Source organism: Bos indicus x Bos taurus, chromosome 5 (assembly GCF_003369695.1).
Source record: "Bos indicus x Bos taurus breed Angus x Brahman F1 hybrid chromosome 5, Bos_hybrid_MaternalHap_v2.0, whole genome shotgun sequence".
Taxonomy (NCBI): Eukaryota; Metazoa; Chordata; class Mammalia; order Artiodactyla; family Bovidae; genus Bos; species Bos indicus x Bos taurus.
In genome coordinates this window covers 44,742,401-44,814,274 of record NC_040080.1, presented here as the reverse complement: position 1 = coordinate 44,814,274, position 71,874 = coordinate 44,742,401, and the positions used below count along the sequence as shown (strand labels likewise).

Sequence of the window (71,874 nt, the reverse complement as noted above, 5' to 3'; positions counted from 1 at the left end):
AGTATTGACCATCTGGTGATGTCGATGTGTAGAGTCTTCTCTTGTGTTGTTGGAAGAGGGTGTTTGCTATGACCAGTGTGTTCTCTTGGCAAAACTCTATTAGCTTTTGCCCTGCTTCATTCTGTACTCCAAGGCCAAATTTGCCTGTTACTCCAAGTATTTCTTGACTTCCTTGTTCTGCATTCTGGTCCCTTATAATGAAAAGGACATCTCTTTTGGGTGTTAGTTCTTGAAGAATTTGTAGGTCTTCATAGAACCATTCAACTTCAGCTTCTTCAGTGTTACTGGTTGAGGCATAGACTTGGATTACTGTGATATGGAATGGTTTGCCTTGGAAATGAACAGAGATCATTCTGTCGTTTTTGACATTGCATCCAAGTACTGCATTTCAGACTCTTGTTGACCATGATGGCTACTCCATTTCTTCTAAGGGATTCTTGCCCATAGTAGTAGATATAATGGTCATCTGAATTAAATTCACCCATTCCAGTCCATTTTAGTTCACTGATTCTTAAAATGTTGATGTTTACTCTTTCCATCTCCTATTTGGCCACTTCCAATTTACCTTGGTTTGTGGACCTAACATTCCAGGTTCCTATGCAGTGTTGCTCTTTCCAGCATCAGACTTTACTTCCATCACTAGTCACATCCACAGGTGGGTGTTGTTTTTGCTTTGGCTCAGTCTCTTCATTCTTTCTGGAGTTAGTTCTCCACTGATCTCCAGTAGCATATTGGGCACCTACCGACCTGATGAGTTCATCTTTCAGTGTCCTATCTTTACCTTCTCATACTGAAGGTAGGTAGGTGTGTGCTTAGTCGTTCAGTTGTGTCTGACTTTTTGCAATATCATGAACTTCAGCCCATCAGTCTTCTCTCTCCTTGGGATTTTCCAGGCAAGAACACTGGATTGGGTTGTCATTTCCTCCTCCAGGGAATCTTTAGGACCCAGGGATCAAACCCAAGTTTCCTGTGTCTCTTGCATTGGCAGGCAGATTCTTTACCACTGAGCCATCTGAGAAGTCCATGAACTGTGTTGAGGGGAGATGCAACTCACCCCTTAATAGGAATGATGGGAAGAGTCAGAAAAGGAAACATGAGCTGTTGTTAGACCAGGAAGGGTTTGGAAAGGCTCAAGGATCAGAGTGAGTGAGTGAAGTCTCTCAGTCATGTCCGACTCTTTGCGACTCCGTGGACTATAGCCCACCAGGCTCCTCTGTCCATGGGATTTTCCAGGCAAGAATACTGGAGTGGGTTGCCAGATCAGACAAGGGTCCAATTAGGAAGCATACAGAGAATTCAGTTCTAGGTTAAGAGGGAAGCCCTGGGCGTCTGGAATTCTGGCAGTGGCTGGGGTGAATAAGGAAGAAGTTAATGTGCTGGCCTTGGCCTGATGGCCCTTTGGGGAAGATGATAACCAGTTCCAGCTGGCCTGGGGCCACTGGATAGCTGACCCCTCTTCCATTCTTGATAATTCAGGGCCAAGGCATGGATGAATGCTTCCTCTCCCTCAGGCATAATTGAGGATGAATGTGGTTCCTCCTTCTAGAAAAAAAAAAAAGCACAGGTGATCTTCCTCAAGGTGATTGAAGCGGAGATAACATCACTGAGCACCATTGACCCATTCTGTGCAGAGGAAGGTCCATGGAAGTTCCCGAACCTTTGTCGTTGTTCAGTTGCTCAGTCATATCTGACTGTTTGTGAGCCCATGGGCTGCTGCAGACCAGGCCTCTCTGTCCCTCACTATCTCCTGGAGCTTGCCCAAGTTCATGTCCATTGCATTGGTGATGCCATCCAGCCATCTCATCCTCTGACACCCTCTTCTCCTTCTGTCCTCAATCTTTCCCAGCATAGGGGACTTTTCCAATGAGTTGGCTGTTTGTGTCAGTTGCCCCAAATCAGCTTCAGCTTCAGCGTCAGTCCTTCCAATGAATATTCAGGGTTGATTTCCTTTAACATTGACTGGTTTGATCTCCTTGCTGCCTCAGGAGTCTTTTCCAGCACCACAGTTTAAAGGCATCAATTCTTTGGCATTCTGCCTTCTTTATGGTCCAGCTCTTACAACAGTATGTGACCACTGGGAAGACCTTAGCTGTGACTATATGGCCCTTTGTTGGCAGAGTGATGTCTCTGATTTTCAATACACTGCCTAGGTTTGTCATAGCTTTCCTGCCAAGAAGCAATCGTCTTCTGATTTGATGGCTGCAGTGATCCTTGAAGGGGAGAACCTTTGAGACTTCCCTCAAGTAGCCAGATTTATTACCTCTGTCAAGTTTTATCTTGTAATTATCAGGGAAACAAAGTCCCAAGAATGCGGAATGCCCTATGGCACTTTTGAGGCCTCTTGCCTTAGTGGGTATTGAGGCTACAGAGGGAGTGGTCCCTTGAAGAGAGATAGTGATAGAGAATTTCTGAAGCCCACAGGAGAACTAGCTGCATGAAAAACCACCCCATCAACCAGGCTGGAAGGAGAGAGCAGTGCTGGGGGTCAGGTCCTGGGGCAGCACTCAGATGGGAGAGGCCCAGATGGCCTTGGACCCTAGCCAGGGCTGATGACCCCATGCATCTGAATCTACTTCGCTCTCCTCATCTGCTTTCCCACCAAATTCTAACCCCCACCTGGCCTCATTGCCTGACCATCTCATGTGAGAAACCCCATCTGTCTAGTCAGTTTCCCTACTCCCATGCTAATCACCCTAAGACACATGCTTTACACTTCCTCTTTTGTACTCAAGAAATAATCAATTCAAAAGAATCAAATTATGTAACAGAGAGTTCAGTCTAGATATAGCACCAAAACCACAGTTTAGAGAGAAGCAGGATCTTATGCCATACCCCTGAGAAAATGCAGCTAAACTTAGGAACAGAGGATGAGCACTCCCTGAGTCTTGGGCAGGTCCCTGCCAATGGTGGGGTGAGATGGTGATCCTCTGGATGGGAAAGGGGGCCGTGAGGGTCTTAAGTTCCCTCCCATCTCTCTGTCAGCTCCTCCAACCAGAGCTAGTGATTCTGGTTCCCTAAGACTGTGCAGGATCCCAGACTAAGCTGCTCTCTCTGAGCCCAGCGCTTCACACCCCCTTCTCCTGACTACTCCGTCAGACATCTGCCTTCAGATTCCTTTGATCAGAGTCACATTCACAGGATCTCTTTGTCCAGGCCTCTCCCCAAGATGCCTTCCAGGGGTCTCTGAATTCTTGCCTGGAGCACAGTCTTCAGTCTCACAGGAGAGCATTATCAGTGATGTTCCTAGGTCTCATTTCCTCATGGCTAGCCACTGTCTCCTCACTCCTCATTCCCCAGCTGGAGGCTCAGATCCATCCTGACCTACAACAGGAAGAATAAACAGAGTTGTAGAAGTTTCCCAGACCTCCTTAAGACTCTGTTCTTGCCTCTGGGTCCAACCTTGTTTCTGAGAGCCAGAGGTACTTATGCCTAACAACTGAATCCCTGCATTCCTCTCCATGACAAACTCTCTATTCTAAAAACTCAAGATGATCCTCAAACTCATAAAGAATATCTACCAAAAGACCTACCACTAACTTCATATTAATGGTGAGAAACTTGAAACTTTCCCCCTAAGATTGGGAACAAAATAAGGATATCCCCTCCCAGTACTCCTTTCCAACATTATACTGAAAGGTCTAGCTTATGCAATAAGACAAAAAAAGGAAATAAAAGGTGCACAGATTGGGAAGAAAGAAATAAAACAGTCTTTGTTAGTAGCTGACATGATGATCTGTGTAGAAAATAAAAAGAATTGGCCCAAAATATTGTCCTGAAAATAATAAGCAATTACAGCATTTGTAAGATACAAGATTAATATTCAAAAGTAAATCACTTTCCTGTGTACTAGCAATGACTAAGTTGAATTTGAAATTAAAATGAAATATCATTTATGTTAGCACCCCCAAATGAAATACTTAGGTATAAAGCTAACAAAATATGTACAAGATCTACATGGGGAAAACTCTGATGAACAAAATAAAAAAAAACTAAATATATGGAGAGATATTCCATATTCATGGGCAGACACACTCAATCTTGTAAAGATGTCAGTTCTTCCCAAATTGATCTATAGAGTCAATCCCATCCCAATCAAGATCCTTGGAAGTTATTTTGTGGATATTACCAAAATGATTCTGAAGTTAATATGGAGAAGCAAAAGACCGAGAATAGTCAACACTATATTGAAGAAAAACAAGTTGGAGGACCAACACCACCTAATTTTGACTCACTGTAAAAACTACAATAATCAAGACAGTGCAGTATTGGTGAAAGAACAGACAAATAGATCAATGGACTAGAATACAGAGCTTAATAGACCCACAGAAATATAGTCAATTGATCTTTGACAAAGGAGCAAATGCAATACAATGGAGAAAAGATAGTTTTTTCACAAATGGTGCTGCACAAATTGAATCTAGACAAAGACTTTATATCCTTAACAAAAATTGACTCAAAGTGGATCGTTCTGTAGATCTTGGTATAAAATGCAAAACTATCAAATTCCTGGAAGGTAACACAAGAGAAAGTCTAGATGACTTAGGTGTGGTGATGCCTTTTTAGGTGCATGCCACCAAAAGTACAATCCATGGAAGAAAAAACTGATAGGTTGGACTCCATTAAAATTAAAAAATATCTGCTCTGTGAAAGACAATGTTAAGAGAATGAAAGGACAAGCCACAGAGTGGGAGAAAATATTTGCAAAAGACACATTTGATAAAAGACTATTATACAAAATATTCAAAGAAACCCTTCAAACTCAACAATAAGAAAATTAACAACATGATTAAAAAATAAATCAAAGACTTTAACAGATGCCTCACCAAAGAAGATAATGTCATCAGGGAAATGCTAATTAAAACAACAAATTTACACACATATTAGAATGGCCAAAACATCATTACACGTCTATTACAATGGCCAAAATCCAGAACATTGACAACACCAAGTGCTGGTGAAGATGTGGAGCAGTAGGAAAGTTTATTCACTGCTGATGGGACTGCAAAATGGTACAGCCACTTAGGAAGACAGTTTGGTGGTTTCTTCCAAAGGAGGTGAAAACTTACGTTCACACAAAAACCTGCATATAGATGTTTATAGCAGCTTCATTTAGAGTTGCCCAAACTTGGAAGTGATCAAGATGCTCTTCAGTACAGTGAATGTGAAAGTAAAAGTCACTCAGCTGTGTCCAACTCTTTGTGACCCCATGGACTCTACAGTCCATGGAATTCTCCAGGCCAGAATATTGGAGTGGGTAGCCTTCCCATTCTCCAGGGGATCTTCCCAACCCAGGGATAGAACCCAGGTTTCCTGCATTTCAGACAGATTCTTTACCAGCTGAGCCACCAAGGAAGCCCACTCTTCAGCAAGTGAATGGACAAATAAGCTGGGATACATTCAGACAGTGGAGTATCACTCAGTACTAAAAAAAAAAAAAAAAGATTAGTTATGAAGACGTGAAAAGACACAGAAGAAACTTAAATGCACATTACTAATGAAAGAAGGCCATCTGAAAAGGCTACATACTGTGTGATTCCAACCATATGACATTCTGGAAAAGGAAAAACCATGGAGACATGTTGGGGGCCAGAGTGAGGTACTCCGCCTGTGGCAAAGGTCATGAGGAAGGAGGCTCGACATACGCAAAGGCAGGATCGAGCCTCAGGAGTCCCCCTGGAAATCCTCGAGCATCTACCCCCATAACCAGAGCCTGCCTACTTTACTACTTTGTGCTCTCACCTACACCTCTGACTTTACGGGGGGCTGTCCCCCACCACCTCTTTCGGAGAAGGAGTTAACCTAGAGCTCCAGTTAATAAAAACTCCTGGGCGTGACAAGAGTGTTTTAACCTACAAATTCCTCTGAAGGTTCTCTGTCCTGCCTGACAGGCTTGTCCGGCCACATGTGATTGCTCACAGCCTCCCAACCGTGAGAGGCACGAGATGCTTTAAACCTTCTAAAAACAGGTTCCTTAGAAAAGTTAGAAAACTATTAGTATAAGTATAATGGGCTGATTAGAAATTGTATTGGTGAAGGGTTTTTCATTTGTTGAGCCAATGTTTGTTGCTAAGTCTCCACATCCCCTGCCCTTACACACATTAATGAATATATAGAAGAAATAAGTATTAACCTTTGATATTAATCATGTTAGACCTTAGGCTAAGTAAATTCTTTCCTTAACTAAAACCCACTACACCCTCATCCTATAGGAATGTAACTTTATTTGAGTGACATCTGTTTTAAGAATAATCACTCCTGGAGAAATAAGTGTTGACTGACTGCTGTCACAAGGAGAGGGTCGTAAAATTGTCAGCAGGCCCCCCCGGCCAGAAGATGATGTAACACCCCTAAGACCTCTGTATACATTTGTGTGAAGCACCTGACTTTAATAAAAGTCAGGACTGCTGTCCCCGCGTGACTTTTGTATAACATCTCAGTGTATAAAAACAGACTCTGGAAAATAAAGAATTGGGATCAGTTCCTCGAAATACTGGTCTCCCCATGTCTCTCTCTCTCTCACTCTGGCTGAGTCTCCATCTGGAGCGTGGAACCCACCATGCTTACTAATTATGCCTGGGCTTCTAAGATCCGACCGGGGAGGCCTCAGTGTCTCCTCTCCTTCGGGAGAACGGAAGGACGCCTGTGGCCTACGTAAGTGGTGCAAACTTCTTGTCTTGAAGTTTTATTGGTTTCCCGCGTAAACCAAGCTACTCAGCCTCTTTTCTCCACTGAATTTTCCTACTGAGCTATCCTCATTCTATTACTCTTTACATCTTTAATTAATATCTAATTGAACCTATTGTATCCTGACCCTCGCCGACGTCGTCCCTGCTTCGAACTCTCTGGATCAGCCGGGGCTGGACCCCAGCAGAGACAGTAAAAAGATCAATGATGGCCAAAGGTTAGGAGAGAAATGAATACGTGGAGCACAGAGGATTTTTGCAGCTGCTGTGATACTGTAATGGTGGATAAATATCATTAGACATTTGTCCAAAACCAGAATGTACAACACCAAGCGTGAACCCTAATTTAAGCTATGGACTTTGGGAGACAGTGCAAGAAGCATAAGCTGGAGTCAAGATTGCCAGGAGAAATATCAATAACCTCAGATATGCAGATGACACCATCCTTATGGCAAAAAGTGAAGAGGAACTAAAAAGTCTCTTGATGAAAATGAAAGAGGAGAGTGAAAAAGTTGGCTTAAATCTCAGCATTCAGAAAACGAAGATCATGGCATCTGGTCCCATCACTTCATGGCAAATAGATGGGGAAACAGTGGCTAACTTTATTTTTCTGGGCTCCAAAATCACTGCAGATGGTGACTGCAGCCATGAAATTAAAAGATGCTTACTCCTTGGAAGGAAAGTTATGACCAACCTAGATAGCATATGCAAAAGCAGAGACATTACTTTGCCAACAAAGTTTCGTCCAGTCAAGGCTATGGTTTTTCCAGTGGTCAGGGTTGGACTATAAAGAAAGCTGAGCGTAGAATTGATGCTTTTGAATTGTGGTGTTGGAGAAGACTCTTGAGAGTCCCTTGGACTGCAAGGAGATCCAACCTGTCCATTCTAAAGGAGATCAGTCCTGGGTGTTCATTGGAAGGACTGATGCTGAAGCTGAAACTCCAGTACTTTGGCCACCTCAGGCGAAGAGCTGACTCATTGGAAAAGACTCTGATACTGGGAGGGATTCAGGGCAGGAGGAGAAGGGGACGACAGAGGATGAGATGGCTGGATGGCATCACTGACTCGATGGATGTGAGTTTGAGTGAGCTCTGGGAGTTGGTGATGGACAGGGAGGCCTGGCGTGCTGCGATTCATGGGGTCGCAAAGAGTCGGACATGACTGAGCCACTGAACTGAATTGAGTCTCTAAGTCTCCTTTCCAGTGCTGGAGCTGTGGCTGCACGTGCTGGAGTGACTTGAGGAGATACCCCATGTCCAAGGGCAAAGGAGAAGCCCCAGCAAGATGGTAGAAGGGTCAAAACCATGTTTAGAATCAAACCCCATATCTGCCAGAGATACTCAGAGGGCTCAAACCTTGTGCATACTAGGACCAAGAGACCCCACAGAGACTGAGACACAACTGTGTTTGAGTGTCTCCTGAGGAGATACAGATCAGAAGTGGACTGCTGCAATGACAGGGGCTCTGGGTGCAGCAGATCTGGGTATGGCAAAAGCTCTCTTGGAGGATGTTGCCATTAACCCCACCATTGAGCCACCAGAACTTACATAGGACTGGGGAAACAGACTCTTGGAAGGCACAAACAGAAACTTGTGCACACCAGGACTTAGGAGAAAGGAGAAGTGACCCCATAAGAGACTGACCCAGACTTGCCCATAAGTGTCAAGGAGTCTCTGGCAGAGGTGTGGGTCAGCAGTGGCCTGCTGCAGGGTTGGGGGCACTGAGTATAGCAGTATGTGCATGGGACCTTTTGAAGGAGGTCACCATTATCTTCATTACCTCAACCATAGTTTGGCCTCAGGTCAAATAACAGGGAGGGAACACAGTCCTACCATTCAACAGAAAACTGGATTAAAGATTTACTGAGCATGGCTCTGAGCCATGCCATGTAGGGCCACCCAACATGGATGGGTCATGGTGGAGAGGTCTGACAGAATGTGGTCCACTGGAGAAGGGAACGGCAAACCACTTCAGTATTCTTGTCTTGAGAACACCATGAACAGTATGAAAAGGCAAAATGATAGGACACTGAAACAGGAACTCCTCAGGTTGGTATGTGCCCAATATGCTACAGGAGATCAGTGGAGAAATAACTCCAGAAAGAATGAAGGGATGGAGCCAAAGCAAAAACAATACCCAATTGTGGATGTGACTGGTGATAGAAACAAGGTCCAGTGCTGTAAAGAGCAATATTGCATAGGAACCTGGAATGTCAGGTCCATGAATCAAGGCAAATTGGAAGTGGTCAAACAGGAGATTGCAAGAGTGAACATCGACATTCTAGGAATCAGCGAACCAAAATGGACTGGAATGGGTGAATTTAACACAGATGACCATTATATCTACTACTGCGGGCAGGAATCCCTTTGAAGAAATGGAGTAGCCATCATGGTCAACAAAAGAGTCCGAAATGCAATACTTGGATGCAATCTCAAAAACGACAGAATGATAGAGATCATTCGTTTCCAAGGCAAATCATTCAATATTACAGTAATCCAAGTCTACGCCCCAACCAGTAACACTGAAGAAGCTGAAGTTGGACGGTTCTGTGAAGATGTACAAGACCTTTTAGAACTAACACCCCCAAAAGATGTCCTTCTCTTTATAAGGGACAGGAATGCAAAAGTAGGAAGTCAAGAAATACCTGGAGTAACAGGCAAATTTGGCCTTGGAAGACAGAATGAAGCAGGGCAAAGGCTAATAGAGTTTTGCCAAGAGAACACACCAGTCATAGCAAACACCCTCTTCCAACAACACAAGAGAAGACTCTACACATGGACATCACCAGATGGTCAACACCAAAATCAGATTGATTTTTTCTTTGCAGCCAAACATGGAGAAGCTCTATACAGTCAGCCAAAACAAGACCAGGAGCTACTGTGGCTCAGATCATGAATTCCTTATTGCCAAATTCAGACTTACATTGAAGAAAGTAGGGAAAACCACTAGACCATTCAGGTATGACCTAAATCAAATCCCTAATGATTGTACAGTAGAAGTGAGAAATAGATTTAAGGGACTAGATCTCATAGAGTACCTGATACACTACAGACAGAGGTTCATGACATTGTACAGGAGACAGGGATCAAGACCATCCCCATGGAAAAGAAATGCAAAAAAACAAAATGGCTGTCTGGGGAGGCCTTACAAATAGCTGTGAAAAGAAGAGAAGCAAAAAGCAAAGGAGAAAAGGAAAGATATAAGTATCTGAATGCAAAGTTCCAAAGAATAGCAAGGAGAGATTAAAAAAAAAAAAAAAAAAAGCCTTCCTCAGTGATCAGTTCAAAGAAATAGAGGAAAACAACAGATGGGAAAGAATAGAGATCTCTTCAAGAAAATTAGAGATACCAAGGGAAAATTTCATGCAAAGATGGGCTCGATAAAGGACAGAAATGGTGTGGACCTAACAGAAGCAGAAGATATTAAGAAGAGGTGGCAAGAATACACAGAACTGTACAAAAAAGATCTTCATGACCCAGATAATCACGATGGTGTGATCACTCACCTAGAGCCAGACATTCTGGAATGTGAAGTCAAGTGGGCCTTAGGAAGCATCACTATGAGCAAAGCAAGTGGAGGTGATGGAATTCCAGTTGAGCTGTTTCAAATCCTGAAAGATGATGCTCTGAAAGTGCTGCACTCAATACACCAACAAATTTGGAAAACTCAGCAGTGGCCACAGGACTGGTAAAGGTCAGTTTTCATTACAATCCCAAAGAAAGGCAATGCCAAAGAATGCTCAAACTACCGCACAATTGCACTCATCTCACACGCCAGCAAAGTAATGCTCAAAATTCTCCAAGTGAGGCCTCAACAGTACATGATCCATGAACTTCCAGATGTTCAAGCTGGATTTAGAAAAAGCAGAGGAACCAGAGATCAAGTTGCCAACATCCAGTGGATCATTGAAAAAGCAAGAGAGTTCCAGAAAAACATCTAATTCTGCCTTATTGACTCTGCCAAAGCCTTTGACTGTGTGGATCACAACAAACTGTGGAAAATTCTTCGAGAGATGGGACTCCCAGACCACTTGACTTGCCTCCTGAGAAATCTGTATGCAGGTCAAGAAGCAACAGTTAAAAGTGGACATGGAGCAAATGACTGGTTCCAAATCAGGAAAGGAGTACATCAAGCCTGTATATTGTCACCGTGCTTATTTAACTTATATGCAGTGTACTTCATGAGAAATGCTGGACTGGAAGAAACACAAGCTGGAATCAAGATTGCCGGGAGAAATATCAATAACCTCAGATATGCAGATGACACCACCTTTATGGGAGAAAGCGAGGAAGAAGTAAAGAGCCTCTTGATGAAAGTGAAAGAGAAGAGTGAAAAAGTTGGCTTAGAACTTAACATTCAGAAAACTAAGATCATGGCATCTGTTCCCATCACTTCATAGCAAATAAATGGGGAAACAGTGGATACAGTGACAGACTTCATTTTCTTGGGCTCCACTGCAGATGGTGACTGCAGCCATGAAATTAAAAGATGCTTTCTCCTTGGAAGAATAATTATGACCAACCTAGACTGCATATTGAAAAGCAAAGACATTACTTTGCTGATGAAGGTCTGTCTAGTCAAAGCTGTGGTTTTCCAGTAGTCGTGTATGGATGTGAGAGTTGGACTATAAAGAAAGCTTAGCACTGAAGAATTGATGCTTTTGAACTGTGATGTTGGAGAAGACTCTTAAGAGTCCCTTGGACTGCAAAGAGACCCAACCAGTCCATGCTAAAGGAAATCAGTTCTGAATATTCATTGGAAGTACTGATGCTGAAGCTGAAACTCCAATACTTTAGCCACATGATGCAAAGAACTGACTCATTTAAAAAGACCCTGATGCTGGGAACGATTGAAGGCAGGAAGATAAGGGGACGACAGAGGATGAGATGGTTAGATGGCATCACCAACTCAATGGACATGAGCTTGAGTAAACTCCAGAAGTTGGTGATGGACAGGGAGGCCTGATGGGCTGCAGTCCATGGGGTCGCAAAGAGTCGGATACGACTGAGTGACTGAACTGAACTGGACTGATGTTTCAGTGCAGGTTCATCACTAGTGACTAATGTGTAGGTCTGGTTCACTGGGGAAGCTGCCCAGATGTAGGACAGGTATATGGGAAATCTCTATACTTTCCTCTCAAGGTTGCTGTGAGCCTAAAATTGCTCTAAAGAAAAGTTTTAAAAAATCTTTAAAGCTCAAGTTGGATGCGTGCCTATTCTGTCTACACCCCAACCTCTGCCCCATCCCAGCTGGCTTCCCTAATCTTGCACCTGGTACCCTGGGTCCCAGCCCTGGGGCATGGGGCCCAGCTCCCCCTTGATAGCAATGCTTCAGATCAAACCAGCTTTCACTGTCACTGTAATCAGGGGTGGGGACACCCTTCTCCTTGGGCAACAGCTGTCTGTCACTAGTGATCGCCTGGAGCCTCTTAGCTTCGAACTCCACTGCCCAGAGACCCTGTGAAACAGCCCAGCATTTGAGGAGGGAGCCTGGTTTGTCATGCAGGGATTTTCCTGGACTTCATCACATGAAGGCAGTTGTTTTATCTGTCTCTGCAGTGATGAAACCCTGACAGGCGCTTATCTTCCTCATGACTCCAAACCACACAGCTGGGTTCCTGGTATCTCTACCACTGACTTGACCCACCCTTGAAAAACAGAGATGGTTTCCTGCATGGTTATCTGTCCTCATTTGCAGTTCCCTATTTTTGGCACAGGTGCCCCTGCCAGTGGGGAGATATGAGGGGGGAGCTTCTCTGGCCCTGGAAGAGCTAGTGGTCCAGGGCAAAGTCATTGAGATGGTCCAGGGAGAGCAATGGGAGGAGGGAGAGGAGTGGTGATAGCAACTGCCCTGGAGGTATCGTCTGCCCCGAGGCCTGCTCCTGCACTCCATCCATCCACTCAGCTACACAAAGAAATGCCTGGGGCCACCGCTCCCAGCTCTGCAGGGTTCTGTGATGATATCATCCAGTGCTCTGTGATTCAGTTCAGTTCAGTTCAGCCACTCAGTCATCTCTGAATCTTTGCAACCCCATGAACGGCAGCACTCCAGGCCTCCCTGCCCATCACCAACTCCCGGAGTTTACTCAAACTCATGTCCATTGAGTTGGTAATGACATCTAACCATCTCAACTTCTGTCGTCCCCTTCTCCTCCTGCTTTCAATCTTTCCAAACATCAGGGTCTTTTCAAATGATTCAGCTCTTCACATCAAGTGGCCAAAATATTGGAGTTTCAGCTGCAGCATCAGTCCTGTCAAAGAACACACAGGACTGATTTCCCTTAGGATGGACTTCTTGGATCTCCTTGCAGTCCAAGGGACTCTCAAGAGTCTTCTCCAACACCACAGTTCAAAAGCATCAATTCTTCGGCGCTCAGCTTTCTTCACAGTCCAACTCTCACATCCATACCTGACCACTGGAAAAACCATAGCCTTGACTAGATGGACCTTGTTGGCAAAGTAATGTTTCTGCTTTTTAGTATGATGTCTAGGTTGGTCATACATTCCTTCCAAGGAGTAAGCATCTTTTAATTTCATGGCTGCAGTCACCATCTGCAGTGATTTTGGAGCCCAGAAAAATAAAGTTAGCCACTGTTTCCCCATCTATTTCCCATAAAGTGATGGGACCAGATGCCATGATCTTCATTTTCTGAATGTTGATCTTCAAGCCAACTTTTTCACTCTCCTCTTTCACTTTCATCAAGAGGCTCTTTAGTTCTTCTTCGGTTTCTGCCATAAGGGTGGTGTCATCTGCATATCTGAAGTTATTGATATTTCTCCTGGCAATCTTGCTTCCAGCTTGTGTTTCTTACAGCCCAGCATTTCTCATGATGTACTCTGCATATAAGTTAAATAAGCAGGGTGACAATATACAGCCTTGACATGCTCCTTTTCCTATTTGGGACCAGTGTGTTGTTCCATGTCCAATTCTAACTGTTGCTTCTTGACCTGCATACAAATTTCTCAGGAGGCAGGTCAGGTGGTCTGGGATTCCCATCTCTTTCAGAATTTTCCGCAGTTTGTTGTGACCCACACAAAAGCTTTGGCATAGTCAATAAAGCAGAACCAGATGCTTTTCTGGAACTCTCTTGCTTTCTTGATGATTCAGCAGATGTTGGCAATTTGATCTCGGGTTCCTCTGCCATTTCTAAAACCAGCTTGAACATCTTAAAGTTCATGGTTCACATATTGCTGAAGACTGGCTTGGAGAATTTTCAGCATTACTTTGCTGGTGTGTGAGATGAGTGCAATTGTGTGGTAGTTAGATCGTTCTTTGGCATTGCCTTTCTTTGGGTTTGGAGTGAAAAGTGACCTTTCCTATTCCTGTGGCCACTGTTGAGTTTTCCAAATTTGCTGACATATTGAGTGCAGCACTTTCACAGCATCATCTTTTAGGATTTGAAATAGCTCAACTGAAATTCCATCACCTCCACTTGCTTTATTCATAGTGGTACTTCCTAAGGCTCACTTGACTTTGCATTCCAGGATGTCTGGCTCCAGGTGAGTGATCACACCATCATGATTATCTGGGCCATGAAGATCTTTTTTGTATACTTCTGTGTATTCTTGCCACCACTTCTTAGTATCTTCTGTTTCTGTTAGGTCCCTACTATTTCTGTCCTTTATCGAGCCCATCTTTGCATGAAATGTTCCCTTGGTATCTCTAATTTCTTGAAAAGATCTCTAGTTTTTCCCATTCTGTTGTTTTCCTCTATTTCTTTGCACTGGTCACTGAGAAAGGTTTTCTTATATCTCCTTGCTATTCTTTGGAACTCTGCATTCAAATGCTTATATCTTTCATTTTCTCCTTTGCTTTTCGCTTCTCTTCTTTTCACAGCTATTTGTAAGGCCTCCCCAGATAGCCATTTTGCCTTTTTACATTTCTTTTCCATAGGGATGGTCTTGATCCCTGTCTCCTGTAAAATGTCACGAACCTCCATCCATAGTTCATCAGACACTCTGTCTATCAGATCTAGTCCCTTAAATCTATTTCTGACTTCCACTCTATAATCATAAGGGATTTGATTTAGGTCATACTTGAATGGTCTAGTAGTTTTCCCTACTTTCTTCAATGTAAGTCTGAATTTGGCAATAAGGAATTCATGATCTGAGCCACAGTAGCTCCCGGTCTTGTTTTGGCTGACTGTATAGAGCTTCTCCATCTTTGGCTGCAAAGAATATAGTCAATCTGATTTTGGTGTTGACCATCTGGTGATGTCCATGTGTAGAGTCTTCTCTTGTGTTGTTGGAAGAGGGTGTTTGCTATGACTGGTGTGTTCTCTTGGCAAAACTCTATTAGCCTTTGGCCTGCTTCATTTTGTACTCTAAGGCCAAATTTGCCTGTTACTCCAGGTATTTCTTGACTTCCTACTTTTGCACTCCTGTCCCCTATAAAGAGAAGGACATCTTTTTGGGTGTTAGTTCTAAAAGGTCTTGTAGGTCTTCATAGAACCGTCCAACTTCAGCTTCTTCAGCGTTACTGGTTGGGGCATAGACTTGGATTACTGTAATATTGAATGATTTGCCTTGGAAACGAACAGAGATCATTCTGTCGTTTTTGAGATTGCATCCAAGTATTGCACTTCGGACTCTTTTGTTGACCATGATGGCTACTCCATTTCTTTGAAGGGATTCTTGCCCATAGTAGTAGATATAATGGTCATCTGTGTTAAATTCACCCATTCCAGTCCATTTTAGTTTGCTGATTCCTAGAATGTCGGCGTTCACTCTTGCAATCTCCTGTTTGACCACTTCCAACTTGCCTTGATTCATGGACCTGACATTCCAGGTTCCTATGCAATATTGCTCTTTACAGCATTGGACCTTGCTTCTATCACCAGTCACGTCCACAACAGGGTGTTGTTTTTGCTTTGGCTCTGTCTCTGCATTCTTGCTGGAGTTTTCTCTCCACTGATCTCCAGTAGCATACTGGGCACCTACCGACCTGCTGAATTCATCTTTCAGTGTCCTATCTTTTTGCCTTTTCATACTGTACATGGGGTTCTCAAGGCAAGAATACTGAAGTGTTTGCCATTCCCTTCTTCAATGAACCACATTCTGTCAGACCTCTCCACCATGGCCCGTCCATCCTGGGTGGCCCCAATGGGATGGCTTAGTTTCATTGAATTAGACAAGTTGTGGTCCGTGTGATCAGATTGGCTAGTTGTCTGCGATTGTGGTTTCAGTCTGTCTGCCCTCTGATGCCCTCTCTCAGCGCTTACCTTCCTACTTGGGTTAGCTGCAGGAGCGGTGGAGAGGAACTACCCCGTGTCCAAGGTCAGGGGCAGCGGTTGCACTTGGCTGCAGCAGCTGTGAAGAGACACCCTACTTTCAAGGTAAGAGAAACCCAAGTAAGATGGTAGGCTCTGTGATTGTATCCTTTAAACATGTCTGGAATGTACTCACTTTTCTCACCCCACTGTCACCACCATAGTCCCCTCCAGCATCAGCTTCATCCAAATGACTTCCTACTCTGTGATAACCCTGTCTCCAGCCTTCTTAGTGTGGCAGCCTGAGCCGTCTGGTCAAAAAGCAAATCTGGGGCTTTCCTGGTGGTCCAGTGGTTAACAGTCCACCTGCCAGTGCAGACTGGTATAAGGTCACGGATTCAATCCGTGGTCTGGGAGGGCCAACTAAGCCTATGCACCACAACTACTGAAGCCCGTGTGCCCTAGAGTCTGTGCTCCCCAGCAAGAGAAGCCAAGGCAATGAGAAGCCCACACACCAACTAGAGCGTAGCTCCTACTTGCCCCACCTAGAAAAAGCCTTCGTGCAGCAATGAAGACCCAGAGCAGCCACAAATTTTTTAAAAAGAAAAGCTATAAACAAACGAAAAAGCAAACCTTAGTCTATCCCTGCTCTGTTGGAAATTCCCATAACTTCTTTAGTGCTCTTAGGCTAAAGTCCTAAATTCTTACAGTGGCCCAAGAGTCCCCCTAGAACGTGAGCTGTCACCAAATCTCCATTTCTTCATGTCCCCCGATGTGCCCCTCCCCCCTTCTGCCGTGCCCCTGCCCCAGTGCGCTTGCCCAAGCGAGGGTTGGGTCCCGGTCTTGCCCCCCGCGGGCCGGTCGCCATGTCCTTGCTGACCGGCATCCCCCGCCCCTCTGGGGCGGGTGGATGGATGGACGCCAATATTCTCTTATCTCTGGGACGCTTATTGGACTGTCTTCCCTCCCCAGCCAACTCCCACCCACCCTTCTGGTCTCCCCTTAAAAGACGCTTGTGGTGGGATCTGCCCCAGAGTTCAGGCTTGATCAGGCAACCCTGTGGTTTCCCTCCCGTAGCAGCTTTATTTTTCCTTTTACAATATTTTGAAAGGTCCATCAGATTTTTGATTGTTATCTCTGTCCTGAAGAGAAGGGAATGGCAAGCCACTTCAGTATTCTTGCCTTGAGAACACCATGAACAGTTTGAAAAGGCAAAATGATAGGATACTGAAACAGGAACTCCCCAGGTCAGTAGGTGCCCAATATGCTACAGGAGATCAGTGGAGAAATAACTCCAGAAAGAATGAAGGGATGGAGCCAAAGCAAAAACAATACCCAGTTGTGGATGTGACTGGTGATAGAAGCAAGGTCCGATGCTGTAAAGAGCAATATTGCATAGGAACCTGGAATGTCAGGTACATGAATCAAGGCAAACTGGAAGTGGTCAAACAGGAGATGGCAAGAGTGAACGTTGACATTCTAGGAATCAGCAAACCAAAATGGACTGGAATGGGTGAATTTAACACAGATGACCATTATATCTACTACTGCAGGCAGGAATCCATTCGAAGAAATGAAGTAGCCATCATAGTCAACAAAAGAGTCTGAAATGCAGTACTTGGATGCAATCTCAAAAACGACAGAATGATCTCTGTTCGTTTCCAAGGCAAATCATTCAATATCACAGTAATCCAAGTCTATGCCCCAACCAGTAACGCTGAAGAAGCTGAATTTAATGGTTCTATGAAGACCTACAAGACCTTTTAGAACTAACACCCCAAAAAGATGTTCTTTTCATTATAGGGGACTTGAATGCAAAAGTAGGAAGTCAAGAAATACCTGGAGTAACAGGCAAAATTGGCCTTGGAATACAAATGAAGCAGGGCAAAGGCTAATAGAGTTTTGCCAAGAGAACGTACCAGTCATAGCAAACACCCTCTTCCAACAACGCAAGAGAAGACTCTACACATGGACATCACCAGATGGTTAACACCAAAATCAGATTGACTATATTCTTTGCAGCCAAAGATGGAGAAGCTCTATACAGTCAGCCAAAACAAGACCAGGAGCTACTGTGGCTCAGATCATGAACTCCTTATTGCCAAATTCAGACTTATATTGAAGAAAGTAGGAAAAACCACTAGACCATTCAAGTATGACCTAAATCAAATCCCTTATGATTATAGAGTGGAAGTCAGAAATAGATTTAAGAGACTAGATCTGATAGACAGAGTGTCTGATGAACTATGGATGGAGGTTCGTGACATTGTACAGGAGACAGGGATCAAGATTATCCCTATGGAAAAGAAATGCAAAAAGGCAAAATGACTGTCTGGGGAGGCCTTACAAATAGCTGTGAAAAGAAGAGAAGCGAAAAGCAAAGGAGAAAAGGAAAGATATAAGCATTTGAATGCAGAATTCCAAAGAACAGCAAGAAGAGATAAGAAAGCCTTCCTCAGCGATCTATGTAAAGAAATAGAGGAAAACAACAGAATGGGAAAGAATAGAGATCTCTTCAAGAAAATTAGAGATGCCAAGGGAACATTTCATGCAAAGATGGGCTCAATAAAGGACAGAAATGATATGGACCTAACAGAAGCAGAAGATATCAAGAAGAGGTGGCGAGAATACACAGACGAACTGTACAAAAAAGATCTTCATGACCAAGATAATCACGATGGTGTGATCACTCACCTGGAGCCAGACATCCTGGAATGCAAAGTCAAGTGGGCCTTAGAAAGCATCACTACGAACAAAGCTAGTGGAGGTGATGGAATTCCAGTTGAGCTGTTTCAAATCCTGAAAGATGATGCTCTGAAAGTGCTGCACTCAGTATGCCAGCAAATTTGGAAAACTCAGCAGTGGCCATAGGACTGGAAAAGGTCAGTTTTCATTCCAATCCCAAAGAAACGCAATACCAAAGAATGATCTAACTACCGCACAATTGCACTCATCTCACACGCCAGCAAATTAATGCTGAAAATTCTCCAAGCCAGGCTTCAGCAACACATGAACCGTGAACTTCCTGATGTTCAAGCTGGTTTTAGAAATGGCAGAGGAACCCGAGGTCAAATTGCCAACATCTACTGGATCATCAAAAAAGCAAGAGTTCCAGAAAAACATCTATTTCTGTTTAATTGACTCCACCAAAGCCTTTGACTGTGTGGATCACAATAAACTGTGGAAAATTCTGAAAGAGATGGGAATCCCATACCACCTGACCTGCCTCTTGAGAAACCTGTATTAAGGCAGGAAGCAACAGTTAGAACTGGACATGGAACAACAGACTGGTTCCAAATAGGAAAAGGAGTACTTCAAGGCTGTATATTGTCACCCTGCTTATTTAACTTATATGCAGAGTACATCATGAGAAATGCTGGCCTGGAAGAAGCAGAAGCTGGAATCAAGATTGCGGGGAGAAATATCAATAACCTCAGATATGCAGATGACCCCACCCTTATGGCAGAAAGTGAAGAGGAACTAAAAAGCCTCTTGATGAAAGTGAAAGAGGAGAGTGAAAAAGTTGGCTTAAAGCTCAACATTCAGAAAATGAAGATCATGGCATCCGGTCTCATCACGTCATGGCAAACAGATGGGGAAACAGTGGAAACAGTGTCAGACTTTGTGTTTTGGGGCTCCAAAATCACTGCAGATGGTGATTGCAGCCATGAAATTAAAAGACACTTACTCCTTGGAAGGAAAGTTATGACCAACCTAGACAGCATATTCAAAAGCAGAGACATTACTTTGCCAACAAAAGTCTGTGTAGTCAAGGCTATGGTTTTTCCAGTGGTCATGTATGGATGTGAGAGTTGGACTGTGAAGAAAGCTGAGCGCCGAAGAATTGATGCTTGTGAACTATGGTGTTGGAGAAGACTCTTGAGAGTCCCTTGGACTGCAAGGAGATCCAACCAGTCCATCCTAAGGAGATCAGTCCTGAGTGTTCATTGGAAGGACTGATGCTAAAGCTGAAACTCCAGTACTTTGGCCACCTCATGTGAAGAGTTGACTCATTCGAAAAGACTTTTCTGCTGGGAGGGATTGGGGATAGGAGAAGTAGGGGATGACGCAGCATGAGATGGCTGGATGGCATCACTGACTCGATGGACGTGAGTTTGAGTGAACTCTGGGAGTTTGTGATGGACAGGGAGGCCTGGCTTGCTGCGATTCATGGGGTCTCAAAGAGTCGGACAGGACTGAGGGACTGAACTGAACTGAACTCTGTCCTGAGCAAAGGTTTAAACTTCACAAAGGCAGGACCATGGCTGTTTGGTTCACTGCTCTGTTCTCAGTGTCCTATACTGTGCTCCAAAAATAGTAGGAGCTTAGATAATTCAATTAGGGTTGTATTCATTTGCAATTGTTTAATTTCTTTTCACAGAATAAATCTGAAAGTGAGGGATCCCAGTGTTGGTCCATTGCCCTGATGATGTCAGAGCCAGTGTGTGGATGATTCTCTTGGCTTTTCCCTCATCCCTATCGTTCCATGGATGGAAGAGAGTTGTGCTCAGGGCTTTAAGTTCAGGGACAGAGGAGGGTGAAGACAAGAGGGCAAAGACCATCTCTTCTCAAACCTATATCTTTTTATTTGTGAAGTGGGGCTCTCTCCTACTCTCCTTGATTTGGTCAAAACAGGTCAGATATTCATGCTGTAGGCCAGTCACTGCCCAAGCAGAAGGAAGCTTCCAAAACTGCTTTAATTAAATTATGACTCTTTTTTTTTAAAGTCACGATTCTGATTATGAATTGCAATAAAGAACTATCTTCCCTGAACATAAGGATCTCCCAGACACCTGGAAAATCATGGTTCTGTTAGAAGAAGTGGGGAGCAGTCGCGAGGAGTACATAAATTGTTGCTGGATATTAAGTTACTCCAAAATCAACAATTTAAAACAATAAACATTGTCTCATATAGTCTCATATGAGGATCAGAAATCTGGGAGCAGTTTAGCAAGGTGGTTTTGGCTCAGGATCTCTCATGAGGTTTTAGTCCAGCTGTTGGTTGGGCTGTAGTCAGCTGAAGGCTGGACTGGGGCCAGAGGATCTGCTTTCAAGATCACTTCTGTGTTTGTTGGCAAAAGACTTCAGTTCCTTGTCATGTTGGCTTCTCCATAAGGCTGTTCATGATGTGACAGCTGGCCTCTCCAGAGTGAGTGAGCTGGGCCAGAGTGCTGGGAAGGAAGGAGGGAGGAGAGAAAAAGAGGAGGAGGGGCAAGATGGAAGCTGCAATGTGTTTTATAACCTAATATCAAAGATAACATGCTACCTTCTGCTCTATTCTACCGGTCACACAGACCAACCCTGGCCCAGTGTGGGGTCGGACTACATCAATGTGAATCAGGAGATGGGACTCATTGGGGTGATCTGGGAGACAGTTAAGGCATGCCTGTAGAGTAGACAGCAGACCTTGGCTGCCATAGTGTACCTTCGTTGAGTTGAACTGATTGAAATGAAGGAAATGAGTTGAAATGAAGTGGTCTCGATTTCAGGGTGAAGAGAGGAATGGTATAAGAAAGCTTACACTAGCTTCGTGCCTACTGTACACTAGCCATGCAGCATAGGTAACTGCATTGACTTTCCCCAGCAGTGCTGTGACAAATAGGTGGTGACATCTCCATCGTGCAGATAAGAGCACTAGAAGGCCAAAGCTCAGCCTGCTTCCTTTGCATCTGACTCCTTCGAAAGTCATCCCAACCCACAGCTGGCTGTCAGTTCATGATACTTGGATTAGTTGAATCTGATTCTCTTCTCTGAACTTGAATGAAGAAGACTTGGTGAGAGAGTGAGGATATGGTCGCGGGAGCAGAAGCTGCAAACCACGCTGTGGTGGACACAGATACACACTGAGACCCACTGAGAAGGGCCTGTTAACCAGGGGCTGGGGTTCTGCTGACTCCATTGAAAGCCCATTAAGGGAGTTCTACCTTGCCCAAGTCATGAGCTTTCCCGAGGGACAAGGGAGAAGATATATAATAATTAATGGGTGTAACACAAAGGCCTGGACATCTTGGCCTGACACAACTCTGAAGGAACATTTTAGCTCCTATGGGATTGGTCAGACACTTGTGGGTCTGAATCACAGTTCAACTTCTCCCTCTACTTAGTCCTGTTTCTATCCCTTCCCCTCCACAGTCTTTGATTCTAAGGGTGTTCCTTAGTAAACACCCTGCACACTGAACTGTCTCCAAGTCTAATTCCTGAAAAATCTGACCTGCAACAGTCAGTAGCTGGAATGGTTCAAGAAAGCTGGCACAAAGATAAGGTTTTGTATCTGCCCAGGCAGGAGTGGGACCCATTACTGGTGGCAGGTTGAGCATAAATAGCCCCCAGCACAAAGCGGCAGGTCAAATGTTAACATTTGTACCAACGGCAAATGACAGTGGCAGATGTTAGTGTCACTCTTAAAGATCTAAAGGATGCAGAGAAAAATAAATAAATTGAAGGATGTAGAGGTGGTGGTCTCCATCATGACCTCACTGTGTTCGTCAGTTAATGTCCACTGAAAAAAACACTGAGATCACAGAGAATGGCAGAGGTGTCAAAATGGCAGACAAACTCAACCAAGTAGCAGCAGCTCCTATTGTAGCTGACATGGCAGATGTGGAGTCCTTGAAAGAGTGGATAAACATGGCCTTATGTCCATGGTATGTAGCCATGGATTTGGTGAATGTGTTATTTTCCACCCAGTCAGAAAGGAGGATCAGAAACCATTTGCCCTGGCATGGGATGGACGTAGTCTGCAGTTAGAGGTTTTCTGCAAAGCTCTGTTAAATCTCCAACCCCAGGTCACAATAGAAGACAAATATAAAGGCATCTGGACCATCTGGACACTCTGGAGAATAGCAGGTTGACCCACTGAGTTAATGATACCATACTCATTAAACCAGATAAGCAAAAAATGCCCAGCACACTCAAGGCCTGGGTAGTTCACATGTATCCCAGTGGGTAGGAAATAAAACTTATGAAAATTCAGGGCTTTCCATTTCAGTACAAACTTCAAGGGTCTAGTGATCAAGAGAGTACTGGGACAGTCCATCCAAAGTCAAGGACAAAACATTGTGTCTTCGCATATTTAACCACAAAGAAGAAAATCCAGTACTTGCTAGGCTTCTGCAAAGCTTCTTTTCAACCTGGGAATATTTCTCTGACTCACATACTGAACCACATTAGAGCTGCCAGATTTTTCTACGTTTATTTTTTTAAATGACAATTTATTTATTTACTGGGGTGCACTGGGTCTTCATTGCTGTGCTCAGGTTTTCTGTAGTTGCAGTGAGCGGGGGCTACTCTTCACTGAGGTACACAGGCTTCTCACTGTGGTGGCTTCTCTTACTGTGGAGCACACACTCTAATCACATGGGCTTTAGTTGTTGCACCACGTAGGCTCAGTCATTGGAGCACACAGGCTTAGTTGCCCTGAGGCGTGTGGAATCTTCCTAGACCAAGGATCGAACCTGTGTCCCCTGCATTGGCAGGTGGATTCTTAACCACTGTACCAGCAGGGAGGTCCAAGGCTTCCAGATTTGAGAAGGACTCAGAGAAGAGAAGGACTGTGCAGCAGGGTTGAGATACAGAGCAAGCAGCCCTACCACTTGGGTCCTAAGGCTCAGCAGAATCTATGACAGTGGAGGTATCAGCAGTGGGAAGAGATGCCATGTGATAAGCCCTGGTGGGAGAACCGCAACAGAGACTGCTGGGGCACAGAGGCAAGGCCACATCTTCTGCAGTGGAGAACTGTGCACCTTTAGGAAAATAATCCTGTGCCATCACTTTGCAGGGCCCTAGTAGAGACACAGTGCTTGCCTATGGGATACCCCGGGACCATGTGGCCACAACTGGGCATCACGGCTTCACTTTGTGAACCTCCCAAGCCTTAATGTGGGGAAGGCTCAGAACATTATGTCATCAGATGGAAGTGGTCCACCTGGGATTACATGTGAACAGGACTGAGGGGTAGGGAATGAAATCAACAAACCGCATGCCCCAATTCTTCTCCCTTAGCTCATGCTTAGGCTACATAGGGTGGGAGGGTTGCTTAGGACAAGCTGATATAGAGAGAAAAAGCTTGGTCCATTTATGGGTCAGCTAGTATGTGGGTAACCACAGAAAGGGTGTGGCAGTTGTGTGGCAGCCCCAGTAATGAGTGGTCTTGAAAGATCAATGAAAAATCCCCCAGTGGACCATTTTGAGTAGAGCATTTGGCTATATGTATAGAAGGAAAAGTGGCCCAGGGTTAGAATAAATATAGACTTAAGTGCTGGCTGTGGTGGGGCCTGCATCACAACTCAACTTCTGCTGCTAGTCCTGCTTCCTCTCCTCTTCTCTTACAGGTTTTGATCCCAGGACACATCTTTTTTTTTTTTTTTTTTAACTTTACAATATTGTATTGGTTTTGCCATATATCAACATAAATCTGCCACAGGTATACACGTGTTCCTCATCCTGAACCCTCCTCCCTCCTCCCTCCCCATACCATCCCTCTGGATCGTCCCAGTGCACCAGCCCCAAGCATCTAGTATCGTGCATCAAACCTGGACTGGCAACTCATTTCATATATGATATTATACATGTTTCAATGCCATTCTCCCAAATTATCCCACCCTCTCCCTCTCCCACAGAGTTCAAAAGACTGTTCTATACATCAGTGTCTCTTTTGCTGTCTCGTATACAGGGTTATTGTTACCATCTTTCTAAATTCCATATATATGCGTCAGTATACTGTATTAGTGTTTTTCTTTCTGGCTTACTTCACTCTGTATAATAGGCTCCAAACATCATCTTGGAGCCTGCCTAACAGGGCGCCCAGCCTGGGACATAGGGAGAAAAAGCAGGTGGCAGGGAGCCTGCAATGGAAGAGCCCATGGGAGCCATGATCAATATAGGGATTCCGGCTGAGGATGCTGACAGGCAGGGAGGGGCCAGAGGGAGGGGGTGGAAATAGAGGGGAGTGGTCACCGTGGTGGCAGGTGCTGCTGCTGAGTGGTTGACAGTGTAACCAGTCCCTAGCGCTGTCTCAAATCTCAGCCACCTGCAAGTTCCCAATTACTTTCCCAGTTCTGCAAAGCTTGGCTCTGTGAGTGCCTGGGGATGTCCATTATCCTGCATGGGGCAGAGACGGCCCATTGTCCTCAGTGTCTGCACTTCCCTTTTCCTAATAAAAGGATCTGTGGTGGATACAGAGTGCAGTGTGTTCTCCAAAACATGTCAGTACACCAACCCCCAAAACACGTAAATGTGACCTTATTTGAAAAAGGAGTCTTTGCAAATGAAATTAAGGTAAGGATCTCGAGATGAGACCATCCTGGGATATCCAAGTGGCCCCTAAATCTAGTGACAGATGTCTTTAGAAGAAGAAAGCAGAAGATAGGCACAGAGGGGAGGAAGGACCATATGAAGACACAGGCAGAGATTGAAGTTATGCAGCCACAAGTCATGGAATGCCTGGAGCTATGAGGAGCTGGAAGAGGCAAGAATGGATCCTCCCCAGAGCCTCCAGAGAGAATACAGCTTTAAGACACAACAATTTTGCACTTTTGTCTTCTGAAACTGCAAGAGAAGAGATTTCTGTGGTTGTGAGCCACCAAGTTTGTGCTCATTTGTCACCACAAGCTGACATACACAGTCACCATGAATAAAGACTGAGTTTCCCAGTTTCCCATACAGCTGAGTGTGGCCATGAGACAAAGCCCCATCTGGGGGAATAAGCAGAAGTAATGGGTGCCTCTCCTAAGCTCTGTTTCTACCAAATGAGGCAGCTTTGAGAAACTTAGAATCCAGGGGAAGAACAAAACTTGCCTGCAGAGGTACCTACCTCTGAGGAAGAACTATAAACCAACTGTTCCCAAATTTGTGGCCAAGATCAAGTTTTCACCAGTCTGAAATATAATGGAGAAAGCTAAAGCAATTATATTCAGGACTCCCATGGTGATACAGTGTAAAAGAATATGCCTGCTAATGCGGGAGACACAAGTTCAGTCCCTGGTGCAGGAAGATTCTACATGCTGTGTAGCAAAGAAGTCCATGAGCCAAAACTACTGAGCCCGAGAGCTGCAACTACGGAAGCGATGCACCTCAAGCCTGTGCTCTGCAACAAGAGCTGCCGCAACGAGAAGCCTGTGCACCGCAAAGGAGTGTTGGTCCCTCTTGCCTCTACTAGAGAAAGCCCAAGCAGAGCAATGAAGACCCAGTGCAACCAAAAACCTAAATAAGTGATTTTTAAAACAGTTGTATTCAATTTATGACTATTTATTCTGGGATTATATCCTTAAAAAGAAAAGCCAAAACAAAAAAAGCATCTTTCTCTAGTGAAATTAGCAATGATAGACAATGCGATGACTGGTTTTGACTTTTTCATCCCATAGTTCCTTTTATTTACCTGATATTCCAGGAAGGGAACTAGAAGTAAGTGGAACATCCCCAATGTAAGAATCAGGAATTGATGGCAAGTTACAAGAGCAGCCATGAACAATAAGGAAACTGACTGATCTGTGGTTGCTTTTGAAAATGTCCTTAACTGCTCCTCCACCCAAACATTGGCAACTGTATGGTGGTTGCTGTAATATTTTGGGAAAAACTGGGGTGGGAAATGTTATCAGTGTGTCACTTTGCAAAATCTGAGGCTTCTGGGGTAGAGCATCATGCAGGGAAGATACCAAGAGCCTGACAGCATCTTATTTAAAGAATCCACGCCCTTAGAGAACAGACTTGTCATAGCCACGAGGAAGGGATGGATTGGGACTTTGGGGTTAACAGATGTAATCCATTATATACAGAATGACTAAACAGCAAGGTCCTACTGCATAGCACAGGGAAGTATATTTAATATCATCTAATAAACCATTAATGGAAAAGAATTTTTAAAAGAATGTGTAGGACTTTGCTGGCAGTCCAGTGGTTAGGACTTCATGCTCCACTCAACTCTGCAGGGGGCACAGGCTCAACTCCAGGTCAGGGAACTAAGATACCACATGCAGAGTGCCATGTGTCATGGCCGAAAAATTAAAAAGAATGTATATATACATATACATATATAACTGAATCACTTTGCTGTACAGCAGAAATTAACATAATATTGTAAATCAGCCATACTTCAATTTTTAAAAGTCCATGTTTTAAATGTTTCTGTAAGGAAATTCTCCCCCATTTTTATTTTTTCAATTTTTAGGTATGTATTGGCTGTACTGGGTCTTCACTGCAGTGCACGGGCTTTCTCTACTTGTGGCACGTGTATCTCATTGCCCTGCAGCATGTGGGATCTTGGTTCCTTGACCAGGGATCAAACTCACGTCCCTTGCATTGGAAGGCAGATTTTTAACTGCTGGACCACCAGGGATGTCCCTTCCATTGTCTTTAGATTTTAAGGAAATTCTGACCACAGCTGCCATTTCATTGCAATACTTCTGACTCATCAGCTCAGAAATCATGTGAAAGAATGCAGGAAAAACTTCAGATATCAGAATCTCTTCAGGATGATCAGAATGAAGGAAAGTTGCTCAGTCATGTATGACTTTTTGCAATCTCACTGACTGTAGCCTACCAGGCTCCTCTGTCCATGGCATTTTCCAGGCAAGAGTACTGAAGTGGGTTGCCATTTCCTTCTCCAGGGGGATCTTCCTGACCTGGGGATCAAACCCAGTTCTCCTGAATTGCAGGCAGACACTTTACCCTCTGAGCCACCAGGGATACCAGAATCTCTTCAGGATGATCAGAGTAATACACAGAATTTCAGGGACAAAATTTCAAAAAGTGGGAGTTAAAAAAAAAAAAAGGTCGATAGTGGCCTGCAGTCATGCTCTATGGCTCTCTTTGCACAGTGTTGTATGGGACACTGAGTTGCTGGAGGTCTGAGGCCCACAGAGGGGGTTATGCCTAAGCACCAGACAACAAAATGTGAAATACCAAAATGTCAGGGGGAGGTATGGGGTACTGATCAAAGGGAGCCACATATGATGAAAAGGAGGGTAAAGCATAGAGTTAAATAGGTGAATTCAGCAGTGTAAGTCAAACAGGTTTAAGTTAAGGAGCTTAAGTCACGCCATTGCTCTGTAGTCAGATCTTGAGTGGAAAAAAAAAAAGACAAAATAGGCCCGAAAACAAGCAATCACTGAGGATCAGCTTCTACCCTCAGGAGTGAGGGTCCCTGGAGCAGAGCTCTAGGCAGGTGATGCTGCTGCTGGTGGTCCAGGGATCACATTCTGAGTCACAAGGAACTGTCTGGCATCACTTTGGGGGAGGATCTGGGAGGGTTTGTGGAGCAAAGAAGGATGTCATGAAGTGGGGGGAGAACATATTGTAGGTAAAAGGGTGTAGTAATGAGGGCCTTCTCAGCTGCAAGCAACCAGAAAACCACTGAAAGTAGCCAAGCAGTAAGACATGGTGCCTGGAGGTGGGACAGTACCGTGTGAGTCAGTGCAAGGTCTCGACCTTGTCACGAGCCCGTGTGCTTTCCCTCCTTCTGCCCTAACAGTGTGGAATGTGGGTTATGATGACTGGGGTGGCTCCAGATTCACAGGCAGAGGACAATGTCAAGAGGTAGGAACGATGTCCTTCCTCGAAAGGCAAGGTTTCCCTTTGTGAGCCATTGGCCATACTGAGTGCACTTGCCTCTTCCCTAAGCTGATCTCTGGCAGGAGCATTACCCTGAGTGGCTCAGACTAATCAAGTTCTGCCTCCTTGGGTCTGGGGACAGGAATAGATCTTATATCCAAGATCTGATTATTCCAATATCTTTGGTTCTTGAAGGTCATTACCTATTGTTAATTGTTTATGCTTACTCTCACCTCTGATGGCTCGTTTTCTTGTGAATATGGTGACTGTTAATTAAGGACTTAGGTGGCTAGGTGAAAAGTCAACATGGTTTGGCCAAAAGTAAAAAAAACAAAAACGTGGTGTCTTCTACAAACAGACAACTAGAACTTGGTTCCTGAGAGACGTTTGGGATTCAGTTGACCCACGGCTCCTCCTGGTCAAGTTGGGGTTTGTTATAAGTCACATGGTCCCTTGTCCACACTGTCACACCTGCTCCCTCTTTCAGCACCGCTGCCTGGAGGGAAACCACAGAAAGCACAAGCCCAGGGCAAACAGAGAAGGGTGCTTTCTCTTCTAACACCCAGGACTGGTGTTCACAGCAAACTAGGCAACCTGTACCACAATTCCAAGGTTGGAACAAACTAGGCTGTCACCATGAAAAATGGCCATTCACACCCCAAAGGAGTTCTCACTGGTTGGCTCTCTCCTTGGATTTCACTAGTGACTATATTTGCAGGATCTCTGCAGCCCACCACAAGCCTTCTGCTGTTCTTCCTCTTACCCTAGGCCTTGGGCTCTGCCCTAAATCCTCCACTGAGCTGCCTGGGGACCCTTCAGATTTCTGCAACTTAGTTATGCTGAGCAAGTCTAGCAGGAGGACAAGGCCTTCATCTTTCATGAACATAAAAGTACCTATAGATTTCTTCAGAGTTCAGAAATAAAACAGATTTGGTCTTCACAGCGTGTTATGTGGCTGAAACTCCCCTGGGAAAGCAGCTTGAACTGAGCTGAGGGCCTGGGTGGGCCTCGGAAATACCGTCACTTAAAGGTTGGGCAGAGAAAGAAGAGACCATGAAGGAGAAGCAGAAGGAAATAGAAAAGCATGGTGTTCGGAGGCCAAGGCACAGACACACATCAGGCCCTGAGTGTCCAACATCGAAGCTGCTTGTCTGCAGTGCTTTAGGTGGCTGTGGGTTTGGCAGTGTGGAGACAGAGCTCTGCTGGCTTTGTCAGAAGCAGTGTTTATGGAGCCGATTTTCTTGGGGGGAGGCGTTAGTGGGAGGCAAGAAGTGATGGTGATGGTTGTAAGCAAGACTCTTTAGAAGCGGCAAGTGTCTCTTCTGCCCAAGGAGCTGGACCTGACCATCCCTTTTAATGCTGCAAGTTGCTCTCCTCTCGCTCACCCAATCTTCTTATCCTGCTTCACTTATTTTCCCCATGATGGCATTAATCCCCTTCCATAATATTACATGACTCTATCCTTTACTTGGGGCTTCCCAGGTGGTAAAAAACTTGGGGCTAGTGGTAAAGAACTCACCTACCAATCCAGGAGACATAAGAGAGACAGGGTTCGATCCCTGGGTTGGGAAGATTCCCTGGAGTAAGAAATGGCAACCTCGTTGCCACTACAGTATTCTTGCCTGGAGAATCCCCACAGACAGAGGAACCTGGTGGTCTATACTCCATAGAGTCACCAAGAGTCGGACACAACTGAAGTGACTGAGCACAGCACACAGCACATCCTTTACTAACTTATGGTGTTTTTTATTGATTATGTCTCTCCCTTGTGAGACCAAAACAGTTTTGAACATGGAGATCCTTGTCAGTTGCATTCACTGATATATCCTAAGTGCCTAGAGCCTAGAACAAAAGGTTAGCACCCAGTGGGTTTTCAAAAATGAATGAAGAAGAGAAGGACAGGGATTAAGAGAGATGCTGGGGCAAAGCAGGCTTTGGTTCTAAAGATGGTGGCAGCCTGACTATGTTTATGGCTTGAGTGACCTCTCCAGTTTGAAAGCACAGAAGAGAGAAGTGGGAAATAATGACTCAAGGTCTAAGAAATGGTGAGTTTCAGAGCATGCTTAAAAAAACAGTCTGGTTTGGGGAAGTTGCATGTGGTGACATGTAAAGGGGATGGTAGGTCCATGGAGTCTTAAATAACTCCAGCGGGCTCAGAATTAATGACCTGGGAAATGGAAAACCTGGGGTTGATGCTGTTTTTGAACAAGGAAGAGACAGATCACTTTGGTGACCACTCAGGGTCACAGTGTTGCAGTATCTCAGGACAGACTATTCAAAATCCCGTACATCACAAGGTGAATGGTGCCTTCTGGAGCTCTGTAACATGGCAGCCCTGTGTGGAGGGGCTGGTGCTGAGAAGGGTGCAAGGCAGGATTGTATGATAGGAAACTCTTGGAGACGTAATGAGGCCTGACTAGGGTGTGGAATAGGGCTGGGTAGAAAGTTCCAAAAGGCTGATTTTTTTTTTCCAGCTTGTTGCAAGCTTTAATATCATTCACACACAACTGATTGCAGAATTTGTCCTTGTATTTATACTAAAGATATACACAGGGATGCTTTTATTCATATTTCTATTACTTTTATAAAGAACATGGTTTGAAAAATGTGTCCGGGGGTAGCATTAATGCAGGTTTATCTCCTTTGGTTCTCACTTTATTGCATGCTCCTTTTGTGGCCCCATACTGACTTCCATACTGAACAAAGGTCCCCTGCATTGGGAGGATGTAGAACTGGTCTGTTTCATTGGTTGGAGTTACCTTCTCCCGTGTTCCCCATGGAAAGAAAGGCACCTGATGCAGACAGCTGACTCATTAGAAAAGACCCTGATGCCGGGAAAGATTGAAGACAGGAGGAGAAGGGGACGACAGAGGATGAGATTGTTGGATGGCATTACCGACTCAATGGACACGAGTTTGAGCAAGCTCCAGGAGATGATGAAGGACAGGAAAGCCAGGTGTGCTGCAGTCCATGGGTTCGCAAAAAGTCAGACACGACTGAGCGACTGAACAACAATAACAACTAGTGGTTGGGAAGGTAAGAGGACCTGAATATTAAGTGTAAATTGTTTATGGAAAGCCCTTCAAAACCTGGGCTGGCTGGACTGAGGAGATAATGAACTGAGGTTTTGGTAGTTGCAGTTGCTCAAGAAAGAAGGAAGTCACTTAGATACCATAAAATGTTTTGTTAAAAGCATGATTGTAGATAAGTTTCCAAACAAGACCTATAAAGGGAATTTAGCACTTACCCAGAAAAGGACAACTGGAAGCTGTGACCTTTGAGATTGATGTAGGGAGGCCACCTATGTCCTACTGAGATCATATTTCACTGTCTTTACTATTCTTACTTGATTCATTGTCATCTTGTCCCCTCTGTAAGATTTAACTATGTTCTAGTCCATTTAATAGATTTTAAAAGGGTATCTAGAAATCCTTGGTATCAGAAATACGAAATGAATGGTGAGAAGTAAATGGCATAGTCCCTGCTCTTGACAGGTTGTCAGACTTCCAAAGAAGACAGAAACATAAGCAACCATGGTAGACTGTGGTGGTGGTGGTGGTTTAGTTGCTAAGTTGAGTCTGACTCTTATGACCCCATAGGTTGTAGCCTGGCAGGCTCCTCTGTTCATGGGATTCTCCAGGTAAGAATACTGGAGTGGGCTGCCATTTCCTTCTCCAGGGGATCTTCCCATCCCAGGGATTGAACCCAGGTCTCCTACATTATAGGCAGATTCTTTACCAAATGAGCTATGAGGGAAGCCCTACTGCTAAAATGAAGCTTCTATGGGGATTGGGGAGGACAGAGGGAGGAGAAGGTTCCTTCTCTCTGAGTTTCCTATGGAGACTTTTCCTTAGTCATCTTTCTGCCCGAAGTCCCAGGAGCTGGAGTGTACAGTGGGAGGGAAGAATAAAGAAAGCTCAGGATTTCACGTTTGCTCCTGGGATCCCTGACTCTCCTCAAAGTCATTAGAGGTAGCATTGGCCTACACTCAACCTCTAACTGGCTGTGACCTTGAGGTGCCATTCACTGCTGGTGAGCCTGTGAGTAGGGATGTGGACCCAGTCTTATGTGGAAGCCCTTTTGACTGCCTGGTGCCCTCATTAGAAAGCCAGGTCAATGAGTAGACCCTAGGGATAATGAGCAAAAGCCCTCACCCCAGCCTGCCCAGATAACCTTTTCCTTTGCCTGGTAAAGCCTCCATAAACTCTAAGATCTAGCTCCATGGATATCTCCTCCATGGAGCCTCCTCTGATCTCCTAGGAGATGTGTCTCCAGCTTCCACGTGCTCCTACTGTGAGTGGGAGGTCCTCACAGAGCATAGGAGTGAGAGGTTTGCACCTGACCCCCCCTGGATTGTGCATTCCATGTGGCCAGTCACCGGCTTTTACTAAACTTCATTACCTAGCACATGGCAGGTACTCAGTGCTGGTTAAACAGATGAATACATGAATTAATGTCAACATTTTACATCCTCCTTCACTCCGCAGAGCTACCATGAAGGTCCTTGGAAGCTTCCTTTGCCTCCTTGGGCAGAAGTCATCTTTCCTCATACTCTGATGGAATGTTCTTTTACTATCTACTACAATATGCCAGAAAATTTGGAAAACTCAGTGATGGCCACAGGACTTAAAGATCAGTTTTAATTCCAATCCCAAAGAAAGGCAATTCAAAAGAATGTTCAAACTAACACACAATTACACTCATCTCACACGCTAGCAGAGCAATGCTCAAAATTCTCCAAGCGAGGCTTCAACAGTACATGAACCATGAACTTCCAGATGTTCAAGCTGGATTTAGAAAAGGCAGAGCAACCATAGATCAAATTGCCAACATCCATTGGATCATAGAAAAAAGCAAGAGAGCTCCAGAAAAAAGTCTACTTCTGCTGTATTGACTATGCCAAAGCCTTTCACTGTGAATCACAACAAACTGTGGAAAATTCTTAAAGAGACGGGAATACCTGACCACCTTACCTGCCTCCTGAGAAATCTATGCAGGTCAAGAAGCAACAGTTAGAATCAGACACGGACTGGTTCCAAATTGGGAAAGGGGTACGTCAAGACTATAGATTGTCATCAGTGATCAGTAATCAGTGAAAGTCACTCAGTCTGACTTTTTGCAACCCCATGGACAGAATAGTCCGTGGAATTCTCTAGGCCAGAACACTGGAGTGGGTAAATTTTCCCTTTTCCAGGGGGTCTTCCCAACCCAAGGATCAAACCCAGGTCTCTCGCATTGCAGGCGGATTCTTTACCAGCTAAGCCACAAGGGAAGCCCAAGAGTGCTAGAGTGGGTAACCTATCCTTTCTCCAGCTGATCGCCCCAACCCAGGAATCGAAGTGGAACCTCCTGCATTGCAGGTGGGTTCTTTACCAGCTAAGCTATGACACCATGCTTGTTTAACTTATATGCAGAGTACATCAGGTTAAATGCCAGGCTGGATGAAGCATAAGCTTGAATCAAGATTGCTGGGTAAAGTATCAATAACCTCAGATACACAGATGACACCATCCTTATAGCAGAAAGCAAAAACTAAAGAGCCTCTTGATGAAAGTGAAAGAGGAGAGGGAAAAGCTGGCTTAAAACTCAGCATTCAAAAAACTGAGATCATGGCATCCGGTCCCATCACTTCATGGCAAATAGATGGGGAAACAATGGAAACAGCGACAGACTTTATTTTCTTGGGCTCCAAAATCACTGCAGATGATGACTGCAGGCATGAAATGAAAAGACGCTTGCTCCTCGGAAGAAAAGCTATACAAACCTAGACAGTATATTAAAAAGCAGAGATATTACTTTGCCGACAAAGGTCCGTCTATTCAAAGCTATGGTTTTTCCAGTAGTCATGTATGGATGTGAGAGTTGGACTATAAAGAAAGCTGAGCACCAAAGAATTGATGCTTTTGAACTGTGGTGTTGGAGAAGACTCTTGAGAGTCCCTTGGACTGCAAGGAGGTCCAACCAGTCCATCCTAAAGGAAATCAGTCCTGAATATTCATTGGAAGGACTGATGCTGCAGCTGAAACTCCAATACTTTGGCCACCTGATATGAAGAACTGACTCACTGAAAAAGATCCTGATGCTGGGAAAGATTGAAGGCAGGAGAAGAAGGGAACAACAGAGGATGAAATGGTTGAATGGCATCACTGACTCAATGGACATGAGTTTGAACAAGTTCCGGGAGTTGGTGATGAACAGGGAAGCCTGGTGTGCTGCAGTCCGTGGGGTCACAAAGAGTCGGACATGACTGAGTGACTGAACTGAACTGAACAAAACAGGAGCTGGCAAAGTTTGTGTTTTTTTTTGTTTTTTTTTTTCCCCTTAAAGGACCAGATGGTAAATATTGATCTTTGTTTCAACTTCTCAGCTTTTCCAATGAAGCATAAAATAGTGGAATAATTAAGAGCAGGGCCTCTGGAGATAGAATAGCTATACTCAAATTCTGTTTCCAAATTCTGTTTCTTCCTTCCTTTTGCAGTCAGAGTTCCTAGGCAGCCTGATGAGGGTGGGAAGGCAACCAGGACTCATGCAAGGAGGGTGGGAGTAATAGAGTACCAGAACTAGGTAGCTCAAGACAACAGACATTTATTGTCTTAGAGTTCTGGAGACTTGAAGTCCAAAGTCAAGGTGTCAACGGGGCTGAGCTCTCTCTGACAGCTTTAGGGGCGAATTCTTCTTTGCCTTGTTCACGCTTCCAGTGTAGGCTGACGATCCTTGATTTTTCTTGCTTGGAGATGCTTCACTACTCTTTGTGTGTCTGTACATCTTCTTTCTGTGCATATCTCTGTGTCCACATGTCCCTTTTATATGCATGCCAGTTATATTGGATGAGAGTTCACACTAATGACCTCATTTTCACTTAATTACTTCTATAGAGACCTTGTTTTCAAGGAAAGTCACATAAAAAGTATACTGCCCTTAATATTTTCTTTAATTTGAAATTGTTTCAGAATAAAAGCAAAAAGAAAAAAAAATACAATGTAATCAGAGACTAACTATTTGACAAGTTGTTTCACTTTTTATGCCTTAGTTTCATTAGGAAGGATAAAGCAACAACTACTTAAAGGATATTGTGAAGGATAGAGATCATGTGAGTGAAGCACCAGGTCCAGTGTCTGGCCATGACGTAAATGCTCACACCACGGCTCTCATCAGTACTATGTTCTTGTCCACAATTTGCAGTATTTCTTAGAATCTGAGATGCCATCAACAATAATGTAAGGCACATTATTATTCTATATGCTACTGGGAAAATAAGAACATACCTAATTAAACTGACAGAATGATTCTTTTCACTTAGAATTTTTAATATTTCTTGAGAGAGCTCTTTTAGATTTCTTTTAATGTAGATTTTAAAATTCTGTGTCTCTATATTGATTATGTCTCCAAAATCAATGTGGATGGTGACTGCACCCACAAAATTAAAAGACACTTGCTCCTTGGAAGAATAGCTATGACAAACCTAGATAGCATATTAAAAAGCAGAGACATCACTTTGCCAATAAAGTCCATCTAGTCAAAGCTATGATTTTTTCCAGTAGTCATGTATGGATGTGAGAGTTGGACCTTAAAGAAGGCTGAGCACTGAAGAACTGACACTTTTGAACTGTGGTGCTGGAGAAGACTCCTGAGAGTCCCTTGGACTGTAAAGAGATCAAACCAGTCAATCCTAAAGGAAATCAGTCCTGAATATTCATTGGAAGGACTGATGTTGAAGCTGAAGCTCCAGTACTTTGGTCATCTGATGTGAAGAACTGACTCACTGGAAAAGACCCTGATGCTGGGAAAGCAAAAGGAGAAGGGGGTGACAGAGGATGAGATGGTTGGATGGCATCCTGACTCAAGGGGACATGAGTCTGATCAAACTCAGGAAGATAGTGAAGGACAGAGAAGCCTGGTGTGCTACAGTCCATGGTGTCGCAAAGAGTTGGACATGACTCAGTGACTGAACAACAGCAAAATGATCACATGAGAAGGAAATTAGAAGCAAAAAAAAATGCATTGGTTGAGGTGTGCCTAAGATATCTTCATATTTGCAGGCTGGTGCTCCCAGATCATTTAATTCAGAGTCTTTGCGTCTTTGCTTTTCTATCCAACAGCATCCTGTGTGCCATCAAGGGCATCAGTGATGCAGTGAATGTTCCACTGTTAATCTCTGAAATGTTCTTCCTGGCTACCACCACCTACCATTCTGTGTATATTTAGACTTGTTATTATAGAACAATGAAGGAAAAAGAGAAAAGAAAAGGGAGAGTGAGGGAGATTAGGAGAGTGATGACAGATTTTATCTGTCTTTTTTATGCGTATATCTTATGTCCAACATCTGATTGCTCTACATCTTTATCTCTTGGGGGTCTATATCTATTGTTTGTTGTTTTGGCTTACTTTCTGCAGCTTCTTTCCTGGTAAATTTGGTGACTGTCGTTTGTGAACTTATAGGTGGGGAACTGAGAATGCTTTTCTCCAGAGAGATATACATTTGTTTTCACAGGGCTTCAGGGACTATCCTCCCCTAGACTTGATTGCAGTCTCCTTCAGGGCTCTAAGTTCAAGGTGAAAACCTTGAGTTCACTGTCCCTGTCTTTGGGAGCCCTAAGTCCAGATGGTCAGAGCAGTTAATCAGCATTTGCACTGATAGCAAATTTGACACCACATTTCCTGCTTGCTTAATACTCGGAGTTTCAGCTCACTATTTTTGCTGTGTTTTTTGTTTTTTGGCTTTTTTTTTTTTTTTTTTTTTTGATTCTTGTTTGAAAAGAGGGAGTGCTTTAGAGAATTCCTTCTCCCCTGGGAAGTCGAGCAACGCATTTAAAGACGAAGTGGAGGCAGAATCTAGGGATTTCAGAGTGGAAGAGACCCTTGGTGTATTTAGATCATCACACCAATTGACCTAGTAGATCTTCTGTTGTCTTTGTGGGGTTGACTCATGGTCACAGTGAGTGGAATGCCACAGTGAAGCAGCAGATGATGGCCTGATTATTATTATTGTTTTTATCCCATGCAGGTGGTATGCAGGAGTCTTGAGGGCTTTTGTCAGATCTTTGTAGGGTGTCCACTTGGCTCCTTGGCCAGCTCCTCTGCACTTTGAAGGGCCTTTCTGTCTGGATGTGCTTACTCCCTCTCTTAGTTTTGCTTCTGACTGAAGACCAGAGGAGCCCCCTGTGCTGGGTTGCCCACCTCTTCAGTGATTTCTTTGCTTCTGTGTCATAAAATCAAGAGCAGAAAGTCACTTCTATGTCCTCGATTGGTTGCTTTGGTACATTTCTTTTCAATTTTCTTCATAAATTTTTTTTTCATTTTGGTTAGTATCTGGGAAATACAACCTGAGATTTTTGCTTCACTCTCTCATTTAATCCGGAAGTCTGAAATCTACATTTTTCACCTTAGAAGTCGCAGATGTTCTTTAGATCAGAATTTGAAAGTCAAGGGTCACCCATGGTGACCAAGTTAGCATGAATAAGCAGAGAAGGTTGTGGACAATTCTGATGTCAGAAGGTCTTTGCCTATCACTTTGTTTAACTGAAGCACATAAAATGCCACTAAGCATAATGTGATTTCATACAAGTAAAGTTCAAAAGCACGCACAATTCAGAATGGCAGCCCCTCAATCCTTTAAACAGAAGTACCATAGGCTCATCATTTCCACTTCTGGGAATATTCTCAAAAGGAGCGAAAGCAGGTATTCGAACAGATATGTGTGTATCTGTGTTCATAACAACATTATTCACAATATACAAAAGGTAGAGACAACCCAGATGTCCATTATAGTTGATTAGATAAACAGAAGCAGTCTATTTACATAATGGAATATATTCAGCTTTAAAAAGAAGGAATTCTGACACTTGCTACAGTATGGATGAAGACATTATGGCAAGTGAAATAAGCAAGTCATAAAAGCTGTAGCCTGTATAATCCCACTTACATGAGATACTGAAAATGGTCAGTTTCAAAGAGATGGAAAGTGGAATGGTGGTTGCCAGGGATTTGGAGGAGGTGAGAACAGGGAATTATTGGTTAATGGGGACAGACTTTCAGTGTTGGATGATGAAGAATCTCTGGAAATGGATGGTGGTGATGGTTGCCCAGCCATGTGAGTGTACTGAACTGAATGCCACTGAACTGTACAACAGGGTAAAAACAGAAAATTTGTTTATTTCACTCCAATTAAAAAAAACAACAAATTTACAGTCAGGGAAATCAAGGTAATGGTTATCTTTGAGAGAGAGTGATGGATGGAGGCACAGAGGAGACTTCTGGGGTTTGGGAATCTTCTATATTTGATCTAGAGGTGATTATAAGAGCATATAGATTTCTTAATAGTCCCTACACTATATATTTACTGCTGCTGCTGCTGCTGCTGCTGCTAAGTCGCTTTAGTCATGTCCGACTCTGGGATTTGTGCAATTTAGAGTATGCAACTTTAAAATGTTCTAAATACAAATACCATGGAGAATTTTTTTTACTTCCACAAGCAAAACTTGTTTGGTCCCAGGCAGACAGGAGTTGGGCTCCATGACATTCACAGCAGTCAAGAAAAGAATCACAGAGCTGGGAAAAGGCAGCCTGCCATGAACCAGGTGGCATCCTCCACCCTCCAGTCAGAACCGTGTTGAGTAACCACGCACCCCATCCCGCCCTGTGAAAGTTCACACCCAGGTCATAGTCACGCCTCAGGAACACAATTCAGTTTCTCTTGGTTTATTTTTTGCAAAACTTCTTGTTGTTGTTGCTTGTTGGTTTTTACATTATTAGGGGCTTTATTTTCAGACATCGAAGATTGTTAACCTCTGATGCTCCATGTTCAGGTCACCTCACTGCTGGTAACACATCCCATCACTGAGTTCCCCATACGGAGCCCTGAGCCTGAGGGGCATCTTTGCCCCCTGAGAAAGAGGGGTGTAACTCTTGTTGGGAACTCTGCTGAGCTGGGAGAGGGAGCTGGGCTGCCAGGTACCAGAGAGTTGATGACAATAGCCGGCTGACAACTGAAAGGGCTAACTTTCATCACTTACCGCAATGGTGTAAGATGCTATAAGATGGAAGAAGCAAGATGGTAAAACAGGAGAAAGCGCCGATCCTTGTCCTACCTCCATAGGATCAGATGAATCCTCTCAGAACACAAGGCTCCAGCCTTTTTATGGACCTCTGAGTTGGGTGAGGCCAGGTGGAGGGCTTGGAGTTGAGAAGCACAGGGTTCTGAGTAGGGAAGTGTCCTCCAGGTGTCTCCCTTCCCCCCATAAGGGGACCTTCACCCAAGGCCTCAGCTAAGAGGCCTAGTAATGCAAGGATGTGAAAGAGCATGACCGACCATGGAGAGCCTGAGTCCTTGACCTCAACTCTGCCGGAGCTGGCCCTGCACTGTGTGTGCACAATCTGGAGTAGGGGTGGGGGCAGACAGGGAAAGCTAATCTGGGGTCAGGGCTGAAAAGCACACACGGATTTTTAACCAGGAGCTGGACTCCTCAGCAGTGTGTCTCTTGCTCTCTCTAGGTGGGAAACAAGGGGGTGGAAGTTCAGACCTTCCCCAAGGAGACCAGATGGAGCTACTCAGGCTCCCTGGAGATCTGGAGAGCTCAGCACCTGTTGCTCAGTCCGCAGAGCTCAGTCCAGTGAGACCACCCCACCTTGACTTCCTGGAAGGGCCTGTTTCCTCCACCTAATAATCAGGCCTGGGATGGCCCCTTTGGGGTGGGGTCCCCACCCCCTAGACCACAACAGAGGAGCACAGCCCATGCCTTCTCTGTCTCACAGGACATTCCAGGCATTTGGGCCAGGCCTCTCCTGGTAGGAGAAAAGCAAAGAGCCATTAGGCCAGGAATCCAGTGGCCACAGGTTCCAGCCTTCCTCGCCCTTCTGCCCCGACCCCTGCCCTGTACCATTTCCCCTCATTTCTCCCCTTTCCCCTCACTCTGTCTCTGCTCAGGAGAAAAGGTACTGTTTCTTGCCTGACTCCAGTATGGCTCAGGGTGGACCATCACCAATGTGTCTTTATTTAAAATTTTGTATTTGTTTATCGTGTATTTTTAAAACTTTTTTTACAATATTGTATTAAAATATCATCTTGAGGACTTCCCTGGTGGTCCAGTGGTTAAAATCCACCTGCCAATGCAGGGGACATGGGTTCAATCCCTGGTGGGGGAAGATTCCACATGCCACAGAGCAACTAAGCCTGTGCCCCAAAACTACTGAAGTCCATGCACCCTAGAGCCTGTGCTCCGCAACAGGAGAAGCCACCATGATGAGAAGCCTGCACACCGCAACAAAGAGTAGCTCCACTCGCCCCAAGTAGAGAAAGCCCTTGCACAGCAGTGAAGACTCAGCGCAGCCAAAAACAAAATAAATACTTTAAAAAGTTATATATATATATATATATATATATATATATATATATATAAATAAAACTATCATATTGATTACTGAGGATTTGGGTGCCACCTGAACTTTTGAGCCCAAGGAGATGCCACACTCACTTGGCCTTCATCTTGGCCCTGCTGTGCTCAGGGGCCACTCACCATTCACTTGTTCATTCATTCATTCATCTGTTCCACACACGGTTGTTAAGGGCCCCATCTGTGCCAGGGAGCATGCTGGGTACTGAGGAGAGAAAAGGAGTTCACAGGACAGTGTTGGGGAAAGACAGCTGTGAGCCCCCAGACTTGTGGGACAGTGGAGGAGGGCAGGTACAAGGCTAAGGGGTCCCAAGGGAATCAAAATTGTACCGGCTAACACCTGGGGGTCTCTTGTACCAGGCTTTGAGCTAAGGTCTTGCCCTGTGACATTTCAATGGCCCTTTGATATTTACAGATGCTTGTAAGTCAAGAGGTAGGTCCTGAGCCCTGGTGAAATTACATGCAGGTAATTTGCAGAAGATCTCACCCTGAGCAGGTGGCAATGGGAGGCCAGGTTCCTGTGGCTCTGAGCTCTCACCTGCTCTGGGTGTTGCAGCCCCCTCCCCCCGCATCCCCTTCGGGGGTGTCTGGGAAGGCTGCATGAAGGAACTTTGCACTGAGCAGAGAGAGCACACGTGGAAGTTTATAGGGACATCACATAGAAAAGATTGAAGTACTTCTAGAAGAAGGAACATTGGCAAAGCCAGAAAGGCTCAGAATAAAACTTCATATCTTGGTGTCCACAATTCTGAGAAACCAGGCAATCTTGTGAAGAGGCACTTGTACAGAAAGAGGCCAGGGACTGCCGCTTCCTCTTTCTGCTTCTCTGTTTCCTAACAACGTCAGCATAAATAGGAAGCCTGAGAGGCTTGCTGACTGCCTCCAGGAGACACCACAGAAGGTCCGTCTGTCCCGGCACAAAGAGGTACGTGTGGGCTCGGCGCAGGGTGAAGGGTGGGGTCGGGAGCAGGGGCGTGTAGCAGTCTGGGATGGGAAGGACAGGGAGAGCCTGGGGGTGTCAAGTGGGCAAGTGTGCCCCAGGGACTTGGGAGGTTAGGGCTTGGCCTTTTGGGAAAATCTGAACCCAGACTCCTGGGAAGCCAGTGGACAAGGAGACAGACAGCAGGGACAGACCAGTCTGGGTGTTGGGGGAAGGGCTTTGGGAGTCCAGTCCTCACTGGTGAATCTGACTGTCCTGTCAGCAGGGAAGATGCCTGGGGCGGTAGAGAGTTCAGGCCTGGGAGTCACACAGCTGTGTACCGTTGTCTTTACTTTGTCACTAAGGTGTCACTAAAGGGTTGGTGGCAGTGATAATATCCTGTCCTGGGCTTCTGTCTCATGTCTGGAACAAGGGAGTGCCGATAGTCCCTGACATCCTGGTTTAGAAAAAGTCTGTGTGTGCATGCACATGCACACACATTCGTGTGCGTGCACACACATGTGTGAATGTCCACGGGGATGCAGAGATACAGGAGGCAGATGATGAAGCCAGGAACCTTGTTATGCTCAGACCTAGATTGGTGTGGGTTGAGAAGCTCATGTCGGAAGATAAGAAGGGAGCAGGTTCCTTACTTACTTAGAGACATGTCTTCCCCCCTCCAAGAACGTTTTCTTTATGGTTGTACTCTGCCCTGACCACTGTTGATTAGCTGGGTTTGGGCCAAGCTGTGGATGCTGCCACTGATGTGAGTTGGCTAGGGGGTGGGCGTCTGCGGGTGTTTTTGTCCAGGTGTGCACTTGCCGGGTGGATGGGAAGGCCGGTGTTTCTCCGGGTCCCCACTGAGATAAGAGCCTGTGGGGACTCGCCAGGCAGCCCGCAGCAACAAGTTGCAAACGTGCAGTGTGTAGTCTTTAGACACCTTGCTATTCCATTTTCGTATAACCAGATTCTAATTTTCTCTGCTTATCATCTTCCTTGCTTTCTAATGGTTTTATAACAAGTAAAATCTGTCCTGCTAATTTTGGGTCACCCTTTTTTTCATTCATTAGTTTTACTTATATTGTGCTATATCCACTAACATCACAGGATACTTCTTGAGTTGTTTAATGAATGTATTTAATATTAAACAAGTGAATCCATGGATCTATGCTTTGCTAAAAAATTAAAAAATGGGAGTACATAAAAGTGATTATAACATACATGTTGTCCTATGGCTTAGTTTTCCACTTAGTATTACATTTTGGACAACATTCCATAATAAGATGTAGAGATTTGACTCATTAATTAGCCCTGAGAGATACACGACATTTATCAGTTTAGGTGTTACTGAAAGAGCAGGATGGGGTCTGGCTGCTTGCCGTTCAAAAGCCAATAAGCAGGCCAGGTTGGTGGAAAGGAAAGTTTGCTTTATTTCAGATGCTGGCAACTGTGGTTGTAGATGTCTGTCCAAAGGCTGACTCCCCCACACTGGCAACCAGTGGGGCAAGAGCTTTTATAAACAGAAGGTGGGAATGGGGGCTACATACAGAAACAGCACAATCGCCTCTGACAGTCATCAAATTGGTCATCGCTGATCTGCCCAGTGTCATCGTTATTGTTTTAGGTACAGTTAATCTTCAGTTCCGGGGTCCATTTGTTCCCATTTCTTTGAGGCCAATTCTCAGAATCGTGGCAGCTTATGTTGTGGGTATAGTCTGGTGGTCACGTAGTTAACTTCTCCATCTTGGTGTTTTAGTATCTACAAGACAGCTCATAGGATATGGCTCAGAATATTGTCTATAGCCCTTGAGAAAGCACTAAAGATTCTTGACTATACTTAATGATTACATTATTATTATTTGGTCTATTTTGACTGTTTTTTCCTTTGTTTCTGTATTTCTCACTTTTCTGATTAAACTTATTCTTTGACTAAAGTTTTCCACGGACAAAAGGCAGGCAGAGGACATGGTGGGGTGGAGGGTAGGCAAGGACCAGGGGGTCCTGCTCCATATCATAGGTGCACCACGATTTACCCAATCCCACGTTGCTAGACACTTGGGTGGTCTCCAGTTTTCCACACCTGAGAAAGTCTTCCTACAGCCCAGATTCCTAGAAGCAGAATTGCTGGGCAAGAGACTGCACATTTAAAATAATAATAGATATTGTCAAACCATCCTCAAAGTAGCTGAACTAACATACATCCCATGGCAGTGCATAAAAAGGCTGGTTTCTCTTTAAGGAAACAGTCCATCTTTTAATTGTGTCCAGTGTAATGGATGAAAATTATCTGGTTCTCTCTTGGATTTTTCCTTTCCCTGGTGATAGGTGAAGTTGTGCATCTTCCATGTGTTGAAAGGACATTTGGATTCAGTTTGTAATGTGCATGGAAAATTCCTTTACATTTCTCAGTGGGTTGGTTGTCTTTTATGTATTGAGTATTAATATATTTGGAGCGTTTTAGGAGTGTTTCATTTATTACTTGTATAAACCATTTATTGACATATGTTGAAAATATGTCTTTCAGATTACCACTCTATTTTCTCTTTGGTGTGTTTAAAGATACCTTGCATTGTATAAAAATGTATTCATTGCTTTTAAGTCAAATCTGTCATTATTTTGTATTTCAGGCTTTCTGGATTCGGTGTCTTATTCAATCCCTGAGATTAAAGAAATATTTTAGAGCTTTTATCATTTTTAGCTTTGACATTTAAATATTTAATCCATTTAGAATTTGGAGGTGTGGGTAATAAGTAATCATCTAACTTTAAAAAAAATGATTAGCTGGTTGTCTCAATATCAGAGTGTGCAAACCATGTGTTCTCTGTGATTTGAAATTCTATTATTACTTCCAATTCCTAAGTCGTTCTTTTCCTTAACATTTTCTGTTCCATCTGTCTACTATTATACTCATCGTTTTTCTAACCAATAGAGCAAGTCCCTCATGTTGGATTTGTTATAATCTAGAATCAGTTTGTTAAGCCAGTTGAAAATCTTTCTGGAGTCTTACTTTGGATTGTCTTAAATTTAGAGATTACTTGGGGGAATACTGATCCCCAAATAGGGGTCATAACAACAGCAGGCAGCCTTCTACTTTAAAGCAGAAGGTACTGACATTTCTGTTGACTCTAATGTTACTGTAGTTTTCTAGTACATACCCAGAAATGCCAACATTCTTTTCAATTCCTCATTTGCCAAGGTTTATTTCTTTGTTTCATCAGGAATGGCTTTTGTATTATCAAGTATTTAAGGGCATCTGTTGAGATAAGCTTATCTTTTTCTCCTTTTAATCTGTCTGTTGATCTATTTCTATTAATCACAAAGAGAGTTGATGCATTCTTCTTTTTAAAGTCTTCATCAGGCTGTCCTATGAAATTGTTTTTGTCTGGAGTGAATTTGTGCCTTTTTTCCCCTTTTCCAATTGCTATTTTTATCATTAAATTTCTGCGGGAGTTTGAGAAGTTTGGTGAGCATGTTTATTTTATTTTGAGTGAGAAGGCATTTGGCTTTTCTCTCCTCTTCCTCCCTCTCTTCCTTTTCTTTCCCCCTTCCTGTCATCCTCTGGTTTCCATGCTTAATCCTCACTCATAGTGATCTTTAACCCTTACATTTTAAACACACATATTTATATTTAACTTATGTTTTCCATCAGCATTTGGGCTTACTCAGAATATATACATTCCTCCAAAACAAGGCAAGATCCTTAGCAAGCTTTCGGTTCATCTCTGCTTTTTCCCTGTAACCTCACAGCCAACACTTGTGTTAAAATGATCTCAGTTTTACTTCAATGCTGTTACTGTGTATTTATTTGTTTTTACTTTGAAAAGTGGAGTTGCTCAGTCATGTCAGACTCTTTGTGACTCCATGGCCTGTAGCCTACCACGGGCTACAGTGGTAGCCTCCATCCACGGGATTTTCCAGGCAAGAGTACTAGAGTGGGTTGCCAGTTCCTTCTCCAGAGGATTTTCCTGATCCAGGGATTGAACCCGGGTCTCGCTCATTGTAGGCAGACGCTTTACTGTCTGAGCCACCAGGGAAGTCAGTAACAATATTTCTTTACTTAACAGTAAGTCCTATTGGTTTCTTTTTTCAAAATTGATTCCAGTATCACGTGCTATCTCTCTTTCTTGGGATTTTTTTTTTTTTTTCTGAAATATATGCTAGAGTAACTCTCTTTAAAAAGATCTGGAAAGCTTTTTTTGTCCTTACATTTCCAAAATATTGTGATTTTTTCCCCCTTGAACTTCAAAGTAAGCTAGACTTTTTATATTTCTAGGTTCAAACATATTTTCTTCTCAGTATTTTCAAGACATTACTATCTATTTAGTATCCTGTGTTACTTGTTAGAGGACCTTGCAAACCCAATCTTTTTTCACTGAAAATAACTTGTTTGTTTACTTCTGGAAGCTTCTAGGATTACTTTTTACTCTTTGATGACCAGAAGTTTATTAGCATGTGACTGAGTATGGTGCTATTAAAAATGAATTTTGCTTTTAACTTAGTAGGTTATTGCCTGATTTAAAGCCCTGTGAATTTTTCTTCTATTTGCAATTTTATCTCTTTGGTTGCACATGGAAAAACCCCAAATAACAGTAGCATAATACTATATAAGTTTATTTTTTCCCTCACATGAAAAATGTCCAGAGGTAGGCAGTCTCAAACTGTATGGTTGGTTCACAGTGAGAAGAGGGATCGAGGTTCCTCTTTTTCTGTTGCTTATGACTCCTATACTCAACAGAACCTTATAATTCAAAATGACTGCTGGAACTCCAGCCATCACTGCAAACTGGAGAAAGGAAAAAAAGCAGGAGGGCAAAAATAGATTCCTCCTACCTGAGCCACTTCCTTTAAGCAACTTTTTTTGAAAGACACACACAATGATTCTACTCACATCTTCTTGGACAACATTTAGTCACATGACCACACCTAGCAATAGGAGAGTATAAGAAACAAAATCTTTTATTCTGTGCAGCAATAAACCTAGGTAGAACCTAACCTTTCGTTACCAAGGGGAAAGGGGACAGCTAGGCAAGCGCCACCATCTGCCGTACCTGCCCTCAGTTCTCTGTCTTCTGCTTCTAGATGTTGGAACTCTTGAATTTCTTTCCTAGGCCTCAATTTTTCTCTAAGACTTTTCATTTCCTAGCCTATATGCTGTCTTCAATATCTACCTTTGTAACATGACAGTTTATAGTGTTAATTCTGATTTGGCCCATTATTGAGTCATGGTGTGTGTTTGTTTGTTTTATGGATTTCTTCAATAAAACTTCAATAAAATTTCAATTACCTTCAAATGCTAAGAACTCTGTTTTATTTGTTCTTTGCATAGCAATCTGTTCTTAAATGGCCATGATTTCTCAAATCTCCCTGAGCATGCTACTTAAGATGTTTCAATGTTTTGTTTTGTTTTGTCTTTTCACAGACATTTGTGCATATCTGTAGAAGTGTCTGTTGGGTCAGTATATGTCAGAATAGAGATGTACGATACCAATAATTGGGAAATATAACACTATGCTACTCACTATTTTAACTGGTTAAGAACACAGATTCTAAAGCCAATCTCCTGTGCTACAGTCTCAGCCTTTTCCTTTCTGCTGTATCATCATGGACCTATACCAGTTTCCTCATCTACAAAGTGGAGATTTTAACCTACACATTGATGTATTAATATCTGTAAAGCCTTTTGAACAGTGGCCAGATGATGGTAAGTGTTTTGTAATTGTTAGCCACTAATACGAATTCTCTGCATGTAGGTGTCTTTTATGCCTGTGTCCTTGGATGCCATTAATTTGTTTGAACTATTTATAGCATAAAGGTAGTCACTTGTTCTCCATACTTCTGGCACAAACATTTATTTTTCACTTTGTCCTTTGCTTTGTGGTTCAGTTATTTTTATAAAATACCGAAGTGTTCACTTTTATGCACTTTTATTTCTCAGCCTTTGTCTTTGATTTCTTCTAGTGCTTTGAAACTTAAATAGTTCAAAGATATTCACTTGTACAGTTTGCAAGTTTCATAGGATTTAACTGCCTATATTTACATTTTTCATTGATTTGATACATGGGGAATGGTGTAAGGTAGGGATTTAGGCTGATATGTTTTATGTTGTTATTCAATTGTTTCAACACTTTTTATTATTCCATCACTTAATACTGTTTTGTGGTTCCTCTTCATCACGTAGTACATTCTCTAGAGAAATACAGTTCGTCTAATCAGTATGTCCACTGATTTGCTGTGTGTGTGCGCGCACGTGTGTGCATGTGTGAAAATCCATTAGTTTACTTATCAGATCTTTATAATAAATTTTTATATTGAGTGGAAACTCATTATTTTATTGAACTATAGTTGATTTACAATATTTAGTAGGTTTCAGGTGTAAAGCAAAGTGATTTGGTTATACATATATATATCCGTATTTGTTTTACTTTTGATTCTTTCCCATTATAGTTTATTATAAACATAGTTTATTTATAATAGCTTATTATTGAATATAGTCCCTGTGCTGTACAGTTAGTCCTTGTTGTTTATCTATTTTATATATGGTAGCGGGCATCTATTAACCCCATACTCCCAATTTACCCCTCCCCGTTTCCCATTTGGTAACCAAAAGTTTATTTTCTGTTATTGCTTACTCACTCAGTCGTGTCTGACTCTTTGCAAGCCTATGGACTTCCTGCCAGGTGCCTCTGTCCATGGAATTTTTCAGGCAAGAATACTGGAGTGGGTTATCATTTCCTCCTCCAGGGGATCTTCCCAACCCAGGGATCAAACCGGTGTCTCCTGTGTCTCCTGCATTGCAGGCAGATTCTTTAAATGCTGAGCCATCTAGGAAGACCCATTTTTCTATGAGACTTCTTAGTTTTAAAGTCTTATTAACTGTCCTCACACATATTTTTTCTCTTGTGAATTCCTGCCAAAAAGAAAGAAAATCTTGTTAAGTTTTGATTAGAGTTGTGTTAAACTTATAACTGACTTTCAGAAGAATTAACCTCTTTACATGTGAGGAATTTGCATTTGTGGTAAGACCCAAAGAGAAACTCTGAGTTTTTAGCTGAGTTCCAGGTAGGCAGAGCAAGCTGCACCAGCTCAGGCAGACTCTCCTTTGCCTGCCAAGGCACTGCTCCCCTGCAGGAGCTAAAATACTCTCCCCAGCCCCAGACAAACCCACTCTTCCTTCCCAGGCATTTCTTGGACTAACCACCCCACAAAGATCATCAAGTTTGGTTGTCCCTCATGATCTCACGTGAGATACGTCGGGTTGGGCCCGTTTTACAGATTTAGAGAGTGAGGTTCAGAGGGCACTGATAAGTCAGCCCAGGCCACCAGCACAGGAGGGACAGGGCCTGTGTTGAAAGTCAAGTTGGCTGTGCCTAGAGCCGTGCTTTTCCCAGCAACAGAGCTTCTGGTATGTGTCTGTGCAGCTTGAGTGAAGTTTTCGACAGTCTTACGGACAGAAAAGGAGTCACGCTCCTCTCTGTTCTACTTTCCTGGTACTTCCCGGGGGCTGGATGAAATGAAATAAGGAAATCCCCAACCTTCTGCAGAAAAAAAAGGGAACCGGCATTTCAGGGGGTAGTGTGGGAGGAATGAGGTAAATGGAACAAGGTGGGGAGAGCACCAGGCTTGTGTGTGTGTGTGTGCAGGTGTGTGTGCGTGTGTGGTGAGGGTGTGTGCACGTGCTCACTCCCACGGGAGAAGCACGCCCCAACACCCAGTGACTCCCCCGGGTCAGTACCTGGTGGGGGGAAAAATCCAATACCAGGCTTCTGTCTTGAATTTTCTCATTACCAGGGCAGTGTGACCCAGTGGGGACCCACATCTGCAGAGGCCACTGAGTGCGTCTCCTTCGCGGTCACATCCCGGGCACTGAGTTGAGGAGCAGGGACGGTCCCAAGGTCCAGGCTGAGGCAGCAGTGGGGCTGCAGCCAGGCAGCAAGGCCACTCCTGGGTCCGCCCTACCACGTGGGCCAAGTCCCACGGGCTGACGCTTCCTTCCACAGGCCTGGAGGAGGCAGGATCCCGGAGAGAGGAGGATTCCCAAGAGCTGATGACATGGGTCTAGCCCAGCCTCCAGCAGGGGAGGAACACAAGACTCCAGGACAGTGAGGAGCCCACACCTTGCCCAGACGTGGACCCACTCGAGCGGGCTACCTGTTCTCCAGAGCTGAATCACGAGATGACACTGACCCAGGGGCTGCTCCCCCTGGCTCTGCTGGCGCTCTGCTGGGGACTCAGCATAACAGGGGCTGAAGGTGAGCCAGATCACCCCCCTCCTTTTCACTGCCGGGCCACAGAACCCAGACCCCCCAGCCTTCCCTCCCCTCGACCATCTCTTCTCTCTCCTGGTTTTCCCTGGAGGCCTCCCTTCCCTCCCCCAGCACTCCCGCTCATTCTTCTCTGGCCTCCTGTAAAGACCTCTCTGGCTGTGTGGCTTCTCTGTCCACATTTCCCGGTGTGGCATTCCAGACCTCTAACCTCCTGGCTGGCCATTCCAGTCCTTTGTCTGACCTTGCATTCCCCCCAGACACTCAGCACCTGGGGGTCTTGACCAGTTCTCACCTCTGTACCTTTGCTCTTGGGGACCCTCAGCCGTGGGGGAGGGAGTGTCTCTCCTCTTGCCTCAAGGCCCTGCTGAGATGTCCCCCAACCCCAGGCTCAGGCCACTGACCACCCTCCCCAAGGGCTCCCAGAGAGCTCAGCTCCCCTGATAACCCTGGGAACCACACTCCACTTTCCAAGCATCAGGCCTAGCGGGGCCTGATCCGAGAGCAGGGTGGGGAGGTCCCCAGAGTAGGCCCCTTAGGGGTGGGTTTGTGCCTCTGTTCCCAGGCTGCGCCCGCCCAGAGGCCCAGGGGCAGGGCCTGTGTCTGACGCATGTGCCCACCTGTAGTGGGAGGGACTCTGCTCCTCCAGGAGCAGAGCAAGGCAGGGGCTCACGACACGTGCTCTGAATCAACTAGAATATTGTGTTTTTCCCCAGACAAGAGGGTCCACAGCTGGCTCCCTTACACCTTCACATCTGCAGAGACAGCCGCCCCTACCCCCGCCAAGGCCTCTGGGGACCTTTGCCTGGGCTCTAGGAGCCTCTACAGGACTCTGGGAGACTTCTTTGCAGTGCTGTGCACCCAGGAGGGGCTGCAAGGGGTGGTGACAAGGGACGTCTGAGGGGGAAGATGTGACCCTCTCTCTGCTTCCCTCCCTGGCAGAGACTGTCCCGATGCAGACCCTGCGCTGCCATAATGACTACACCAGCCGCATCATCTGCAGGTGGGCGGACACCCAGGATGCCCAGCGACTGGTCAACGTGACCCTCTACCGCAGGCCCAAGGAGTGAGTGAGGAAGGGCCCAGGGTTGGAGGGCAGCGAGGGGCGCTGCTGTGTGGGCAGTGCCAGGGGTTTGGGGCTGGACAGAAGGTGGGGGCGGGAAACTCCTGCCCAGGAGCTCCTGACCCACCAGGCGGCCTGCCGGGCCCAGGGGCTTGTGTCTGATGTCCAGTTTGGGAGAAGAACCTCCGATGTTAATATTGTTGATGATGGTAATAATCTCCTATTTTGTCACAATTGAACAAAATCAATCGGCAGAAGTCAATTTTGGTTCATCCTCCTTATGAGGTGGGCAGGACAGGGACATGATACCCAATTCACAGATGGAGAAACTGAGGCTGCAGAGGTGAGGTCCCTCCCCCTGGCCACAGTGGGGTCAAGGCCTTAGCAGGACAAGTGTCCTGTGGCCAGCCTGCAAGGCTAAGCTCCATGTCTTCCCCAGGCCCTGCTCCCTCCGGAGTTGGGGCTTCTCCTCTCGCCTCACCTAGTTTCCAGGGCATAGCCCATTTGGGAAGGTACTCCCACCATTCTGGGATCCGGTGATAGTCTAACTCACCATAATGGAAGTAGTTAAACAGCAGGCATCACAGGGTCTGGGGAGACCCCTGACGACCTCCCCTAGGAAGAAGGGTTTTCGCTCCACAGCATCATCGCCCCTGCACTCTCTCCCCTGCTCTCCCCAGAGCCTCTGTCCTCCTTGTCCACTGTCCCCACCCCCAACCTCAGCTGTGGCCTGCCTCCTCCTGCACTGGGACAGCAGACACCCCCAGAAGAGAAGCTTCCCAACATCTCCCCCGACCATGGCCTGCCACCTCCCTGGATACTCCCTGCAGTGATTGCCTGTCCCAGGCCTGTCTGAGGCCAGAGCCGGGGTCCCACCTGGTCTTGCTGCTCAAGGACATCACTGCCATCCCAATCTCCACTTCCCCATGCTGTTGAGGGACACTGTCCAGGGATCCACTTACAGATGCCAACCAGACTGCAGCTCAGGGCCTCCGAGTCCAGTCTCCTAGCCCGGCTGTCCATTCTTGGCTTCCCTCTGAGGGAACTTCCTCTAAAGAGTGGTCTGGAGCCCTGTTTCCAGTGCCTCTCAGGTAATTCCTCCAGAGCCCACTCTCCCAGGACTCTGCTGCCCCCAGCAGGCCATTTAAACTGCTCCCACTGGAGTCAGTGATGCCCACTTGGTGTAAATCAATGGTTAGTCCTGGCCTTCTCCCCACACACCCACAGGCAGCACCTGACAAGGACTGGCTGGGCCTAAACACGAGGTCCCACTGTGGTACCTCCCTCCCTGACCCTGGCCAGCACCTGGGCCCTTTCCTGTGTTCCCCTGGCCCGCCCTTTTCTGTCTCCTAGTCTGTTCCCTTCTCTGAAGGGGATGATGTCCCAGGGCTCTTGGACCTCCATTCTCTTGCATCTGGATCCGGCGGCAGAGATCCAGCCCCAAACTATGGCTCTGACCCAGACATGCTCTCTCCAGCCTGGACCTTTCCCCAAGTTCCAGAACCATAGGTTCACTTGCCTCTCCACATTGTCCCTTATAGTCTTTAACTTCAAGTGTCCTAAACAAGTTCCTGCTCTGCCTCCCAAAGACAGCCCCTGTGCTAGATTCCCATATCAGTTCACCAAAGGGGAGCTTCCAGGGGCTCAAGCCAGACAAATGGGGACAGTCTTTTATTTTTTGCTTTTCAGTCTCCTTTCCCTCCTTTCCTTCTTCACCACAGCATCCAATCCATCAGCAAATGTGATCGACTTCATCTTCAAATAGAAAGTGAATCTGGCTAAGACCCTGATCCAAACCACTTCTTATCACTGAGATAGTCCAGAATCCTCCTAACTTGTCCCTCTGCTTCCAGTATTGCCGCCCCACCCCCAACTCAATCTATCCACAGCTCAGCAGCCACAGGAATCCTTTCAAAGTGTGTGTCAAAACATCACTCCTTTGCTCATAACTCTCAATTTTCCTCACTTTCAGTGAATTCAAAATTCTTTACATTCCTTTTAAGCACCGACCTTCTGTAACCTCACTGTGCTAGGCTCCTGGACCTCCCACACTCACATATCTACTCTACACACACTGTTAATTGCCTAGTCACACAACATCCCAAACCTATGCCGACCCCAGGACCTTTGCACTTGCTGTTCCCTTTCCTTGAAATCCTCTTTCCCCAGATTTGGCATGGCTCCCTCCCTGATCTCCAAGTTTCTGCTCAGATGTCACCTTCTCCAAGAGGTCTTCCCTGCCTCCTTTATTTCAAATTGTATCCCCAGGCCAGCCCTTCTGGCCTGCTCACACCTCTTTCCTTCCTGACTTGTCTATGTACACTTTTCTCCATTTGACATGTGACATCATTCCTTCACTGTTTTGTGTATGTCTGCCTCTATTAGGATGTCTGCACTGTAGACAGGGATTTGCATGTATTTTGTTTCCTGCCAGGCTCCCTGGTACTAAACAAAGCCTTACATGTAGGAACCACCTGTTAATATTTGTGAGTGAGTGATTCTTCTCTCTGGGCTAACCTTGTCCTCTCCTGGCAGGGACCATCCACAGCGAGTGTCCTGCAATCTTAGTGACGACAAGCCCTGGTTAAACAGCCCTTGTCCTGGCTGCGTACCCAGAAAATGTGTTATTCCTTACCGAAACTTTGTCCTTGCCGACTTTGACTACTTCTCATTCCGACCGGACCAGCCTCTGGTCACTGAGCTCACCGTTAATCTGAGTCAGCATGGTAAGGCCTGGGGTCCCTGGCCAAGCATAGTCCCCTGTGAGGACAGGGAACCCTGGAGTGTCCACAAACTCCTGGCCTACTTGGGGAGGCAGATGTGGAAACATCTAATCCTCCAGGGTTGTAAGGACCATACAAAGGGTGTGGTGGGCCAGGAAAAGGAGCAAGGGATTCTGCCTTGGGGAGAGGACCCAAGAAGTTTCCAGAGAAGGATACACGTCTGCTGGGTACTGAGAGGTGCAGGATGACCCTGGGCAGAGGAACTAATAAAGTGTGGACTGAAGAGGGAGTAACAGGAGTCACAGTGCCCTCTGCTGGGAAGGAGGCCCCACAGGCCACCTCGTGGGCATGGGGCAGAAGGAAGCTAGCTCCCTTTGGAGTTTAATTTGAGCACCTTTCATGGAGCTTATGTTCTGAAGCCTAGGAATCTGCACAGCTTCATTCATGTTCACACTCAATCCCCATGATTTAGCAGAAGGCAGTCTGAGGTCCATGGAGAAGAGGGGTCTGTCCATAGTCACTCAGCCAGGGGAGCAGTGCCTGGCCTGGGACCCAGGCCTATCCACACATGGGCCACAGAGGACCTTCACCTCCCGCACAGTCGTCCAGCCCCTTAGGGACCCTTTCCTTCCTGTCCCTCCAGTGCAGCCCCCCACACCCAAGGACCTCAACATCACTGCTACCAGGGAGAGTCTCCTGCTGTTCTGGAGCATAGCCCATGACGGTTTCCAGAGCCACTGGCTGTCCAGCCTGGAGTTTGAGGTGGTCTACAAGCGGCTTCAGGACTCCTGGGAGGTAGGGACCCCACCAACTGTGCCCCAAACCCACAAGGATCCGGCCCAGCCGGCCCTGCTCCAACAGCCCCTTTCCCCTCCAGGATGCCCTCACCATCCACTCCAAGTCCCCCCAGGCCATCTTGGAGCTAAAGAACCTTCAGCCCAGCAGCACCTACGTGGCCCGAGTGCGCACCAGGCTGGCCCCAGGCTCGGGGCTCTCAGGACGACCCAGCCAGTGGAGCCAGGAGGTTTCCTGGAACTCCCAGCCAGGTGACAGAGTTGGGACAATGCTCCCTTGTGGAGAGGGGAGCTCATTACATCTCCAGGACAGGAGTCCAGTGTACACACAACAGGATCCTCGGGTGCTCTGTGTTCAGAGTGGCTTCCTTGGGCCCACCCCGTCCCTACTGTGACTCTGCAGAGGCAGCGGCTGCATCTGACTCATCCCCAGGCCCCAGTTTGCTGTCCACGTTATGTGGAGGAACAATTACAATTTAACCACAATGGTATATGGGCAGCTGTGTTTTCGTGAGGGCTGCATGACATGTGGACACGCCAACATGACGGTGTTATTTAATAAATCCCCGAACCCCGAGGCTGTGATGTCCTCCCCATTTTGCACAGGGGGTGTGAAGTTTCACAGAATTCACCCTCTGACCTGAGGTCACATGGCTGGCAGGTCAGGCTGAGTTTAACCCTTGATGTTCTTGGCCCCACAATCTCTCTGTGACGAGTCTCATGGTGAGCCCACTGAAGGCTAGGGAATGAACGAAGGAGGACTGAAGGAGGGTTTGTTCTCCCTCCCAGGGGATGAGGCCCAGCCTCAGAACCTCCAGTGCTTCTTTGACGGGGCCACCCTGCTTACCTGCACCTGGGAAGTGAGGTCCGAGGTAACCCACTCCGTCTCCTTCACCCTCTTCTACAAGACCGGCCCCAGTGCACGGTGAGTGTCCCCTGCCTCTGTCCCCTCCCCTCCTCTAAGCCTCACCCTCTCCAGGCCTCCTCCTGTCCCTGGAGCCCAGCAGAAGCCACAGCTCCTCCTGAGGTCTCACCCCTCACATGGCCCTGCCTCCCCCTGCCCTGACCTCTGCCATGATCCTCAGGGAGGAAGAATGCTCTCCCGTGCAGAAGGAGACTGGCAGCCCCTACATCCAGCACCGATGCCAGATTCCTGTGCCTGACCCCAGGAACTACAGCCAGTACATCGTCTCTGTTCGACCAAAGGTGGAAGAGAGACTTATAAAGAGCTCAGACAACAGTGAGTTTGCCCCTAGCCTTCTGTGTGGAGCATCTCCCAACAGCACTGCTTCATTCCTCACGGTCCAGACTTCATGTGTGTCAGTTTCAATGAAATACCCCAGGAAGCCAAATGGAACAAAAATGATTCCAGTCTATCCTGGAAGTTCTCAAGAAGCAATAATGCAACAATGACAAATAACATGAAGGAAGATGCAATTGATATTCCTCAAGAATATCAGTATTAAAAAACCTTTTATCTCAGTCTTTTAGCTCTATCTTCCCTGGTGGCTTAGATGGTAAAGAATCTGCCTGCAAGGCAGGAAACCCCAGTTCAATCCCTGTGTTGGGAAGATCCCCTGGAGAAGGGAATGGCTACTAACTCCAGTATTCTTGCCAGGAGAATTCCATGGACAAAGAAGCCTGGCGGGCTATAGTCCATGGGGTCACAAAGAGTCAGACACGACTGAGTGACTAACACTTTCACTTTATTTTCCCCTCCAACTTCTCAGTTGCTTGAAAGTTCCTACTTCTGCCCACGACCTCCTGGTCTTCCTACTGATTTTTCCCTTCCTTTCCCAGATTGGATTTTTCTTTTTCAAGTTTCCAAAGTCCTCCCCAGACTGATATTTTCAGAGTTAATAATAATTCACCTGTGATTTACTTCTTATGTTGGGTACTGCTGCTGCTAAGTCACTTCAGTCGTGTCCGACTCTGTGAGACCCCATAGGCGGCAGCCCACCAGGCTCCCCCATCCCTGGGATTCTCCAGGCAAGAACACTGGAGTGGGTTGCCATTTCCTTCTCCAATGCATGAAAGTGAAAAGTGAAAGTGAAGTCACTCAGTCATGTTCGACCCTCAGCGACCCCATGGACTGCAGCCTTCCAGGCTCCTCTGTCCATGGGATTTTCCAGGCAAGAGTACTGGAGTGGGGTGTCATACTAGGGGGCCTTGCAGGTTAAGTTCCCCGGTTCCTGTTATATAGTGAGGACCTCATGCAGAGGAAACTCCTGCATTGCTTCTCGATGATCAAGTTCTTTTTCCCAATCTCTAGTATGTGTCAGGGACAGCAGCCGATTTGTCTTAGTTACCTGGGTTTAAATCCACTACTTATTGTTTGGGATCTTCCAGACTGCAATCTTTGTCTCTACCACTTGATAGCTGCCTGTCTTTGGAAAGTTACCTAATCACTCTGGGGGTCAATTGTTTGTCTGAAAAGTGGACAGATTCAGAGTACTTACTACATCCAGTTGTTGTTATAATTGAGTGAAATTATTCATATAAATTTAGCATGTATAATAATGCTTAGAACACTGTCAATATTCTAGATTAGAATAAATTAATAGAACATTTATTTCTATTTAAATACTAGGGGTAACCCATACTTTTGGTCACCGCACTACAAAACAAGCGTATATTAACATCTCCCAAGAGAAGGGCATTTCAGGTCAAAATAGATGACATGGTGAATGGGGGTGCAAAGACCCTAAGATGGGTGGGACCTGGGGTTCTGGATTAATGGAGAGAGCATCTGTGATGAGCATGGAACACAAGAAATGTTCCACTGGAGGAATATTAGAAACAATATGCCTTAAAAGTTTTCCTCCCTCCAGTCCAGATGGCTCCCCCAACCCTCAACGTGACCAAGGGCAGAGATGGCTACATCCTGCACTGGAGAGAAGAAAAAATGAGCTACTCACACATAGCTTGCATCTTCCAGGTCCAGTACAAGAAAGAAGGAGCCTCATGGGAGGTGAGAGACTGTGCCCAGGGAGGGGCCTGGAGGGGAGGAAAGGGCAGCGAGACAACACTTGGGAAAATGCCACCTGCCCAGATGCCTGGCTCCCAGCATGTGACCAGCCACAGAGAGCCACTGGGACTTGGTGGCCACTCCAATGAGCAGTCTCATTGTCTCTTCCTTTGGCGAAGGAACTGAGACTCAGAGAGATGATGTGAACTTGGCCAAAAGGGGGCATGGACATCAGGAGGGGGAGGGCTGAGAGGCAGCTGGAGGACGGGTTTTCAAAAGTCATAATAAGGTGACACTTCTTCATAAGAATCTTATCCAGAATGCAAATGTGCAGCTGCTAAGAGCAGAGCAGCTCCTGGGGAGGCCGGCAGGGCCTCAGCCCAGGGCTCAGAATCTGGCCCTGGGCCTCAGGCAGCCCTCGGGGCCTGTGGACAGAACCTGGGGCTCCACAGAGGGCAGATCAGAAACCTCAGAGCCAGCCCCAGAATTTTCAGCTGGAAATGGGCTTAAAAACTGAAGCCAGGAGGGAGAGGGTTAGTGGTGGAGCTGGGAGTGGTCCTTGCGCTCCTGAACATCTGTTTGGTGGTCCAGGTTTCGGTCACCCTGCACCACACTCCAGGGGAGATCATATCTGGGGTCCAGGCTGCCCCAAGGCGAGCTGGGAGGGTGAGGTGGGGCATGGTGGCTCCTCAGGGTTTCTGCACCCTGGTGTTGTCATGTGTGCCAGGAGTTCAGTACAAGAGGTGCTCCCTGGTCCTGTCCCTCTGGAGTGTGGTCCTCTGTGGTGAGGCTGATGCTGCTCAGATCTGGGGATGTGACTGCAAGCTGGGAACTGATGGGTAGCAGGAAGGCTGGGGTGCTGAGGCGGGAGGGTTTCGTAGCTGTGCCCACGTGCCCCAGACCTCAGGACTCCTGCTCACACACCTGCCCCTGCAGGACACCAAGACAGAGGACTTCCAGAATGCCCACACCATGTCGCTGCCACCTCTGGAGCCCGCCAGCCGGTACCAGGCCAGAGTGAGAGTCAAACCCGACCCGGGGAACTACAATGGGATCTGGAGCGAATGGAGTGAAGCAAGGTCCTGGGACACCGATTGGGGTAGGTCTGCCACGCCCCCTCACCCCTCCTGGCACAGCCCTGCTGGGCAGAGGACAGGGAGGATATGAACACAGAGACGTAACCCCACCCCAGGATAGCATCCTTCCCTCCCAGACGTCATTAGGGATTAGAAAATTATACCTCCTGGTGTGCAGCACAGACTGCGGCAAGGTCTCCAGAGGACAGAGGAGAGAGCACGTCTCACCAACAGGTCTCCCTGCGACTGAACCTTAGCCTTCTATTAATATGGCCCAGGCTTCTATTGGCTTCCCAGGTGGAGCAACGGTAAAGAATTCGCCTCGCCTGCCAATGCAGGAGACACAAGAGATACGGGTTTGATCCCTAGGTCAGGAAGATCTCCTGGAATAGAAATAATTTGCTCCAGTATTCTTGCCTAGGAAATTCCATGGACAGAGGAGCCTGACAGGCTATAGTCAATGGGTTCACACACAGTCAGACATGACTGAGCATACACACACACACACACACACACACACACAAGCATGATTTCACTAGCCTTTGTGGAAGCTACTACCCAGGGACCACTTAGCCTGAGGAACTACAGACTGGGGCCTGAGATTGGAAAGCTTTGGTCTGATTTCTCAATCTTCTACTTTTGCTAATTTCGTTTATCTACCACTATCTCCATGGTGGCCACCAGGAGACAAGTATAGGACAAGGTCCAGGAGGTGGCTGCAGAAAGAGGACGAAGTGTTTGCAACAAGGTCCCCAGTCCCAGCCAACTGTCAGGGAAAGAGCCCCAGAGAGAGGACCCCAACCAAGCAGAAAGGAGAACTGGGCCACAGGACCTAAGGGAAAGAGATCAGGGGAGTTCTGGAGGGGTCCAGCCAGTAAGGGGCTTAAGCCCAAGTGGACAGTTGAGAGAGTCTTTGATGGGCCTTTGCATCTTCTGGTTCCTCCACCATCACCCCTTTCTCCATCTCTGCCTCTCCTGTTGTCCCTGTTCTTGATGACCTCCCTCGGGAAGTCCCCTGTGATTGCCTTTGGCTACAGTTGCTGCCCTCCCATAGCAACTCCTGCTACTGGCCAGGATCTAACCCTCTGTGTCCTCCCACCAAGTCAACATTGTGGGTGGCTCAGACAAAGGCCCCCTTCTTCTTAGTCAGTTTCTGGCCTCCTCTCCTCCTCTGCACCCCAAGGAAGCAGCGGCACCCTGTCTTCTGAGTCTCCAGCCCTTTCCCTCCCTGGATGCTAATGATCCTTTTTCCTTCTTGGCTTCCTGAAGTGCTGCCCATGTGGGTCCTAGCCCTCATCCTCGTCATCAGCACCTTAATCCTGCTTCCAGTCCTGCACTTCTGTGGCGTCTACGGGTACAGGTAAGGGGACTCCAAGAAGGGGGAGAGTGTTATCCAGGGCCCCAGAGGATGCCAGGGTCACTATCTGTCACAGCTCTGTCACCCGCTCCCAATGGGGTCTTGGACAGATCTGAGCTGTCCCTGGGCTTCAGTTTTACCTCCGTACATAAGCACAGGCAGCTGCCCTGAGGTCTTGGGCAGCAGTCACCTCTTTGTTGTCTTTCCAGGCTGAACCGGAAATGGGAGGAGAAAATCCCTAACCCCAGCAAGAGCCACCTGTTCCAGGTAGGAGCTGGCTGTGAGGGCAGCAGAGGTGCTGGGGCTCGTGTGCTCCTGCGCCCATGTCCCCATGCCTGTGTCCTGCTCCCCATCCTGTGGGCTTTGAGTAGGGCTGGGGGTGCAGGTGGCTAGAGAAGGGACTGGGAAGCTCTAAGAGCCAGGCCAGCCCTGCAAGCCCAGCGCTGAGACCCCTTGGTATCCTCCAATGCTCAGGGTGCCCTGCCGGCGGGGACTCACCTGGGATAGGAGGGAGGGTTGGCATAGGGGGGCTGGTCCCTGAGAGGCTCCAGGAGAGGTGTAGTCACATCGAGGGCAGGTGGATGGTGGGAGGCAGAGTGGTTTTCCAAGGACAGAACGGCAGAGCTGAGTGCTAATGGGTGCAGGGTGGTGGCAGGTGGGAGAGGCCATGGCAGGCAGAAGGCATGTGGGGGGTGGAGATGAGGCTCCTTTCAGAAGGTAATTGAGTGGGGAGGACGGTGAGTCTGGGGCACATCGCGGGAGGCTGAGAGGACCCTGGAGAACAGGAGCCCTTTGGTCAACTACACAGGGCCAGAGCTGCCTTGGGAGGGTCTCAGGGCGGGTGCAGAGGGGGCTGGGGTGAGCAGGGAGCAGGGACAGCCCAGATAGTGTCCTCAGGAGACCTGGGACCCCAGCAAGGTCCCAGCCCCTCTCTGGCCTCATCTCCCTGGTGTCAGGAGGCTGTCCTGCTGGTTCTGAGTATCTGCCTCTTCTGGGGGCTCCTGAATCCCTACCACCCTCAAGGCCTTTCCTCCATCTGCACCTTCTGGAGGGCCCTGACTCCCAAAGATACAAATGCCCTTTCTCTTCCCAGAATGGGAGCGCTGGACTCCGGATGCCAGACAGCATGGCCACCCTGGGCAGTGGGAGCCACCCACACAAGGGGCCGTGGGGCAGCAGTTGCCCTCAGCTCCTGGAGGGGTGAGTGTTGGGCAGGGGATCCCTGGGCGGTGGGAGGGTGGCCTCCTCCTGCACACCAGAGGTTTGGAGGAGGTGGCTTGGGTCTAGGCCTCAGTTTGAAGAAATCCATAGAGACTGGTGGTGCTAAAGCAAGAGGCATCCCTAGCGAGGGTCAGAACTCAGACTTGACCGGAGGCAGGAGACTGGAGCAGATGACCTCCCTTCACCCTGCTGCCCAGGGAGACCCCACACTGCCCTGGCCCCACTGGGTGGCGGAGGGTCTGTGAACCTTCATGGCCTCAGCATCTGAGCCACTAGCTTGCCACTAACCCTCATGTGAGAAATGACTGAGCCCAGGCTGGACACCTGGGCCCTGAAGCTGGGTGATAGCAAAGAGTGGAGGGTGGGAGGGGTCCCTGACCTTGAATGAGAGCACAGAAGCTGGAGGGCCAGACCCATGGGGAGGCTGAGCAGCATCTGGTTTCCTGCTCTGGGCCTGCTCCCCAACACTGCCCTGCTCTGAGTTTTCTGTGGGTGTGGCCAGGCCTCTCGTTCCACTACCCACTCTGCCCCTGTGCATGAGCTGAGACGTCTGTCCAAGGAGGTCCCAGCATCTCTGCTCCTGTTCTCCCCACAGGGTGTTCCCTGTAGACTGCAGGCACAGCGAGGTGTCACCTCTCACCACAGAGGACCCTAAAGATGCCTGTGACTCATCATCAGAGCCGGACATGACTCTGACTGCCTCGGATCTCCCCACGGAGCAGCCCCCCAGCCCCCCGACAGGGCTGGCTGCCCCCTCAAGCAGGCCTGAGAGCCAGGCTTCCGGCTTTGACTTCAACGGTCCCTATCTGGGGCCGCCCCACAGCTGCTCCCTGCCTGACCTCATGGGCCAGCAGGTGCCCCCACAGACGGGGGTGAGCAGGAAGCCACAGTCCCCGGGGTCCCTGGAGTACCTGTGTCTGCCCGCAGGGGGGCAGGTGCAGCTGGTCCCGCTGGCCCAGGTGAAGAGGCAGGGCAAGGCCGGGGATGGGGACACAAAGTCCAGCCCAGGGGCCCAGACGAGCCCTTCCCTGGAGTCAGGGGTGGACCCTGCCCCTCCAGAGCCTGGGCTGATGGGGGTTGGTCAAGATCAGAAGGACAGGGCCCCCACAGTTCTGCCCACTGGCTTGCCTGAGGATGGCACCGTAGCCTCTGGTTATGTCACCACCCCAGATCTGATATTCACCCCACCCATCGGGGCCCCATCTCCCTCCCAGGCTGCCCCTCCAAACCTCCCCTCAGACCAGAACCCCACTTTCCATCCTGGACTGGCTGATGGGCCCCCTGTAGCCTCAGCCCCCCAGAAACCAGAGTTCGAGGGCTATGTGGAGCTCCCTCCAGCCACAGGCCAGTTTCCCCAGTCCCCTCTAGCCAGCCCTGCCCCTCCCAGAGTCAGCAGCCCTGTCCTGAGCCCAGGCCCGCACCGGGCAGATGTGTCCCCCACCTCCCCTACCCCTGAGGGTCTCCTTGTCCTGCAGCAGGTGGGTGACTACTGCTTCCTTCCTGGCCCTCTCTCCCCCCAGAGTAAGCCCACTTCCCCAGGACCCTGTCCTGAGATCAGGGACCTCAACCAGGTGGTCCAGGCTAAGAAGCCTCCGGCTCAGGCCTTTCCCCAGGTGCCTGCCATTCAGCTCTTCAAAGCCCTGAAACAGCAGGACTACTTGTCACTGCCCCCTTGGGACATTAACAGGCCTGGGCAGGTGTGCTGAGTCTCTGTAGACCTTGAGGGAAGGGAACAGAGGAAAGGCCTGCCTTTCCTCCTGCCCTGCCTGACCCTCCTGCCGCCCCTGCTCCCTTCCCTGGTCCTTTCTGCAAAGCCATGGAGAAGCTTCCATGTTGCAACAGATGGAGACCAGAAAAATAAGTTAACTGTCTACCTCCTTCCTTGGCCTTCAGCAAGGTCAAGCTTCTCTCCCTCCCTCCCTTCCTCTCTGCCACACACACACACACACACACACACACACACTGTTCTTTGAAATTAACTTATTTTAGGTTCTGAATTATTGGAGCTTTATATATATATATACCAGAGAAGGAAATGGCAACCCACTCCAGTACTCTTGCCTAGAGAATCCTGTGGACAGAGGAGCCTGGTGGACAGCTGTCCATAGGGTCGTACAGAGTCAGACACGACTGAAGTGACTTAGCATGCATGCATGCATTGGAGAAGGGAATGGCAACCCACTCCAGTATTCTTGCCTGGAGAATCCCAGGGATGGAGGAGCCTGGTGGGCTGCCGTCTATGGGGTCGCACAGAGTCGGATACGACTGAAGCGACTTAGCAGCAGCAGCAGCATATATACACACATTCATTTCATTTGTCTCCTTTTCCTTTTTACCGAGTGTCCCTGCTTTTGCTATTGTCTTCTTTCTCTTTCCACTAATTTATCACTAGAATTAGTTTGAGGTCCAGGCTAAGCCCATTCTGAAGTTCATCCTGTCTCCATCAGAGCCTTTTCTGATGCTGACATGTCTGGTTTTGTGGAGGATTTCTGTCTGTCCCTAGCAGGCATGAATGTGCACAAGATTCCAGCCTGGAGGCAGGAGGCTGGAGGCACAGTGTGGAGGCTTGGGGGTTTCAGACTTGGAAGAGTAGCCCTGGACACAGCAAGCATCTGTCAGCCCCAAGTGTGCTAGCAAAGCACCAGCCTCAACTGTCACTCCCAAAATTGTTACTTCCCATGGACTTGGCATGGGAAGCACTGTCCTGAACTCATGGGAAACACTGCTAGTCCCTTCGACGTGACTGGGGAGCCTCAGGGGACCTCCTAGTCCCTGCATCTGAGCAGTGGGCAGTGCAGGTTGCTGGTTGAAGTGATCTCCTTCCTATACTTAGGCTAGTGGGGCCAGGGAAAGTTTGAAAGGAGTTAAAAAACCATGTAGAAAAGTCAGAAAGAATTGCTCAACACGGGAAAAAGGAAAACAACCCAAGGGCCTGGACACTTGAGCTTATAGTCCAGATCTCCTGGCTGCCCTCCCTCCAGAAAGACCTTACAACTCCCACCCCCACCAGCCACCTACGAGAGGCTTTTGGTCTGTGATTGGCCTACACTGAGGATCTAGGTTCTTTTAAATCCTTGCCTTTCTGATATGCAAAAAATGGCATTAAATTATTTCAATTTGCATTATCTGGAAACTACCATGTTTGCACATATTTTCCTATTTCTTGGACATTTGTATTTTTCTTCCCCTGAGCTAAACTCATTAAGATCTCATTGTGTCAGATGTCCACTTTTTTCTAAGTAACCTTTACAAAGTATTTAGCTCTGGCTGGCCTTTCACAGATGGTGCAAATTTATTTTCTAGTTTGTGGTTTGCTTTTTAATTCTGTTCATCACTCTTTTGAGTGTATTCAATGTAGACTTGTCTGGGTGGTTAAATGAATCTATGGGTGAACTCCTTCACGGCTCCACTTTTGGTGTCAGATTTGACAAAGGCCTTCCCCACTTTAAAACTGCATTTGTCCAAAGTTATATTTTTTCTGGTTCTTTTTGTGTTTGAAAATTGTATGTATGGAATTCTTTTGGAATGTATGCATTTAAGAAGGAGAGCCAGCTTAGACAAGTAGCCCAGATGTTCTGGACTCACTGGTGGAATCACCCATTCTTCAGCTGTGTATCTGATACAGAAAATCTGTGTATACACTTGGTCCGTTTCTAGACTTTTTATTACATGATCTTCTCCACGGACCCCACTGCTTAGACTGTTCTAGCTTTATCATATGTTTTAGTAAATGGCAGAACAAATGTTCTTGTTTCTTTCATCCATAAAATCCCTGTTGATTATGGCATTGTTTGTAGCCGAAGAAAATGATAAACAGTTGAAATCTTCACCCATAGTAAAACTAATCACAAAATTTGAGTCCCTTCTAAGGTGGAATCCTGTGTGCAAAATGAATGAAGTGGACCTATGCGCATTAAGAGAGAAGTCCAAGATGTGAATTCCAAAATGGTTGGAAAAAAACTGTTAACTGAAAAAAAATTGTGATAAAATATTTTTATTACAAGACATTAATGTGTATATAAGTGTTTAGGTGGATGCGCAGGGGTGCCGTTTGAAAGCCCAGTCACCCTAAGGAGGATGGACTCAGTTCAACAGAAGGGCCTTCTGTCTACCACAGTGAGCTAGGGGCAGTTTTGATCAGACCTAAGATGCTGGTTGTAACAGAATGAGAAGCAAGTGGTACTCCCAGGGCAAGCCAGAAGAGAGTGAGGGAAGGAGAAAGATGGGCTGGGGGAGAGAAATATAAAGGACACACTTAAGCTGAAAAAAGGGATTCCTTGTAATCCAAAATTCAAATCTAACTGGGCATCTTGTGTTTAGTCTCTAATAAGAGTGGAGACAGAAGAAAGAGACTGAATTCCTCATAAAAATAGATGAGAATTATTTTGTTGTTGTGGATTTTTAACAATTTTTTGTTTATTTATTTTTATTTTTAGCTGTTCTGAATCTTCATTGCTGCTTGGCCTTTTCTCTAGTTGCAGTGCATGGGCTTCTCGTTACGGTGGCCTCTCTTGTTTCAGAGCACTAGCTCTAGAGAACGTGGGTTTCAGTTGCTGCCCATGGGCTCCGTAGATGCAGCTCCAGGTTCTAGAGCACAGGCTACGGTGCCCCAAGGCATGTGAGACCTTCCCAGACCAAGGACTGAACCCATGTCTCCTGAATTGGTAGGCAGATTCTTTACCACTGAGCCACCAGGGAAGCCCTAGATGAGTGTTATTAAGAGCTTATGCCTGCCAGGCCCTGCTCCATTGATTTAGGGGATCGCAACTCCTTCAGACAAATACTACCTTTATCATATTCTTTTTCGTATATGGGGAAACTAAAGCACAGAGAGGTTATATAACTCACTCCAGGTGAACCAGCCAGTGGGTGGCAGAGGCAGGATTCAAACCTTGGCCCTGTAGCTTAGAAAAAAAAAAAGCCAGTCATTCAATTGTGTCTGACTCTTTGAGATCCCATCATAGAGCTCCCATGAACTCTAGCCTACCAGGCTCCTCTGTCCATGGAATTCTCCAAGCAAGAATACTGGAGTGAGTTGCCAATTCCTTCTCCAGGGGATCTTCCCAACCCAAGGATTGAACCTGGGTCTCCTGCATTGGAGGCGGGTTCTTTACTGTCTGAGCCACCAGGGAAGCCCTGGAGTTTAGAACCTACCCTCAAAAGCAAGGTCTCTCACCAGAATGTCCACCTGTGAATGCAAAATGATCCATGTTGCTTGGCAAGACAGAAAAAAATTACAAATGAGCAGGTTTGGTGGTGGGGTGGGGCAGGGGATACTGAGCCAGAGCCAGGCAGAAAAAATGTTTTTACTTCTTTAAGTGTAAGTAAGTGAAAGTCTCTCAGTCGTGTCTGACTCTTGCGACCCTATGGACTATACAGTCCATGGAATTCTCCATGCCAGAACACTGGAGTGGGTAGCCTTTCCCTTTTCCAGGGGATCTTCCCAACCCAGGGATCAAACCCAGATCTTCCCACATTGCAGGCAGATTCTTTACCAGCTGAGCCACAAGGGAAGCCCTAGAATACCAGAATGAGTAACCTATCCCTACTCCAGTGGATCATCCCAACCCAGGAATCAACCCAGGGTCTCCTGCATTGCAGGCAGATTCTTTACCAACTGAACTATCAGAGTAAACATTTTATCTCTTTCAGAGCTAAATATTAAGGGTGTGGGTTCTCACTCACTGATGTCTTGAGATACATTGTAGGTAGGACCATGTCTTCCTCACCTGTCTGCCCCTGAGAACCCAGCCAGATCTATACACATGAGTAAGGGACCACCGAGGAGTTGTCATGACCAAGATCTCCAGGAAGCTGTCCCTGAGATGGAAGGAGACATGCAAAGGACCTACTGGGGTGTGGCAGCACAATGGGGAGGGAGGAGCAGAGCTGAACAGGAGCCATTAGGGTTTCCAGACCTGGATAAACATCCACCAGCCTATAGGGAGCTCCAGAGCAAAAAGGCTGCTGAAAGAGCCCCACAATGGACAGAAATGACAAGGCCCTTGGGCCCTCATGGTGTTGGCTCATGATATTTTCTTAATAAACTTTACTTTTTAGAGAGGGTATCCCTGGTGGCCCAGTGGTAAGGAATCCGCCAGCCAATGCAGGAGACATGGGTTCGATCCCTGAGTCGGGAAGATCCCCTGGAGAAGGAAATGGCGGCAGCCCACTCCAGTATTCTTGCCTGGGAAAACCCATGGACAGAGGAGCCTGGCAAGCTACAGTTCATGAGGTGGCAAAGAGTCAGACACAACTTAGCAACTAAACCACAACAACAATTTTCTTCAAGAAATTTTAAGTTCACAACAAAATCAAGCAGGAAGTACAGAGATTTCTGATATATTCCCTATCCCACATATGCACAATGGCCCCCACTAGCCACATCTCTGGTTCACCAGAGTATGTTTGTTAAAATCGATGAACCTACACCCATGCATCGTTATCATCCAAAGTTCATCTACAGTCCATGGGGTTGAAAAGAGCTGGACATGATTGAGCAACTAACACACATCTTGGTGTTGAACATTCTACCAGTTTGGAAAAAGATAGAATGACATGTGTCCCCATTATGGAATCATACAGAGTACTTGCATTGCTCAAAAAATTCTCCATGCTCCGCCTATTCATCTCTCCCTGCCTCCTAACTCTAGGCAGCAACTGATCCTTTTACTGCATTCATATTTTTGCCTTCTCCAGCGTGTCATATAGTTGGAACCACAGTGTGTAGCCTCTTCAGTTCAGTTGAATTCAGTTCAGTTGCTCAGTCGTGTCTGACTCTGCGACCCCATGGACTGCAGTTCGCTAGGCTTCCCTGTCCATCACCAATCCCGGAGCTTGCTCAAACTCATGTCCATCGAGTTATTGATGCCATCCAACCATCTCATCCTCTGTCGTCCCCTTCAGATTAGCTTTCTTTCACTTTGCAATATCCATTTAAGTTTTCTCCAAGTCATCTCATGGCTTAGTAGCTCAATCTCTTTTAGCACTAAATAATATTTCTTTTGCATGTTACATTTGGATGTATCAGTTTATTATCCATTCACCTACTGAAGAACATCTTGGTTGCTTCCAGGCTTTGGCAGTTAGGAATAAAGCTGTTATAAACATCCATGTGCAGGTTTTTGGTGAACATAAGTTTTCAGTTTCTCTAGGTAGATACCAAGGAGCATGACTGCTGGATCATATGGTAAGAATACATTTAGTTCTATAAGAAACTGCCAACTTGTCTTCCAAAATGACTGTACCATACTGCATGCCCATCAGCAATAAACGAGAGTTCCTGTTGTTCCACGTCCTTGCCAGCATGTGGCGATATTGGTATTACGGATTTTCACCATTTTAATCAGTGTGTAGTGGAATCTCATTGTTTTAATTTGTAATTCCCTAATTACATTTGATGTGGAACATCTTTTGGTATGTTTATTTGCCATCTGTACACTTTTTGATGGGAGATATCTGTTTACCTCTTTTGCTCGTTTTTCAATTCAATTCAGTTCAGTCACTCAGTCATGTCCGACTCTGTGACCCCATGGACTGCAGCGTGCCAGGCTTCCTTGTCCATCACCAACTCCAGAGCTTTCTCAAACTCATGTCCATCAAGTCAGTGATGCCATTCAACCATCTCATCCTCTGTTGTCCCCTTCTCCTCCTGCCTTCAATCTTTCCCAGCATCAGGGTCGTCTCCAAGGAGTCAGTTCTATGCATCAGGTAGCCAAAGTATTGGAGTTTCAGCTTCAGCATCAATCCTTTCAATGAATATTCAGGACTGATTTCCTTTAGGATTGACTGGTTTGAGCTCCTTGCAGTCCTTGGGTTATTCATTTTCTTCTTATTATTATCGACTTTCTTATTATTGTTATAAGAGTTATGTGAACCGTTTGGATAATGGTCCACTATCAAATATGTCTCTTTCAAATAATTTCTCCCAGTCTGTGGCTTGTTTTTTCTTTCTCTTGAGCAAGTACTCTTACACTATTTTGGTGGGAAGTAGTTTTTTAGACAACATTTTGTTTCTAAAAATATTTGAGAAACATGACCAAAAAGATAGGTATATAAATGTTTATTGCAACATTATTTGTTCTTTCAGAAACAGAAACCACATGGAGGCAACAGTGTGTTCCCTAAGTCTGCGGTAGGGAGAGGTGTGGATGTGTGTACTCCACCCTGTGGAATACTATATGGCCATAAAAAAGAAAGGCTGTTATAGAACAATCTGTCGAGTAGAATCACATTTTTTTAGGTGGGGAGCCTGGAGGGAAGTAGGCAATCTAAGCTCAGGTTTATAAATGCAAGGGGAGACAATGAGAGCACACAGCTACCCAAGACTGGGGTTTCCTCTAGTGAGGGCAGGGAATCAGAATATTTTTATTCTACACCCTTTTAAAATGATCTTTTAATGTGTATGTGCTACTTGTGTAAAATAAAACCGATATTTTAAAAATATTATGATTGTGTCAAAAGCAAGGGAAGTGGAAAAGAAAGGAAAAAAAAGTCAAATATCTATTTATTACCGTGAAGGCAAACAGAACCATAAGGCCAGGATTCTCAGACTGGATTACATACGTTTTAATGCAGCTGTGGTCTGTTTTCAAAACACATACACCACACAAAGTGTTTGAAATTTAAAAATAACAGGATGGAAAAGGCAAATGCTAGTAACAACAAAAAAATGCAGATGGCAGTGTTAATATCAGATTGAACAATATTTAGGACTAAGTATATTAAATAGAGGAGAAGGCAATGGCACCCCACTCCAGTACTGTTGCCCGGAAAATCCCATGGATGGAGGAGCCTGGTGGGCTGCAGTCCATGGGGTCGCTAAGGGTCAGACACGACTGGGTGACTTCACTTTCACTTTCCACGTTCATGCATTGGAGAAGGAAATGGCAACCCACTCCAGTGTTCTTGCCTGGAGAATCCCATGGACAGAGAAGCCTGGTAGGCTGCAGTCCATGGGGTCGCACAGAGTCGGACACGACTGAAGCGACTTGGCCGCATATTAAATAGAACAAAGAAGGAAACTTACAGCAAAAATAAACAACAACTTTGAAGATACAGTGATCATCAACTTTTTAAAACTAAATAGCATGCAAGACATGGAAGCAACCTAAATGTCCATCCAGAGAGGAACAGATAAAGAAGAATGTGGTACATATATACGATGGAATATTACTCATTCATTAAAACGAATGACATAGTGCCATTTGTAGCAACATGGCTGGACCCAGACACTGTCACACTGAGTGAAGTAAGTCAGACAGAGAAGAAGAAATATCACGTGACATCCCATATTCGAGCAGTCTAAAAGGAAATTATACAAATAAATTTACAAAACGGAAAGAGACCCACAGACTTAGAGAATGAACTTATGATTGCTGGGCAAAGGGCGAGGGGAAGGGGTGGAGTTTGGGATGGACATGTCCACACTGCTATATTTAAAATGGATAACCAGCAGGGACCTACTGTATAGCACATGATCTGCTCAAGGTGATATGGCAACCTGGATGGGAGGGGAGTTCGGGGGAAAATGGATACATGTGTATGTATGGCTGAGTCCCTTCACTGATCACCTGTAACTATCATGACATCATTTGTTAATCAGCCATGCTGCTGCTGCTGCTAAGTCACTTCAGTCGTGTCCGACTCTGTGTGACCCCATAGACGGCAGCCCACTAGGCCCGTCTGTCCCTGGGATTCTCCAGGCAAGAACACTGGAGTGGGTTGCCATTTCCTTCTCCAATGCATGCAAGTGAAAAGTGAAAGTTAAGTCGCTCAGTCGTGTCCGACTCTTAGTGACCCCATGGACTGGAGCCTACCAGGCTCCTCCGTCCATGGGATTTCCAGGCAAGAGTACTGGAGTTGAGTGCCATTGCCTTCTCCGTTAATCAGCCATACATCAATGCAAAAAAAAAGTTAAAGAGCTAAAAAAAAACCTAAATGGCATAGGACAATCCATAAAGCAAATTCTTATAAATTTAGGAGAATCTGATAAAACTCTCAGTTAGCAAATGTACTTAATTCATATTTGGCAGATCCCATAGATAAAATATTTACAAGGATTCAAGAAAGTAGCCTGGTACAGGGCACACAGTGGACTCTCAACAAAAACGGGTGAATGAGTGAGGGAAACGATTTAAAAGCTGACAAAGAGCATTAGATTTTATACCAGGCACTTTACTCTCTTAATCTTCCTGCTGATCTTGTGAGATGGGCATGATTATCATTCCATTTTACAGATGAGGAAGCAGAGGCACAGAGAGGGTCGGGAATTTGCCTAAAGGTAGTACGTGGCTGAACTGGGGGTTGAACTCAAGCAATTTAACTACAGAATCAGAGCTACTACCATCTCCTGCCTCTGGAAATAACTTACATATGACAATAATTAACAAGTAAGATTATATAGGTGAATAAGTTTATTCATAGCTGTATAATATACATATGTATATAATATACAAATAAAGATTACCTTCTCTTCCTTCTTTTTTTTTCATTCCTAAGGAATAGATAGATAGATCAACTTAGCCACAAGGAAAAGTTTAAAGAAATTCCAGAGAGGAGAATTTTCTGTATTGTGATTACATTTTCTGTCACAATAAAAATAAAAATCAGTAATAGAGGGGATCAAAGAAGAATCTCGATTGCTTGCTTATAAGTACAATTTCTG

The 71,874-nt window shown here is 46.0% G+C and overlaps 1 protein-coding gene across 1 annotated transcript; it reads left to right on the top strand.

The window, feature by feature from the left end:
* The first annotated feature begins 41,675 nt into the window (after positions 1-41,675).
* On the top strand, positions 41,676-65,213 carry CSF2RB (colony stimulating factor 2 receptor beta common subunit). Its single transcript, XM_027541750.1, has 14 exons — positions 41,676-41,751; positions 49,743-49,994; positions 50,949-51,072; positions 53,605-53,795; positions 54,436-54,587; positions 54,670-54,838; positions 55,376-55,511; positions 55,672-55,826; positions 57,418-57,557; positions 58,491-58,653; positions 59,900-59,990; positions 60,197-60,254; positions 61,081-61,187; positions 61,804-65,213. Exons 2-14 carry the CDS (start codon positions 49,919-49,921, stop codon positions 62,912-62,914), a joined length of 2,673 nt encoding a protein of 890 aa, XP_027397551.1. The 5' UTR covers positions 41,676-41,751; positions 49,743-49,918; the 3' UTR covers positions 62,915-65,213.
* Positions 65,214-71,874: the final 6,661 nt, after the last annotated feature.

Coding starts and splice junctions, on each gene's coding strand:
- CSF2RB (XM_027541750.1), top strand. CDS start 49,919: ATGACACTGACCCAGGGGCTGCTCCCCCTGGCTCTGCTGGCGCTCTGC. Junction 60,255..61,080: donor GCAAGAGCCACCTGTTCCAG/GTAGGAGCTGGC, acceptor TTCTCTTCCCAG/AATGGGAGCGCTGGACTCCG. Junction 61,188..61,803: donor TGCCCTCAGCTCCTGGAGGG/GTGAGTGTTGGG, acceptor TTCTCCCCACAG/GGTGTTCCCTGTAGACTGCA.